Source organism: Phoxinus phoxinus, assembly GCF_949152265.1.
Source record: "Phoxinus phoxinus genome assembly, chromosome: 9".
Lineage (NCBI taxonomy): Eukaryota > Metazoa > Chordata > Actinopteri > Cypriniformes > Leuciscidae > Phoxinus > Phoxinus phoxinus.
Window position 1 is genome coordinate 36,008,400 of NC_136884.1, and position 72,089 is coordinate 36,080,488.

Here is a 72,089-nt window from a genome sequence, read left to right on the forward strand (position 1 = left end):
CAACTTAAAGTATATGGAGTCCTGGGTTCGGGGTGTCACACCTTGCATTAATAAAAAAATATATTAAAAAATTATAATGTGTGACTGCACTTATTTAAACTAACTGGTGTCTAAAATCCTAACTAGACAGATAAATAAAATCAAATAAAAATTATTGAACCAAAGGAATTAAATAAAATCTGAAATATGAATAATAATGAAATTAATGAATGAAACAATACAGTACACTGAAATCTCACTTCGCTGTTCACTTCATAGGCACGCATCACTTTGTACACATCACATGAGATATCTATACCATTCAATCAATGACAATCAAATAAAATGAAAATAAAATAATTAAATTCAACCTTGTAAGTGTGATGAAGTCTGAGTGCAATGCAATTGACTCAGTTCAGTGTGAAGGACTCAGTTCAGTTCGTGCGAATATGACTCAGTTCAGTTCATTTGGATAGAAGTGTAATTGACTCAGTTAAATTTGTGTAGATGGAAATGTAATCGACTCAGTTCAATTCAGTTCGTTTGAAGGTGAATGCCTACAGACTTTGCAGGGATGAACGATGAACAAATCGAATCTTTTTCCTCGTGAAAGAGTCGCCAAGATGACTCGATTCTTCCACATAGGAATCCAGCGCGTTTCTGCCTCACTGCGCGAATCCAACATGACCACGGAGCGTTGAAACAAGCCAACTAATGCAATAAAACAGTTCAGACATCAAATCAGAAAAATATTGACGACGATGGATAAGATAGCCACACGTGGCTCACATATCTCTCTGTTCAATGAACTGGCGCGAATGTGACGTCAGCACCCATCACGAAATGCATATAAAACATTCATATAACTCTTAAACTTAATACATTATTCCCATAACATAAATGTGTAAACAGGTTTAACAAGTATACTAATACAGCATAAACACTTTACATGTGTTGTATTGCCCAGTTTATACTCGATTACGAACAGCATTAACCATCCACATTTTCTTATATGAACAAACACAAACTTAAACATTATTTATGAAAATATGAAACAATTGTGACTTACCTAATGCAATAAAACAGTTCAGACATAAAATTAGAAGAATATTGACGACGATGGATAAGATAAACGATAGCCACACATGTGGCTCACATCTCTCTCTGTTCAACGAGCTGGCGCGAATGTGACGTCAGCACCCATCGACGCAATTCTTTATTAGTTTCGGCCCTCAGCAAAAACAAAATAATAAATGAAATAAATTATAATAAAACATATGTCTGAACATTTCATGCATTAGGCAAGGAAAAATATAAAATCATACATGAAAATACATGAAAACACAGCCTCAATTAATTGGGTGGGTTACACACTTGTTAGAAATATATTAAAAGTATGCTTGTTTTTAGCATATTTTTTAAAAGTGTATTTAAGCATATATTTATTACCAATGTACTTATAGTGCACTTGTTAGAAATACATTAAAAGTATGCTTGTTTTTAGCATATTTTTTAAAAGTGTATTTAAGCATATATTTATTACCAATGTACTTATAGTGCACTTGTTAGAAATATGTTAAAAGTATGCTTGTTTTTAGCATATTTCTTAAAAGTGTAATTAAGCATATATTTATTACCAATGTACTTATAGTGCACTTGTTAGAAATACATTAAAAGTATGCTTGTTTTTAGCATATTTTTTAAAAGTGTATTTAAGCATATATTTATTACCAATGTACTTATAGTGCACTTGTTAGAAATATGTTAAAAGTATGCTTGTTTTTAGCATATTTCTTAAAAGTGTAATTAAGCATATATTTATTACCAATGTACTTATAGTGCACTTGTTAGAAATACATTAAAAGTATGCTTGTTTTTAGCATATTTTTTAAAAGTGTATTTAAGCATATATTTATTACCAATGTACTTATAGTGCACTTGTTAGAAATATGTTAAAAGTATGCTTGTTTTTAGCATATTTCTTAAAAGTGTAATTAAGCATATATTTATTACCAATGTACTTATAGTGCACTTGTTAGAAATACATTAAAAGTATGCTTGTTTTTAGCATATTTTTTAAAAGTGTATTTAAGCATATATTTATTACCAATGTACTTATAGTGCACTTGTTAGAAATACATTAAAAGTATGCTTGTTTTTAGCATATTTTTTAAAAGTGTATTTAAGCATATATTTATTACCAATGCACTTATAGTGCACTTGTTAGAAATATATTAAAAGTATGCTTGTTTTTAGCATATTTCTTAAAAGTGTATTTAAGCATATATTTATTACCAATGTACTTATAGTGCACTTGTTAGAAATATATTAAAAGTATGCTTGTTTTTAGCATATTTCTTAAAAGTGTATTTAAGCATATATTTATTACCAATGTACTTATAGTGCACTTGTTAGAAATATGTTAAAAGTGTGCTTGCTTTTAAATATATTTTTAGAAAATATACTAAAGTACTATTATTTTAAAGTGTGTTAAAAGTTGTATTATAAAAATAGATAAAAAGCATGATGCTAATATACTTTTAATATATTTAAAGATAGTATATATTTTTTTTGTATATTTGCAATGTACTATTGAAAAAGGGAATATATTTCAAATACAATAAAGTATACTTTTTTTTCACTAGGGCATGTGAAAGTTTTAAAGCATCTTTTAGTGCCGATTTCAGAGTGGTCACGTCCGTAACATTGTTTTTTCCTCATAAATGCGAACTAAATAAAATGATTAATAAAATTAATATTTTATGTTCTGTGGAGCTCGTTTTATTTTTTTCTCACGTTTATATTAATTTCTGCTTAAATAATGAGTGTATGGAGGAATATAGCCTAATCCACGCTCAAGCGCATGCATAAATCTTGCCGCAAAGCACCGGCAAAAGCAGGCTAATGATATATGTCTGAAAAATAATGAGGCATTTTTATTGTTTATTAATAAAATATATATTTCTAAATCAGTGTCGGCTCCAAACATATCTATATACATCTCCACTGTAAAGTGGATGCGCCTTTAGATAGAAATGCACCTTTCATATGGATTAGGCCTACAGCCTAATCAGCCGGTTTTTGCTTTTGATTTAAATTTTTTCGTTTAAAAGTGGATATTTCGAGCTTTATATAGAAATATTCATCACGTTTTTGAGGCTATACACTGCATTTCAGTTCATTATTGAGACGCGCTCTAGTTCACGCCATGGAGATAATTAGGCTATAGCGCGCCCTGTTTGTTTTATTTTATTTTACAAAAGCACAACGTTTTCTTGTAATTGTGAGTTTACCCAAATAAAAGTAGGCTACTTGCGACTGATGCGTTATTCCTTTTGGACCTCAAAAAAGATTGAGTATTTAAAGTTGTTTCCTCTAGGAAAATGCAAGTGTTCGCTCCGACGCGTGCCATGCAGTGCGGGCACACTCCGCACACACACTTTGGATATGCACCTAATATCCATATAGGCTAATAGCGAACATTTATCTAGGTTAAAGTTAGAGCGAGCTGCCATGCCAGATGGATAAGTCCTTTTCATGTTTAACAAATCAAATCATGCATTTTCTACCTACCGCGAGTAGCTATAAGTGCTGCACCAGTTTGAAAAGAGTAAAAGCAGTAGCGAGGGGCCCCACTGATGTTGCTGCGTCTTTATATGAATATTTCTGATTGTTTAAATGATCAGCCCTCGGGGGCCCCTTAAAATGCGGGGTCCCAGGCAATTGCCGCCTCTGCCAGACGGAATGCCATACTAGGTTTTTGTGAAACGCCGCCACTGCTAGTAGCTTGCAGAGCTTACATTAGTAAGCTTCAGGACATCGTCTTTCAAAACATGACCTAAGCGAAAGAAAAAAAAAAATGAATGCGTCATTGTACCCAGCACTTCTGAAAATGCACTTCCGAATGCGTCTCTGTCCCCAGCATATTTCAAACCAAACTGACGCCCATGATGTTCACCGAGGAAAACCACTGGAATACAGCGCTGGGTGTTCTCTCGAACGATACTCGACGATAACGGCGGAATCCAAAGCCGTGGGCGAAGTAATAGTTGTATTAAATTATATGAAATAATCCCGAATAAAAGCACAAACACGGCAGAGATGGCAAGTTCAGCGGCTGGAATTTGCTGAGGTGAAGTGACGGCTAACCGGCTAGCATTTACATCAGCGGGAATCCACCTGTCACTCAAAAGTGGACACAACCTTAATTTAGCAGAACTTTAAATATTAATCAACTAAACGGGTGAGTTATAAAAAAATGCACCCCCCTCACAGTTGTTATGAAGGGCAAAATTAGCTGTATAGACCAAAGCCAAAGAGAGAACCAGGCTGTAAACATGTTTTTGTCTGCTGTAAAGTTGGGCATTTTAACATGGGGGAGATACAGATTTGACTCCCTTCTGCAGCCAGCCTCAAGCGGCCAGTCGAAAAGAGCACAAAAATACAGAATTGAAAATAGCTGCACAATGTGCTTAGTCTGGAGGTTTATTTGTTTCTGTGAGATTTTCCATGTGCATATATACAGGTGTTGTATTGCTTGAATGATGCATTATTTGAGTGCAATATTTTCTTTCCAGTGCAAAACAATAATACATAAAAAAACAGCTAATATATAAAATATATATTTTATATTGTCTTTATTAGCTGTTTTTTTATGTAGCCTATTATTGTTTTGCACTGGAAAGAAAGTTAACTATAATGGAAGTATAATTGTATAAAGATATTTGCACTACACTTCCTTAAAATGTTGTCTAATTAAATGTGAGATTTGTATATTCTTTAAGCAGATTTTCATTTTATATATTTTTTTATTTTTACTGACATTACATTTCATTTTTCCACTGTCTGTAAAGCTGCTGTAACATGTAAAAATCCCTAGTGCAGAATCAGTAAAGTCTTATTTTATCTTATGTCATAAACAATGTCCCTCTAAACATTTTTTTTTTTACTGTTTTAGGTGCGCAGATTTGCATACGAGTTGGCCAGCAGATATGGGTGCAAATATCCGAGTGGATGGGATGCCATCAAGATAGCGGGCAAAGACTGGCTCACCTCCTTCCTTCAAAGGAACAACACCTTATCTATTCGTAGACCCCGAGCCACCAGCATGTCCCGTTCCACTAGCTTCAACAGAACAAATGTGTCCTCTTTTTTTAAAGAATTTGCAGACCGTTCTTGCCCGCTACCTTTTTGAAGCAAAGGACATAAGTAATGTGGATGAAACAGGTAAAGTTTACAATTCATGAAAACTAAAAAAAAGTTACAATGATTCAGTGGTTGTTAGCCTGTGATCCACCCTTAACCCGTTAGCCTGAAGCGCCACTTTTGAAAAATCCCCAGAAATGGCATACCCAAACTAAAACAGATACAGTTCATGAACCCTTTGTACTAAAATCATAAGTATGGTCTCATTTGAAAGCTGACACCTGGCACTTTATCGGAAATGTAGAATTAATTATTGTCATAATGACATTTTTTTTTTATGAATAGCTTCAAAGTAAGTTATTAGAAATGTATTTTTATGAAACATCTTCATGAAAATTAAATTGAAGTTGGCCCGTCAGCACTCTAGAATTGCACTCCAGCTAAAGACACATGTCTGACCATGTTATATTTAAAATTTGAAGGTGATAAGTCTAAAACTCTGTATTTAGTTAAATGTTTTTCAAGATCATGTCAAATGACTTTATTCTGATTCGACTCTAAAATGCAAACTTGTGTTTATTGTCATCTATTAGCATCTATTCAGTCTACTGTATCTATTGTTTTGTGGTGCAAACGAGCCCCATTCAGTGTCACTCTCTCCTGCTCACATTTACACCTCTCCAGCCTGCTTATGGCCATAAATATGCTTTTCCTTTGTCTCCATTATAATGGCTAACGACTGGCTATTCACGCTGTTTCAACCCCTAATTTCTTTCATAGTTCTCACTTCACATTTGAAACTGTATCAAATGACTTTCTTAAATAAAGAAACATTTCAGTAAGCATTCCGATTTAGAAAAAAATCATAAAAAATAACAGCTAGATGGCAGGTGCAACTAGAGAGCTAGCTAGCATGTTAGCTTAGCACACCATCAATACACGACAATTTATGAGATTAAAACCATGTTTGTGCTCCAAACTTACTTTATAGCGCAAGTTGAGTGTTTTAAATAATCTTCTATGAGCTTATTTGGCTTCAGAGAAAAAAATCAGACAGAAAATATATTATTTTATATAGTATTCTGCACGATGATAAAGTCTATATCGATTAGCATTACATTATAAATATAATCTATTATTATAAAAATACCTGACATGGCTCGAAGAACACCGGTAAATCAAATATCATTGTAATCATGTTTATTGTCTTCAAAACATCTTTATCTGCATATTACAGCGATCTCTGAAAGCTTTGTTTATGTGAGTGACGTCCTGGAATGTCACATGGTTATGGTTCTTCATAGGCTATGTGGAAAATACTGTGTATCTGGCGCCCTCCGGCTGCTGGTATGGATTGAAAACACAGTACATCAGTGTATCCAGCGCGCAGTATGATTACATGGACGCATTTGGATATAAATTAAATAAATATTATTCCTGTCTATAGAAATCTGATGTAAACCTATGAAAATCTATCAATATTTCTCCAAATCTGCACATTTTTGAGCCAAAAGCCCTGAGGGACGTTGTTTTGTCAAGCGTTCTCATGACAACACGGGAGTTTTTTTCTGAATGGACGCGGCTGACGATCATAATTCATATTAAAGGTATCGACTCATTTTTTCATTACATAAATCTTGACACAAATTAAGACATAACTGTCACTATAAGTTTCTCAGAATACAATAGTGGTCAAATACTGAAACGTGAGACTTATATCTTTTTAATGATGTAGTTTGTCAAGGTAATAACTTTAAATCTGATAGTAACTTTGAACTATAAAAAAAAAAAAACGCTTCAGTGCGTCCTCGCTCTGACTGACGGTTAACAGGTTTTTAAAATACATGGGACAAATCTATTGTTATATAAAATGTAATAAACAGACCGTGATAAAAAATACATACTGTAGCCTATCAACCCGATCACACCAACTGCGTCTATATAGCACGCAGTGTGTTTATCGTGTAATATATACGCGAAAATTAGTTTTTACGTGCATTGTATACGCATGGATATCACATGGGTAGGTTTAGGGTGGGGTGGGGTGCGTGTGTATTATAATCACTGGTCACACCTTTCTGTGGCAGCAATTGACTTTTGTCGGTCAAACGAGTGTATTCGGTCCACTGAAGCGCTATGTTAACACAGCAGCAGATCACTGGATGAGAACACACCCTGGAAAAACTTTAACTATTTATGACATCCCAAACCTAGTGGCCACAGCTCTGCCACGCGCAGCAACACCCGATCTGGCTTTGTGTGCACTGGCATCTGCCCCTTTAACCCAGATATTTGAGGAGCAAGACTTTTCACCTTCATATGTCACCAACCGCCCAGATCCTTCACAAGTACCATGTGCTCCCACACCACATTGCAACACAGACCCATACAGCCAGAGCCTGTTTGAGGGAGGACTGCTGCCAGAGTATCCTGCTGGTTCAACCAGAGACACCTGTTTATAGTCTGCCATCCCTCACCACCCAGCTGTCTGTTCAGGTAAGATAAAATAAGATAGAACTTGTTTAGTCCTGAAGGATTTTAGTAAAATAATTACTAAAATAGAATTGTGCACTTGATATTAATATTACTGTTTCTGTGTCCGCTGATTAAGCTGTCCCTCCTGAAGAAGCGGGAAGAGGTATGCTTGAGGTAAGTCACACTAGCCTGAATTCCAGGACTTCTGTCCAGAAGCTGTACGTCCCTTTCCAAAGGCTGGTCCGAGAAAAGGACACAAAACGGGGAGGCAAAAGGAGGTGAGGTGAGTATTTTATTTATGCTATCATGTGGACAGAGGATGAGCAATAACTACCTGTAAATGTATTCAAATGTTGACAGCATTTTTTCTCACTTTGAATGTTGCAGGTCAACGGCGATCCTCACGGACTCTCCGGTGAAGGCGGCTCTGGAGGAGGAGCAACAGAAGAGGATCCAGAAGAAGCTCCAAAGAGAAGGCTCTTCACACCTCACACTCAAAACACTGCACCCACAGTTTCCTCGGACAAGGATGAGGAATATCTTGTGTGTAAAGAAACATTCAGCTCATCCTTGCTCTTCAATGAGAGACGGTAACCAGTGCCAACCCAGACGTTCACAGCTAGATAAATTACAAGGAAATTATGTATTTGCTTAAATGGGTAGTGACATGGCTGATTTAAACGAATCAGCATATGCCTGTGAAATCATTTTCATCTGTACCCCTCACTACTCTGTCGCTCTTTTCCCTCTCTCAATCTTTGCTGTCTTATGTGTGTCTGTGTCAGTTAAGTCGAGAGAGGTCAATAGACTAGTCACCACCGATCTACTGCAGTCATTCTTAAATGGACTAGATGCCTTGCTGCCAAGTCTTTTAGAGCTGAACAAAGTATCCGTATCGTCAAGCAGAGGTTGAGCCTTAGCAGTGTTATGCAGTGCCTTGATAAGGAGGTATGAATAACAATGAACTAATTATTTTACATTTGATTACTTAAAAAAATACTGATTATTTCATTATTATTTAATTATTTGTTCTTTTTTTCATTAATACCTGTTTACTTGTTTTTAATAATCTTTGAAATTACATTTATTGCAATACAAGGATATATGGGTCCAAAACAATATCTATTTTATTCATTTATTATTTTTTTGTGGTGGGGCCAGTGAAAATGTATTCATCGAATCAAATCGAGATCTTGTGAATCGAAATAGAATCGGGACATCTGAATCGATACCCTAATCAATATTTACTAACATAGGGATCCTAATTTGAATAATGCCCGTCACTCAGTCTTGTTTATAATTGTTTGTAGGACCCAAATCTGAACAGAAGATCAGCTGCCTTACTTGGTCTTCCACGCTTCTTTTCAGAGGACACTTAATAAGGATGGATAATAAGATGGACACTTCAGAGATAATCAAGATGTGTGACGTAAGAAAATATATTTACACATCGTTAACATACTAATGATACTGAATTCATTGCAGAGCAGTGGGGATGGAGAAGAAATGTATTCGCTTAATTGTCATGATTTTGTTTTTGTGATTTGGAAATTTATTTTCATTCCAGAGTCAATAATAATAATTAATTTGCTTCATTTTAGTCTTTGTTTATAATAAATAATTGACCGTACAGTAGCTTTTAGCCTCCGTGTCATCCCAGCCTTATGAAGTAAAATCATGATATGGCTTAGTGCAATTGTCATTCTTTTATTGGACCATTTCTATTATTTTATAGACCAAATCTATTACATGCATTTTAAATTAGGATTGAAACTGTCTATTTGTTTTAGGTTCATGGTGAAACCCTGGATGTGATTATGAAGGGAATGCGTGTTGGACTTCTGATTGGACACGAAGGTGTCCTGAATGGTGCATTTCCCCTTGATGTCTCCAACGTGACAATGGAGACATCAATCTACTGCCTTACCCGTGAATATCCCCGCAGTATGAGGTACTCCTTCGAATTCCTGCAGAAAGTGATCATGAATATTAAAACGGACCACTGTTCTGCCAAGATACATGGACTTCGAAACAAACTGCTGAGGTGTAATTCATAGACTGGGCTCAAACCATATATCGGAGGGAACATGTTGTTACATTTGCACGTCAGTTACTTGACACTGTTCAAAATTTATATTACCGACCATTTCAAGTAAAACCCAAGTACTGCTGAAAAATATCAGAAGCATAAATGTTTAGATGTGTTTTTAATACAAGGTTGTTAATTTTGAGAATTTCTGAAGCTTTTGCTGAGGGGACACTTATAGTTACTTTGCATTCTGTTCTTTACATTTGTATCGACACAGTTGCTCTGCAAGGGTAGAAACCACATGGAGTCGTTCTTAAAGCGTTTTGGCATTTCTAAGTTTAGCTGATTTTAAAAGTGTTTTAAACTGTAAAACAACTGCTGGTGTTGTCATTTACAACTGCACAGACTCTTTGTTCCTATATAAGAAAGTATGTGAAAGATGAAATGGTTGTAAAATTCTAGGTAACATAATGAAACTGTTTAAAGGGCACCTATTATGACATTTAAAATGTTCCTAATGTTGTTTAGGGAGTCCCCAACAACAGTTTTACATGCATGCAATGACAAAAAACACTTTTGTTGTCGTATAATATGCATTTATTTTTACCTGATTTGCTCACCGACTCCCAAATGAATCGTTCAACGACTCGTTTTTCAAACCCCTCCTTTGCGCGACGCTAATCTGCGTTGATTGGTCAGATGACCCAGCAGTGTTTACAGAGATAATACTTATTGTTTAACACGGAGTACAATGATGCTTTTATCAATTAAATTGTGTTATAATAATTATTATAGTCCACTGCTTTGTAGTTTGTAGTAAAAAACTAAAAATAAGATAAAGAATGTAATGTTAGCGAGCATAGCCCAGAGTTCATATTGTAATAGCACAATCAGTCTTTGTTTGCGTTAGCCCGATGCATAAACATAACGTTTTTACAAAAATAAAAAAAATAAAATGCAGTTACGTTACTACGAGGTATTACTCTATTCTTTAAGACAACTCCGAAAACAACGACAAACACTTCACATAGGCTATCTCAATACAATTGTCATTGAAGACCTAGAAGCTAAACGGTGCTTACACAACAAACAAAATAATAATTAAGCATGCTACATAAAAGCAACAATTATTAATAACACTTACAGGTTGTGATACGGAGGAGGAAGCTGATGCAAATACACTTGGAACTGAACCTTCCTTCAATATCAGCGGCTCGCGAATCCAAGTTTGAGTGCATTTAAGTTGGTAAAGCCAGGGTTGCCAACTCTCACGCATCTGGCGTGATACTCACGCTTTCGGCATCAATCTCACGCTCTCACGCACAGGCAAGAAATGTCACGCCAAAATCCATTTTTCTCCCCTCTCAATCCGTTAATTTTATATGGATGACTATTGACTAGACCACAGTGTATTAATGACAGGAGAGGAGTTTAGCTAAGGCCCACAGCTGTAACATCTGCCAACAACCTTCTCACTGCAGTATTTTCTGATCGTTGATTCGCTGAAAACCTTTGCGCGTGAAATCGGTCAGTTGCGTGTGAGAAGTTCAGAGAGAGTTCGGAGCGTTCGGAGTCGGAGCCGCTGATGCGCATTTGAAAGTTTGGATGACAATCAAGGTAAGCAGATAATAAAATAGTGTGCCTTGTCACTACAGACGTAGCCTTCAGTCTGTGTGCCGATAGTGTTGTCCGAGAGCGCGCTCGACAGTGCGCGAGTGAGATCAAGTGTGTCCGAGCAAGGCGAGCATAAATTAAATATACATTTCCGCATTAGGATGATCTCTGTAGCCTATTGGTATAATCTGCAGCGTTGTAATTAGTTTACAAGGATATAAAATAAAACTCCAAAATAACGCAGGGAACGTTCAAAGAAAACATCTTTGTTTGACCGGTTGTGAACACGTGAGGCAAACACGACTAGAATTTGTCTTAAATAACCTCTGATGATGACCTGTAGGTTATAAAAATAAAACCCCAAAATATTATATTTTATTATTATTATTTATGTTGGTACATTGTTCACTATTATATCGAGAGCATTTTTGTTAGTGTATACAATGTTTTATAATAATAATTTGTTCTATTTAGTGTCCATTGCATTCATTTAACATATTTAATATTGATGGTATTTTTTATTTTTTTAAGTAACGAAATTACTTTCCCTGGTAATTAGTTACTTTTGTAATGATTTAACTCAATTACTAACTCAGTTACTTTTTGTGAGAAGTAACTAATTACTTTTTTTAAGTAACTTACCCAACATTGCTCAAATGCGGATGCTGAGCGAACCTTTTCAGTTATTGGCCTAAACAAGACTGACACCAGGAACAGACTGTCACTTATGACAGCACCCTGTCATCAATGACAATGAAAATGAGCAGCCTTGAACCCTGCTTCAGATACAAACCTCCAGCAGAGGTAGTGAAGCAGGCCCAACTACCACTGTGGCACAACAGGCCTAATTTGTGAAACTTGTGTGTTGTGGGTTTCTGGTGAGGTGGAGTAACTATTATGTGTCCCTTTTGTTTTGAGATTTCTTATTGTTTTGATGTTGTTGTTTTACATGTTTGTTATTTAATCACCTCTATCTTTTTTTTAGTGCAATCAATAAATTAATTGTACATTTTGAAAAAGTGTTCCCATTCTATTAGTTTTTTTTTTGTTGCATAAATATGGGTTTATATTAAGTAAACAAGGTCTGACATTTTTAAAATTAGGGTTACCAAAAATTGTCTCTGCTCGCGCGCACTGAAATTTTACAAAGTCTCACTCCAGCCAAAGTCCCGAAGTTGGCAACCCTGGTAAAGCAATCGTCTTGAAAATGGCGCGAGCAAAGCACAAGGCTCGGACTATACTTCTGTGGTATAGTTATATGAATTGTAGTCACTTAGCCTTCAAATGCTCCTCCTTGGGCAGATGAAAAAAGTTTGCTTTTGAGCCGCACTTCAGAACACAGCGTCTCGTCGCCCTGATATTTTCCCTGCTGGCCTTGGAGCGCAATAAGTGGGCGTATGGTATTCAAATAACTTGACAAGTTGATGTCATCTAGTCAGAGAAAAAGCTTCAGTCTTCTAACGATTCATAAAAATGACTCAGAGTCGACTCTTACTTTTGAAAGACAATAACTTTATATACGGTGCACTTTCATATTTCAAACTTTGCAGGATGTTTTTGTTCACTTAGATCTATGTTACACACTACATGAAAGGTAAATTTCAAAATTCCATAATAGGTGCCCTTTAATAATTATCCCTTACTTAGAACCTATTTTGCTAACATGAATTGTATCATAAAACCAATGCTAAGTTTATGCAACATTGAACTTTTTACAATAAAAATATTTTTGAGCAGACGATTTATCTTGATTATGATTTTTCAATAATGTAAGTTGTCTTAATTCAAGTTGAAACAAAATTTGACAAAGTTGTTAACTCATGTTTTTAAGGCAGCAGGTGAACTTTCGTTTCTAAGTTTAACAGATGTGAAATGTTTTACAGTGTGTGTGTGTGTGTGTGTGTATTTCAAGAATATTTGCGATAACGATATTTATGACGATATAGAAAAAAATGTAGACAATTTTTTTTATTACATTTATCTCACCTAAATGTTTGCTCACTCATTGCGTTTTTACAATGGGGTAATTTTGTTGTTAGGAGTTTACACGACACAAAGACGCAGTGAAAGGAGGATTATAGGATGACAGACACTGGTTTATACGACACTTTATTCAACAGGAACAACAGCTCGCTGAAACACACACCTCGCTGGAATGGAAGGTAGGTGAGAACGACATTACAAGGAGGACCAGGAAACACGGTGGGACGAGACCTTGGAGAGGAATGACGTAGGAGAAAGATCGCTGGAAAGAGGACATTGATTTACAGAGGAACAAAAGTGAGCTTGACTGAGGGGGGTTGGTATAGTAAAAAAAGAAGGAAGGAAAATGTAACTTTCATGGTTTTACTGTATGTTGTTCTACTACTTTCAATAAAAAAAAAAAAAAAAAAAAAAGTGAGCTTGACTGTGCTGGTCATGCTGTGAGTTAGTGGACGCGCTCCTTCCTCAACAACGAAAAGCTGAAGCTGAAACACTGCCACACATTCTTTTACAGTCGGTTATTATCATTTTATGTAGCCTATAAGCCTAATCATGTGGGATTATTATTGTGCCTTTAAAATTGAACGTAACTTTTCCGGAAATGAATGAAAATATAAACTGAAACTTAATAAAATGTCTTTGAAACTGGAAAAAATAAAATCGCTTTTTAATACACTGCATGTTTTACTAACTGTTTTCTCTTTTTTCTTTCGCTGATCTGTACTTACAAATGCGCTTCCAGAGTTTTCGTGGGGGGCGGGGCTAACAGCGGCGTGTTCTCATTGAGTTTTTGATGGTCAGATCTTTGATCTGGAAGTGAAGACGTCAGTGTTGTGTTTACATGTGAGCGTCTGTGAACGGCTTCCCATTTCATTTTAGTGATATAAAGTTAGGAGTTTTGTTTTTTAATTAGGGCTTAAGCCTTGAAAAGGCGAAGGCCCTATTGTTTTCCTTAGGATTATTGTATCTGTATTTATCTACTGCTACAGACATCACAGACAATTAATATCATCATCAATCATCATTATCAGGATGCTGGAGACGCGCGGTAAGTCAGTAATTTGTTTTTGTTAAAAAGGTGGAGATATATTTTAGATCTCATTGAGAGCGCACAACATTATACAGCAGTGTTGACTTTATTTAGCCCTTCATTACACAACCTTATCTGCATATAATTACACAGTCTTTTTTTTCGATTACATAATGTTTGCTTTTTCATAGACAAAACCTAAAAACATAAGCAGGTTCAGTAATTAATAGAATTATTATCATGTGTGACATTTTTAATAATAACTTTTATCTAGTTTTATTTAGTAGCCTGAAAATCCTTTTTGAACAGGCTAATCAATAAATTAATTAATTTGTTTAAAATTATGTTAATTAAGTTATGTGCAGTTTGATTTGTTAGACTAGTATAATACTTCTCCTTTCTCATTTTGCAGGGAGTTGAGCAACTTTTCCATAAACAAAATGACGATGCTGACCCAGCGGATGGACTGGAGAATTACCAGAGATCCCCATCAGACAGAAATCTTACTTTCTTCAGACACACGAAGACACATCACTTTTAAATGACTGGGATCTTGATCTTCAGACACTGCGTGCAAATATTTTAATATTTGTACACAAGCGGTTGATAGAATAGAATAATAGAACTTGTAAACAACTCTGTAAAATACAATTAAACATATTATACAGAAAGACGATATATATATATATATATATATATACACAATAAAAGAAAGATAAAAAAGACATTGTTATGAGATAAATATTACTACTTAAAATTTTATTATTAATAATAATAATAATAATAATAGAGGAAGCAGCATTAATGTTCACATTGTTGATTATGAAGAAGCCATTTCTTAAAATTGTGCTTAAATGAGTTAAATGATGAGCGTTGTCTTATTGAGTGTGGGACAGTATTACACTGACGTGAAGCTGTGAATGAAGGAACCGCTTGACCAGAAGTTTTCCTACCAGGAATTATACAATCCGCTCTAATTGCACCTCTCGTTTCTCTGTTTTCAGTAGATTTAAATTTAATAAAATCAGCCAGAGGATGACCCAAACCATGCTTAATCTTATGAACTAAACAAACTTTTTTAAAGGTGATTAGATTTTCCCAGCTAAACAAGTTATACTTAAAATGTGACAATAATGAAAACTAAATTGTTTTTTATCTAAAATTGTAAGTGCTTGTTTGTATAATAATTCCCTTTAGAACTGTTAGGGGGGTAACAGTTATAAGACCCGAGACCAGATATGATGAAAGAAGACCAGGAGTCGTGAGGTTCAATCAAAAAGATAAAAATTTACTGAAGAATAGTTTGCAGTTTCATCGGTAGAGCGAGCGTCAAAGTCTCACGAGGAGGTCGCAAGCCAACTCTACCTCACACAAAATCATACACCAATTATACCATTTTGCAAGGGCAAGCATAGCATCATCATACATCTGATTGGCTGAGAGAACATAAAACCATAAACAATTTCACACATGTGAGCAGATAAAAGGTGCCTATCGCCATTAGTTAGGATAGCTGTCGCCAATCCTTAGATTTAGGTCAGCGTTGACCTCGCAGGTTAGAGGAGAGCGCCGATGCGGCTGAGCGTTGTGTCCCAAGTGCCCATGTAGAAAGTCAAACACACACAAACAGAACAACACCAAATAACATCGCCAAGGCCAAAGAGTGTTTGAGCTCTGCATTATCAGTTAGCCAAATCATAGCTCCTCAGGAAGGAAGGGAGAGAAATGGCATTGCTCTCTAGAGAAAATATACATGACAGAATACATTTAAAGCACATGTAAAGTATGATCCTCTTGTCCAGAGAAAAGGAGCCACATGTCACCCTTGACCCCCGAAGATTCGTGGGTTTCGTGAAGTACGTGCGAAACGTGTCCTTCGTGTTTAGGCCAGGACTGGAATGCAACATGTATTCAAGAGAAAAAATATAATTTCACAAGCACAAAAGAATATAGAAATGATTATGTGATAATGCATATATTTGATTATTGATTTGTATTGAAGTAATGTAAGCATTCAAAGGGATATAGAATTAACTATATATATATATATATATATATATATAACTGACTGAAGAGACAAGGGATTTTGACCAACCCTTCAGAACAATCATATGTGTATTAGATCAGCTTGTCAAACAATATGTGACATGACAGAATCATGGTGGAAATATATCTTTGCATTTGATAAATAACTTTTAATAGACCCTTTTACTGTTTGTACACAATGATGACGTAGCAACGTTTGCGCGCGCATTTTGGCAACGGAAGTATGGCGAGCTTGTCAAGCTACGCGAGCGGATTAAGCAACACAGACAGAGAAAGTTATTTTAAAAAGTTGACTTTATCAAATGGTATCCGGCTACCAGATCCGTGTACTATAGTAGAGTGGATAGAAGACGTTAGCAGATGGCCAAATATACAGTGGCCAGATATATATACGTATTTAGTTGAGAAACCGAGCGTGTACACCCGAGAGAAATTACGAGCATATAAATCACTGGATGCTTATGAATACGTTGTCTGTGGTCATGTACAGAACGTTAAATAGCATGACATAGACTCAGAGTTTTGTGTGTTGAAATCAGAAATTCTTCCTAGTCAAAGACAAGGACACAAGACAACGATGTATGAGGCTTGGGTTATAATCAACCAACGAGAGAACTACGTCCTCACGGCGAACTGCACCTGTATGGCGGGGTAAGTAGGCTATTATTTGGTATTGTGGGCTTGTAGTTGATACAAAGATGAATTATGCTTCAGTGTTACTGTCCTTTCAGGCTTAGGCTTAACCTACTCTCCTTTACATATTCTCATAACCAGGGTTTTGAAACTTCAATTTTCACGAAATACACAGTGCCAACAGTGTTCAAAATGTCAGCAGCCAGCCAATATCATTCAGTTACATTCAAAACCTGTTTAGGCTTAGGTCGTATACATGCGTAGTAAGTCATGTTTACTTCATAGTCCGAGACGAAATTTGGCTGAAAGCAAATGTTACTTTCAAGACCTGGTCATTACATTATTGATGATCAGCCAGTAAGTTTATTATGTTTTTGTGAAATTTCAGACTTGGGTCATGCTGCAGTCATGCAGCTGCAATATTATTCAAAGTTGAGCTTTATGTTAGGATGGGAAGGACTGAGAAAGCAGCAGTTACATCTGGAGTGTGCATGTGGAAAGACATCAGCAGGAAAGAAGTCAGACCAGCTCCATTGAGGGAAATCAGCTTCCACAAACCAAAGAGGCTAGACAGGCAGCTTCAAGTACCTTTAACATCTGCTAGGAAAAATAGTATCACACCCAGAGGCATGTAATAGTTGACAGCCTAGATAAGCTTCCTATTGCCATAGTGTTTTGACACCATAATGTAGCATGAGATGCAGAGATGAAAATGCCTACAGACAGTTTAATTTTTTTCAGTATAATTTATGTTAGTTTGAATAGGTCTGCGCTTGTCTTTAGGTTACTTATTTTTAGAAATTACATTTGTTTGCTGTATATTGTATACCTGTGTGTTTAAAGCTCTGATGTGAACAGGACAGTAACTGTGTCTTTTTGTTGCTCTATTATCAGTGTTGACAGATGATGACATCCGGGAACTGCAGGTTGTGGACCCCTGTGCTGCAGTGCTGACAAGCCTGGAAAATAGTGACACAGACACTGCATCATCTGACACTGATTCAGAGGAGCATCCTGACTTACCTGAGCCTTTGACTGCTTTATTTGATGTAACACTCAGGGAACTCTCACCAGAGGAAATGCAGGTGAAATGTGAGCATACATTTCACAGACTTAAAACTACACTACAACCTCATCAATGTGAGAAACTGGAATTTGTGACACGGCAACAGTCAAAGTCAAAGGACTGGTACACCTATAGGGCTGGTCGAATCACAAGCACTAAATTACACCAATCGACCACAACTCACAAGATCAGCAAAACATACCTAAACGATATAATGCAGTATAAAAGAACAGAATTAAATGTCCCATCTGTGCTCTGGGGTAAGAACATGGAGGAAACGGCAAGACAAGCCTACACTGCATATATGTCCCAAAGCCATCCAGATTTCAGCGTCAGCTCATGTGGCTTAGTAGTGAAACCTTCTGAGCCACACCTTGGATCATCACCAGATGGGATAGCAAGATGTACCTGCTGTGGCAAAGGGGTGGTAGAGATCAATTGTCCCTACAAATATAGCGATAGCCTTCAAGGATGTACAAAAGATGAGCAGTTTTGTCTGGACAAGTCATTCGCATTGAAGCATTCACACACATACTACTATCAATGTCAACTTCACATGTTTGTGTGTGATGTTAAATATTGTGACTTTGTGCTGTGGTCCAAGAAGGAGTTCATTGTGCAACGTATCCTGAGAAATGAAGAGTTTTTGAAGGAGGCTTTGCCAAAAGCACAAGACTTCTTTATCTCGAGTGTGTTGCCTGAACTACTGACAAAAGACATGACCCTGTCTTGGTATCACAGAGAGCCTGCAAATACTGTGAAAGGCCAGATTTTGGAAAAATGATCATCTGTTTCAAATGCAGCAACCACGTTCACTACACCTGTGCACACATAAAAAGGAAGCCAGCAACATGGTTATGTAGGGAATGTTTGAGAGTTGATGTTTGAATGATTAAATTTAGGACTGGGAAATGTTCTGTATTGTGTTATGAATCTGGTCCATATTACCCAGAACTACATTCTGGGTAGTAACTACATTTTTCCCTACATTCATTCTTATTCTTCACCCAGACCTACATTTATCCTTTTCCTTACATTTTATGTTATTGATTGCTATGTGTTGACGCACTTCTGTTTAAAGTTTTATTTTGTAATGCTTTAGTACTTTAATAGTAACCATGTTGCTTGCATACATTGCAATTAAACTACTAATAACAATTACAAATGAAATTGAAAAGCACTGTGAATTGTTGAGATAATTTTGGGAGAAGTACATTATACACACCAGTGGTAGCCAATGTTGGGAGGTTTATTAATTTATTGTTTCATGCACAATAAATAAGTTTTACAAATGTAAATCACGTTAAAGGACAAGTTCGGTATTTTACACTTAAAGCCCTGTTTACAGATCGTATCTGATGAAATAGAACGGTTAAGATTAAAATTTGGACATGCTGCTGTCCCAAAAATTTTAGGTTTATTTCGCTTTTGTGGACCTATTTTGACAAACGCAAAATTCTTCCGTTGAGAGCTTGAATAGACACTCCAGCCCAGTTGGTGGCGATAATGCACCTTTGCCAATTGCAAGCAAACCGCTGGCATTTCATTGAATACACAGAAGAAGCAGAAGAAGAAGCGGCGGAGTAATACCGTACCTCACACAGCACATTCAATACAAGTCAATGGAGTTGGACAAAAACTACGATAAAACCTGTTGGAATGCATCTTTTTCAGTGATTTTTTTTGGGACCGTATCAGTGAACACCCCTGACCACTCGGTGAGTTTCACGTCTTTGTAAACTTAAGTTTAATGTGTTTTTAGGAAGGAATCTTCCAGTGCACATAGACAAATAATCGAAATAAACCTAAAATTCTCGGGACAGGAGCATGTGTCCAAATTTTAATCTTAACCGTTCTATTTCATCAGATACGATCTGTAAACAGGGCTTTAAGTGTAAAATACCGAACTTGTCCTTTAAAACTAATACATGGTAATGTGTTACTCATTTGGAAACAACACTCTTACAGAGGTTTGTGAGGGCACCACATACAGTCACAACATCGTCTAGCATGTTAACCTGCGACACTGGAATAACTGTTTGCAAAATCTTAAAGTTTTTCCACCTACCAATAACTCGCTCCACATGGATTCTCACACGAGAAAGTTGTCTAGATGTGTCAACTTCCTGTGCAGAAAGCTGCTTTTTTCCTTTTGTGAAATGAGGTATACGAAGGGTTGCACCATAAGCTGCAAGCTCGTCTCTGATGAGAAATCCCCTGTCGGCTAAAACCTCATCCCTAGGCTCCAAAAGTTCTAAGAAACCTGACTCTTTTGTGATCTGCTTGTCTGAAACCCGTCCACCCCACCCAGGAGATAGAAAGGAAATTGCACCAACTGGAGTGATGCCGATTAAATATTTAATTGTGTTGTTGTGTTTATAATTTGACCATGTCTGGGCCCTCCCAGGTGAAAAAAAAGTGCACTAAAATACATTTTATTTAAGTGCACTTAGTACACTTCCATAATGTACTTAAAGTGCTCTATTTTCGACCCACTTATTTTGCACTTAATATACTAAAAGCTTATTTTAAGTACTGCTTAATATAAACTGAAGATCATCTTAGTGTACTAAATTGTGCTTTTTTGGGACACATTGAAGTTGAACTAAAGTGTATTTCTAATATACTATTTCATATTTTTTAAAAATGTATTTCGTTAACACTTTAAGTACAATTGAAACCATCTTTAAATACAATAATAAACTATTTAAATAATAATAATAATTATATAAAAATTATACTTATAATGTATTCCTAGATTTTAAAAAAATGGACTAAAATACATTTTAAGTTCACTTAGTAAACTTCTATAATACACTTCCGTAATGTACTTAAAGTGCTCTATTTTCGACCCACTTATTTTGCACTTAATATACTAAAAGCTTATCTTAAGTACTGCTTAATATAAACTTAAGATCATCTTAGTGTACTAAATTGTGCTTTTTTGGGACACATTGAAGATGAACTTAAATATTCTTTTAACATACTATTTCAGCTTTAATTTTATCTTTAGATTAAATCTTTAATACATTTTAAAATACACTTATAAATTATTAAAAATATACAAATATATCAACTTTGCTCTTTTTATACAGACTTAAGATGAATTTAAACATGATTTTAAAATATTATTCAGCTATAATCCCCCCCTACTTAGAGCAATAGAACCCATCTTTAAAACATTTTTAAATACACCTTTAAATTACACTGTAAAAAATGTCCCTGTTAATTTACAGTAAACTACAGGCAGCTAGATTTACCTGTAGAATGCTGTAATTTTACAGTGGACCTGCTGTAATCTGAAACAACAGTTTATTACTGTAAAAAAATCCCTGTTAATTTACAGTAAACTACAGGCAGCTAGATTTACCTGTAGAATGCTGTAATTTTACAGTGGACCTGCTGTAATCTGAAACAACAGTTTATTACTGTAAAAAAATCCCTGTTAATTTACAGTAAACTACAGGCAGCTAGATTTACCTGTAGAATGCTGTAATTTTACAGTGGACCTGCTGTAATCTGAAACAACAGTTTATTACTGTAAAAAAATCCCTGTTAATTTACAGTAAACTACAGGCAGCTAGATTTACCTGTAGAATGCTGTAATTTTACAGTGGACCTGCTGTAATCTGAAACAACAGTTTATTACTGTAAAAAAATCCCTGTTAATTTACAGTAAACTACAGGCAGCTAGATTTACCTGTAGAATGCTGTAATCTGAAACAACAGTTTATTACTGTAAAAAAGATTACAGTACTGTGCTGTAGAAAATATAGGCTGTACAGTATACAGCACTGTCAGGTGTTTGGGTCGTTATTTTTACATTAGTGTTCTTGCTGTAATCTTCATAAACTGTGCATTAATATAAAGTCTATTTAAGTACTCTAAAATTAATTAAAAACTCGTTGAAATATGCTTGCAAACAAATTACTCAAAACAAAAGATGACCTTAAAACATGCTTTTATTAAAGCAACAATGTACAAAATATTCAATGAATTCAATTATTTCTGCTTCACTAGAGAAACTGGGTAACTCAATGCTTTGACTTCACATAAACATATGTGAGCAGAACAGAATGATGTGATGTCAGAAACATCTGATTGCAGAAATCAATGCTGCAACTGTAAACATGACAGAACTCAATACTTACTGAACTCCGTACTGTCACAAACATTATAGAACTCAATGCTGTGATTAAGTAAACATCTGGCACACCAGCACAATGCTCTGACTTCACCTTATTAAATAAAGCCCCACTCGAAGTCTATGAGTTTTTTTAAGAGGGTGGCCACATGCAAATTCACAGTGGTTGCCTTTTTCTGGACAAGCTTCCCCATCTTCTTGGACACCACCTTTGCCTGGCTTGCTTTGGTTCCTCTCTCGGGGTTCACACCAACAAAGCGTCTACAATGTAATTACAGAGAAATATTATACATTAAGTGAGGCAAGTAAAGATTAATTTAACTTTAATCATACAAAACCCATTGCATTCTCAATATGAATATTCTAGGTTGTTACCCATTATGGCAGTATTTGTTTAAGTTTGTTCTGAGGCATTTGAAGACCTGAGCATTTTAGAGTATTGTAGATAGCTTTCTATAGATTTGTCAGTAGTGTTAAAAGGATAGTTAACCCAAAAATTTAAATTGTGTCATCAAAAAGAGAAATAATTTCTTTCTTCTGTTGAACACAAAAGAAGATATGTTAAAGAATTTTGGTAACCAGACAGTTGACAGTTGGCCATAGTAGTAACAAAAAATACTATGGAAGTCAATGGGTGCCATCAACTGTCTGGTTACCAACATTCTTTTACAAAAAAAATTAACTCATACAGGTTTGGAGGAACATGAGGGTGAGTAAATTATCCATAATAATATTGATTTTTATGACTTTGGTTGGAGCATTTTAAGATAAAAATAAATGGTAATGCTACCCTTAAATGAGCTCAGAACTGTATTTTAAATGTAAAATAAAATTATGTCTCCAAAACACGCAAGTCCTTCAAAGCAAATAACTATTTTAGTCGACTGGATTGTTCAGACCAAGCTGTGGCATGGATCTCTACTAATGGCTGGTGCAACAATAGTGTATGGCATCAAATGGTGGACTAACAGCGCAAGCACGTAAACACAGCACACAAGTGCATTTCAACAGTGTGAACACCATGAAAAGCTGGCACGTAAAATGTAAACATGCAGAACATTCAAAGGACAGAAAATATGATGCGCTCATAATTACAAGTTGCGAGCAGAAATAACAAATCCGCAAGTCATGACAGGTTCCACACCCACAAGTTCTTATTGTACATGCAGATTTGAACATACGGACAAGAACTCTTCTACATTCGGGCACAGCTGAAATCTTTGCACACAAGTCAGATTTGACACTCGGGGCCGGAGCCCGAACCTTCCAGTTAACAAATGCTATTGGCTGCTGGCCAAATCGGAGCTCATCTTATTTTGATTGTCTGCTTCTATGCCGTGAATGTGGTCCTCCTGTTGAGGTTGGCCCTCAAAACAGAAAGCAAGATCCGGGATGACAGACTGTAAGAAGTTAGTTTTCTTTAGAATTTCATACATGTGTTTATCTTTGGTGTTTATATGCAACAGGTATAACAATTATATTGTTAAATTTATGTAGAATTTGGTTAGAATTAACACAAAATTTTAATTTACATATGTCTGATGTATTTAATCAATAATAATACTTCCATTGATACAAGGTTGTCTTTTGACATGATTCTTCTACAATGGCTGACCCAAGTTGGCATGTAAGTGATTTAGGACATTTTTACATAATTGACTTGTGTTACATAGATAAGGTAACACCAACAACTATAAATATAAATAAAATAGCTAGACACGTGCATGTTTTTATTTTTCTTTACGTAAAATGTAACAACTGAAAACAGATCAAACTGACCTGAAGGAAAATGTTAATGTCTACATGTCTAGCTTTTTATAATATCAAGAGTTGTCTGTGTTACCTTATCTATGTTACACAAGTCAATTATGTAAAAAATTTCGAAATATTTAAATCAATACATGCAAACTTGGGTATGCCATTTTAGAAGAATCAGGTCTAAAGACATCATTGTATTGATGAAAATGTTTAAAAAATATCAAACATATGTAATTGATAAATTTTGTGTTAATTCTACCCAAATAATACATACATTTAAAATTTTTATTTGTATACCCATTACATATACTGTAAACAAACTATAGATAAACATGTATGAAGTTGTAAAGAAAACTTGCCTTCTTACAGTCTGTCAGCCCGGATCCCGCGTTCTGTTTTGAGGGACAACAACAGCCAATTGCAGCTAATCAAAATAAGAGGCCAACAGCCAATAGCATTTGTTAACAGGAAGGTTTTGTTCTTGAGTGTTGGATTTGTGTTTACGTTTTACTTGCGAGCTTTGTCAGGGTGCTCACACTGTTGTAATTTACATGCACGCTGTGTTTATGCGCTTGCGCTGTTTTTTCCTCCATTGTTGACATAGAAATGAGAGAGAATTATTCTCTCTATTCAAAACATACAGCATGACAACACATTTTGCCTGAACCTAGTGCTACATTTTGTGCTACATAAATGTGCAAGCATAAACTTCAAGTCACTATCAAAAGGAACTACTGTAATCGTAAAGTCAATAGGAACAAGAGAAAGTCATCAATTTAACATTCCTGAACAGAGCTGATAAAACAGACTTAAGCAGAGGATTTACCTTTGAACAAACTCCAATGTTTTTGCAGCTTCTTCTTGGTACTGCAAATTGAAGACATAGTAGGTGGCAAAAACTGCTGCAAGGCCAGTGATGAAGTTCTGTTGGATGCCTTCACAGATGACGTTGTTTTCCACACTGATCATCCATCCTCCTAGAGTGACTTCATCACCAGCAACTGATTCAGACAAAAAATATAGTTAATGTCCTGAAACAGTATCAAATATTGGTATGAGTGCCCTATCCATGCATTTTCAAGGTACTAGCTAAAACACACACAATTAAATTGAGCAGTATATATATTTTTTTTCTCTATTTACACTATTATAACCGCTGCAAATCAGTACTTTCCCAATGACCTGTGAAGGCTAAAACAACAAGTTACATCTAAGAGCACAACAAAACATAAGTTAAAGGGTTAGTTCACCCAAAAGTGTTTTCCATACTTTACTTACTCACAAGCTATCCTAGATCTATATGACTTTCTTCTTTCAGCCAAATAAATTATAAATAAATACATATATATATATATATATATATATATATATATATAGACCTAGGATGGCTTGAGGGTTGAGTTAAGTATTGGATCATTTTCATTTTTGAGTGAACTAACCCTTTAATGAGGTTAATACAGAAAGAGAGCAATTACACAGTAGGTTATAAGCTGTTTTATTATTTTATAGTCCATGCCTTGCTTATGTGACACTTACCCAGCAGTATCAGTCGTGGGCTGGCAGGGAGGGTCAGGGTGTGCTGAACATCTGCTGCAGTGGCAGATATCTGTAGAACAGAAAAATGGTATGTAGTGAAATGAAAATATGTTTAGCAGGCATGAAGTAAATATTAAAACAAATAAAATAATACTAAGCAAAACTTACATCAGCACGGAGTATCAATCCCTCGATTCTTTCATCAAAGTAGGCCATCAGCAGCTGGATGAGAGTCAACTCCCCATCTTCACCCTGGGCAATGGCATCCTTGTTCTTTGCTTTTGTCATCAAATACTTCACTATTCCTTGTCCACATTCTTTAATGGATAAGTCCATGGCACGTAACACATTATTGTCAGTTAGTAACTCGAAGTGAGAGAAGATACTCCTTTGGGTAAAAAGGTAAGGCCACTGGATTCTCAAATCTTCAATGGAAGGTGCTGGAATCTGATTGATTGATTTGCGCTGAAGACAGAATGTTGTTTTCATAAGGTTTATCACTTCAGCCTTCTCACCACCTTGAATACCTTCCTGTCTGTAGATTGTCTCCAGCTGTTGCCGCTTTTGCTCCAGCGTATCATTTGTTTCTTCTGATGGCAGTTCTGGGTTAAATTGTGTGCATCCGTAAGAATCACTTGGCCTCTGCAGTGTTGATGTTCGGAGTCGTTTCAATGTCCCTGCACGGTTCATGTTCTCAATTCTTGTTTTTACTTGAGTAAGGAGTGAAGTAAATCCACCACCAATGATGACTCCTCCTGGTGTCATATCTGCAAAACTACTGGGGTATTGTTTAAAAATGTTACGGCAGATGATGGCACATTCATTGCGTGTGGGGTTAACCTCATGCTTTCTTATTTCATCTACCAGGATGCGTATCATCTGGCGTCGCTTGTCAGGAGCAGGTCGCTTGCCATTGGCAATGGCTAACTGCACTTCCTCAGGCATTTTATGCCAAGGAATCTCAAATGTTTCATGCCATTTACTGGATATGTTGGCTGATTGGCTTACCCTGCTTAAAGTACAAGGTGATGATGGTGTAGAGCTTGACAGTGAAGATGAAGAGCAACAAGGCAGTGGACTGGAGACTAAAGACAGACTTGAATATGTTGAATCAACTGGCACGGTTTCAAGATCAAGTATGACTTTTGTAGTTTCTGAAAAACATGAAAATAAAATCGAACCTATACATCAATATTTTCACAAAATGTGTAGCATTAGGCAAATCATTAACATAAAAACTTGAGATTTTGAATTCAGAAGGCAATTCAATTTAATGTTTTCTACAGACTTTAAGCATTAATAATTGAAACTGCCTTTGACTGTGGCTGGCCCAAATACCGCTCAATCTAAACAGTCCGTTGCTTTAACTAGACAGGACAACTATTAACACTAAATTAATAATAATTACCCATTCTGAATGCCTCCAGAAGTTTCCTTTGCTGTATAACAGGCAACAGGTATCCGAGATCATCCTGCTGTACATACTTGAGGTCTTCTGTTGATTCCACACCTGAGCTTTCAAGTGCAGTGATAATCCGTTTTTGAATATCCTCAGACATGTTGGGAAAAGTCTTGAAGATGATGACCTTTATTTCATCCATGATGGATGACATCACTCTAACGTTGGGACAGAATGATGAAGAGTTAGCAAAGACATGCCACAAAATGAATATTTAGGCAGTGGATAATAATCAAGCAGCTCTGCTTGATTGACACAGTAGTAGCCCTCCTGCACTGATGTAGTGACATAAGCATTAATGCAAGGTTGACGAACAGCCTGATGTACCTCAGTGATAAAGTACACTTCTGAATTCTTATGAATGACAGCCTTTTTTATTTGTCCTACTACAAGGCCATCATCTTTATGGCCAATCACAACAAACATGTTGCTCTTATATGCTGTCCCTTTTACAGTCACAGCATGACTAATAAGGGTATCTAGAGGATCAAAGTTAAGATGAGCAACTGACTGTCTTATCTTATCGTTGTAGTCTCCTATGATAAATTCAGTTCCCTTCTCTACCACAACAGATGATGGGATTAGGGTCCCAGCACTCAGAAACGATTGCAACAGTTGATGTCTTTCAGAAAGGGTTAAGCAGAGGTTTTTAAAGTTATGTAGCTTTCTTGCACATTGCTTGAAATAACCATGCTTACTTTCATATCTTAATGTCCATAGACGGATTAGTGGCCCAAAGTGACTAATGAGTTCCGGATAATGATTAAGGTAGTGGTGCTTAGGCTTAAGCATATGATCCCCAAAAATCTGCATTCTGATATGCAAATATTCATCTATCAGAACTCTTAAATATGCTACCTGGCCTGTAGAAATGGAGCACAAACAAGCTCAACAATCTCTTTCAGCTGTAAGATAAGCTGCCAGACCTCACTTTCTCCAGGAGTTTTTATTTTATCACTGATTAATATTGGCAACATTCGCAGAAAACACCAATTCTGAACTGCATGTCCAGAGAGTTTTCCAGCCCCTGGGTTTACCTCACAAGGTTTGTTGTTGGCATCATTACCCAGATATTTAAATTGGTCTATACGCCGATTCAATTCAACATAAGTGAATGATTTCTCTTTTGAAACAAGGTGGCTGAGGTATAATGCCAAATCGGTTGAGACAATGCCCTCAAAAAGATCATGCCCAAGACAAGGAGGTAATCCAGGCTGGCATACATGAAAATATGTAAGCTCATTGAAAATGGAGTTAAATTTAATGCCTCCACAGTCCTTTGGGTCCGCATTGCGACTCAGAGCATCAATATTTTTCTGATATGACTGTGGTGTGCGGTCAGGTCCCTTAGCCAAAGGATCGTCCAGAAATGTTTTCCGATCAATTTCACAATATCTGCAAAAGTGTGAGCTCTTGCTAAAATTTTCAGTGAAGCCCCCAATGTTGTGTGAACCCAAATTGTCGCCTGCTATGGCATACAATGTTCCCTTGCAGAGCTGGCCATCTGGCAAAGTTACTCCATTCAGCTCAAGATCTTTTAAATCATTCACAACAGTGCCAAACACTAGATCCTGTCCAAAATGCTTATAGTCTTGTTCTCGACAAAGCATCACAAGCTGCATCTGATCAATACTCGATCTATTGTGTGGCAAAATATTTGCAAGGGTCAGATACGTGGCCAAAATCTTGTGCTTTTTCCTCCCTGACCCTAGGGGGTTTACGACTTGAAACGAATCCTGATACAGGATTATGCCTATTGAATCAGCTGTGTGCTTAAGCAGCAAGTTGTTTTTAATATTTGTACCATCCCACAAATCCTGATAAACATTATCAGGCTCGACTCTAGTTCTTATTTGCTGCAATTGCTCCCATACTGACTCTGAGGACAAGAGAGAAGCTATTGTCTTTTTCACCGGCACATATTGTGCAAAACATTCTTTACCTGACTCATTTTTACCGAGACAAATGGGCACTGGCTCAACATAATTGAAATTACTTTTAATAATTTCTTGTAGTTTCAGATAAAACAATGCTATATTTTTGAGAAATTGTTCTTCGTCTGCTTTTTCTGGGTAGATCTCCATTTCTTCATAACTTTCCTGACTGGGACTGCCAAGTTGCATATCACTCTCATCATTACAATCACTGCTGATTGAATGTGCAATTGAGTCAACTAGACTTTCTTTAGAGCAATCTTTATGCTTTCTTGACACATGTGCTGTGAATGTAGACTTCACTGTAAATTTTTTGTCACATTGTTTGAAAGGGCATGTAACTGTCTTGCCTTCAGTAAAATGACTTTTCAGATGTAAAAGAAGGCCACGGATATCCTCACACTTATAGCTACACAAGTCAATATGACATGTTAAATCACCTAGACAATCTAGTTTAGTCCTATTCGTTCCATATCTATGGCCATATGTGTGACACTTGAAGGCTGAAAACTTAGAAAAAGTTCTTGTGCATTCAGAGAAACCACACTTAAATGATGCATTCGGCGCAAAACTGTGAGCTCGCATGTGCCTGACATATGCAAATGTGTTGCTGCATGTTTTAGCACAAATGTTGCAAGTTATCATTTTTATAATAAAATCCAAAGACCTCCCCTACGAAATAATCGCACAATATTAACTCAGAAAATCTTTAAGCTATAGAGCTGGTAAGTCCCGCCCCTCCGTAAAACCCCGCTGGACCTCAAAGTTGAAAAAGCGTCAATGCAAGTGAATGGGAGAAAATAATTATTTTCTGGTCCCGTTTGAATTGTGCCATGAATGTGAACATATGTTGTCTGTGAATTTTTTATATAATCTTTCGTGTGAAGAATGCTACAATTTAGCGGGTAGAAGTTTGATACGGGTAGACTTTGTGTGAGAGCACTTTGTGGACTACAACTCTTCGCTGCTTTCGACGCGTTTGAAACGTCAACACCACTAGCTCACGGCTCTAGCTCACGGATCCCGCTAGACATGGCTGTGTCTTTGGTGCACTTCACCGCCTTCTTTCAGGGAGAGGACAAAATCGTTGAGTTTGGCGAAAATCACGGGTAAGTCAACTTTATGGGGTGACGTCACATAGGCGACATGTAGTCTTTCTCGTTATGTCTTTTCCACAACTGCTAGCCGACGAATCATACCATATACTGTCAAACTTGTAACATGAAAGATTATATAAAAAATTCACAGACAACATATGTTCACATTCATGGCACAATTCAAACGGGAGCAGAAAATAATTATTTTATCCCATTCACTTGCATTGACGCTTTTTCAACTTTGAGGTCCAGCGGGGTTTTACGGAGGGGCGGGACTTACCAGCTCTATACTCTTGATTTAGTGCACATTTCAAAAAAACCCAAACAAATGGTAAAATATCCCAATCCTCGACGTAGTTTTGGTAATCAAGTCAATATCACAGGGTAACACTTTTATCAGTTTGCACTTACTTTGATATATTGACGAAGAGAAAAGCTGAATGCAGGTGTCCACTGATCTGTGCTGGCAGGGTCACAGTCGGAGTGAAAATCCTCTTTCTGAATATATAATCGTTTTCTTACTCGTCTTTCTCACATAATACAATTTTTAAGAAATGTAATTTTAAACCTGTAATGTAATGTTAATCATTTTTGAATGCACGTCTGTTGATGGCGATTGATGAGTCCTGATGTTTTTTCCCGAGTTGTGAGCGAGCGGGCTCAAGCTGGCTCAAGCATGTGACCAGACTACAAAAAATACTGTATTATCCCGTAATACTGAACAGTAGCTTGCCGTTATTATTTTGCTTGTAAAATTCAGCATAATTTACAGTATTCAGCTGTATTTTTGAATAACGGTAAATTACTGTACAAAATCTCCCGTATTTTTACAGGATTTTTTTACAGTGTATTTAAAATATAAGAATATACAATCATATTATATTTTCATATAGAAAATAATTTATAGTAAAAATGTATTTTAACTATGTCAAAAGTACACTATTACTGTGTTATTATAAGCTAAACATTACTTCATATTTTGTTTCTGAGGTGTTGCAGTCCAGCAATGTATGTGCGGTTCCCACTGATCTGTTTTACAGAAAATGTGTTTTGATTAGGGCTGGGATAAACGATTATTTTTTAAACGATTAATAGCGATTATTTTTTCGATGCATCGATTAATCTAACGATTTTTTCCCCCCCTGTCCGATTCGATTATCTGCCCATTAGTTGACTATAATAGCAATACATGTTGATTTACATGTCTGAATGAAAAAAGCATAAATTCCTTAACATTGCAATATATGTTTATTGCTCTTAAAATTCCAAAATAAAACATTGTAGGCCTACTAGTGCAAAAAGTAATGCATTTCTTAGTCAGAGGTAGCATTCAATAAAACCTTGATTAAATATCAAGTAGGCTAATCAAATCCTATGTGTGTAACATACAGATTTCAGATTAATATTCGTTTTCCTTAAAATTGTAATTAACAGAACAACTTAAACACTTTGCAGTTTGAATGATGTCCTGTATATAAACAAAATGACGGAGTATGTTTTTGTTTCCACTGTTCGATCGCGCCTCACACACACTAGAGTGCGGATCGGGCCGACTTTTTCAGTCCGAGCCCGGCCCGCGTCCAACAGAGCAGTAACCGAACCCGACCCGAGCCCGACAGGCATCAAGATACTTATGTTCGAGCCCGACCCGAGCCCGACAGTTAAAATCCCATTTTTTTCTCATACTAATGACAATTGTACGTTTGTTTGTGTGGAAAGCCCGCTTTTATTAAGCAACTGTAGGAAGGCAATCGGAAATGTCAACAGGACAAGCGCATCAGCGCGCGGAGCAACAAGCGCTCTTAACACCTGGCGCGCGCACATTATGCACGTGTTTCGTTGTCACGGCTACATAAACAAATGTCTGCACACAGGAAGACGGATGGTAATATTTGACATGTATTTTAATCACAAAAACGAACGTTTGCATCAAGTGAAAGCATCAGGCACATCGGCTACCTACATAAGCTGTTTTAAATTTAAAATGTTCAATGCCTTATCGCGCTGATGTGACCGAGCCCGACCCGAACCCGAACATCATTTCTAAATATCTGTCCGAACCCGGCCCGGCCCGTCGGGTACCGGCGGGTCCCGTCGGGCTCGGGTCGGGTATCCATCCTCTAACACACACACACGGCACACGCACAATTAAACACTGCGACTTTGCGATCGCGCCTCTCTCTCTCTCTCTCTCACACACACACATATATATATAATAAAACACTGCGACTTTTCGATCGCGTCACACACACACACACACACACACACTTTACGACTTTTCGATCGCGCCCGCGCCTCTCTCTCTGCCGTGGTGCTAGAATGGAAGGCCATCTCCATTTTGCAAAGACGACATATCACGGAATTGTTTCCTTTTAAATTAAAGAATTCCCATACTTTAGAGGAACGAGTGCGTGCCGCCTTGCACTTCTGAAAGTCTGAGGAGCGAGTGGTGTTGCTACTCTCCGACGCCGCCATTTTTGTTTTGGGTCTTCTTCTTCTTCTTTTTACATTTATTGGCGGTTGGCATACCAATTTGGTGCATTACCGCCACCAACAGTTTGGGGTGTGGAGCTTCAATGCGGATTTATATACTAACATAATATAACTATATATATATATATATATATATATATATATACATAGCCCATAATGATAAAAATAAAAATAAAATAAAAATAATACTAATAAAAAATGATATATATTGTATATTCTTGGTTGTTCTTAAATTCGATCAAATATACCTGTTTCTTTTAAGTATCTCATGAGAGCTGGCCATGCTGATGGTTTTGATGTAGAAAAAGAAAGTAAACCCTCTATTGATAATTGTGTATAACCTAGTTCTTTGACTTGTTCTAACATTATGGTTCTCTCTGTGCTGTATGCTTCACACTCTAGTAATACATGCTCTACAGTTTCTCTCTTGTCACAGTTAATACATAGTCCTGTTGCGTGTTTCCCTAAACGACTGAGATTATGATTGAGACCTGTATGTCCAATTCTTAACCTTGTGATCACAGTTTCTCCCCTTCGCTTCCAACCACCCTGCCTCCTTGTTGTCACTTGCTTCTGTACTTTATATAAAAATCGACCTTTGGTCTCCTTTTCCCATTGTCTTTGCCATAACCTATTGATTCCTGTTTTAATGACACTTTTCATTTCCATTTTACTCAATGGAACTGTCCATTGCAGGTCTGACTTAAGAGTCTTTTTAGCCAAACGATCAGCTGCTTCATTACCCTCTATTTCAACGTGAGATGGGACCCACATAAAACACACTATAATATTAAGATTTTGTAATCTATATAAACTATGAAAGATTTCATAAATCAAGTCAGGCCTACAAACAGATTTACAATTTGCAATACTTATTAATGATGCCATTGAGTCTGAACAGATGATATATTGATTAGGCCCAACCTCCTCTATCCACGTGAGTGCTAGTAAAATAGCTAAAAGTTCCACAGTGTAAACTGCTAAATGGTCTGAAGTTCTTTTTAGTATTGATTTCTGAAAATGTGGTATATATACTGCTGCTCCCGTCTTTCCAGTATTTGGGTCTTTTGAGCCGTCTGTAAATATTTGAATACTATTATTGTACTTGAGACCTAGATATTGTTTTACCAGATCGTTCATCCCACCATACTCTTTGCACTGTTTTAATATCTCTGCGATTTCAAGATCCACAACTGGTGATGGAAATAACCAAGGAGGAATAGCAGATAACGCCACTGTACAGCTGTTAGTTAATTTAACTATTCCCAGTTTCTCGGCTTGTCTGTTTCCCACCCATCCAAAACTGTTAAATTGCTTCCTTCCATGTTCCCAACATGCGTTCAACACTGGTTTGGTTGGATGACCCTGTTTATGCCCCTGCAAATTTACCCAATATACCGTGGAAAGCTGAAGACGTCTCAGAGATAAAGGCATCTCCCCAACCTCCACCTGGAGAGCTGGGATTGAAGAAGTCTTGATTGCACCACTACATAGGCGGAGGGCTTGTGTTTGGACAAGATCAAGCTTTTGTAAATGAGATTTTGCAGCTGAACTAAATGCAATGCATGCATAATCCAATGTTGATCTAATTAAAGCAATATATATATGTTTAAGAGAGTTCATACTAGCACCCCAACCACTACCTACCAGGCACCTCATAACATTGACTGCCTTCTTACATTTGGTAACATTTTTCTGTATATGATCTTTAAATGTCAGCTTATGGTCCATCCACACACCTAAAAACCTTATAATTTGAACCTGTTTGACTGATTTCCCATAAAGAGTAACTTGTATTGCAGGATTATTACGCTTCTTAGAGAAACAAATAACCTGTGTCTTGTCCACAGAAAACCGAAAACCCCACCTATTTCCCCAGTTCTCAACAGTACTGACTGCTGTCTGCAGCTTCTTTCCAACAAAAGCTGCATTACGACCCCTTACCCATATTGCCCCATCATCTGCATATAAAGACCTCCCAAGGCTAGCATCGACCTCTGAAAAAACCTCATTAATCATGATATTAAATAAAATAGGACTACATACACTTCCTTGTGGAACCCCATTTTCTATAGAGTAAACATTGGAATAAGATACTCCAATTCTTACCTCTATAGTCCTGTCCTTCAGAAAATTCATAATCCAGTTGAACATTCTTCCATCAATTCCCATGGATTCTAATTTAATAAGAAGGCCCTCTTTCCATAACATATCATAGGCCTTCTCCACATCAAAGAAGACAGCAGCTACCAGTTCCTTTTTAACCTGAGCCTTCCTAATTTCATCCTCCAAACATATCACCGGATCCATAGTTGACCTCCCTCTACGGAAACCACTCTGTTGTGGTATTAGCAAATTCCTACTCTCTAATATGTAAGTTAACCTGTCAGTGACCATACGTTCCATTATTTTACATAAATTAGATGTTAGTGCGATAGGTCTATAACTGGTTGCTTCGCCTTTATCTTTCCCTGGTTTCCCAATTGGGATAACAACAGAGTGTTTCCATGCTGACGGCAATACCCCTAACTCCCATACCTGATTATTCAATTCAATTCAATTCAAGTTTATTTGTATAGCGCTTTTCACAATACACATTGTTTCAAAGCAGCTTTACAGAAAATGCATTTCAAAAATATACATACAAAAATACAGTTAGTTAATCATGAAATTTAGGGCATAACATATCGCCGGCGTTGGGTCGTCTCTTCACAGGCGTCGAGTCGTCTCATCACAGGCGTTGGGGCATCTGAAGTCTCCATGAGAGGCTGGATACTAACTGGAGCTGACAAACTCTATTTGAGTTATCTCGGGACAGGCGTCCCGAGATAACAACAAAAAAGGCAGATGGGAAATAATTAGCGTAGCTGCTGTTCTTAATATGAATGCATTTGATCTGATTTAACTGTAGTATAAAAGGTATGAGATGCATCATGTGAATGCTTGGCTAAAGAGATGCGTCTTTAATCTAGTTTTAAACTGGGAGAGCGAGTCTGAGCCTCGGACAGTATCAGGAAGGCTATTCCAGAGTTTAGGAGCTAGATGTGAAAACGCCCTCCCTCCTTTAGTGGACTTAGATATCCTAGGTACGACCAGAAGCCTCGAATTTAGCGATCTTAAAGAGCGCGATGGATTATATGGCGATAGAAGATCTCTTAAATACACAGGAGCTAAACCATTTAGGGCTTTATAGGTCAGTAACAATACTTTGTAATTGATACGGAACTTAATAGGTAACCAGTGTAGAGATGATAAAATTGGTGTTATATGATCATATTTTCTTGACCTAGTAAGAACTCTAGCGGCTGCATTTTGGACTAACTGTAGCTTGTTTACGGAGGATGCAGGACAACCAGCTAATAAAGCATTACAGTAATCTAGTCTCGAGGTCATGAATGCATGAACTAACTTTTCTGCATCAGAAACTGATAGCATATTACGTAGCTTAGCAATGTTTCTAAGGTGGAAAAAGGCAGTTTTTGTAACATATGAAATATGATTTTTAAAAGACAGGTCGCAGTCTAGTATGACACCCAGGTATTTTACTGTAGAGGATAAAGTAACAGGACGTCCATCTAGATTAAGGTTGTATTGTAAGAGGTTTTGTGGGCAGTTTTTTGGACCAATCAGTAATACCTCCGTTTTATCTGAATTTAATAGAAGAAAATTACACGTCATCCAATATTTTATATCTTTAACACACTCTGTCATTTTAGATAATTTAGTGTTATCATCTGGTCTAGATGAAATATATAATTGAGTGTCATCAGCATAACAGTGGAAACTTATTCCATGTTTTCTTATAATATTACCAAGTGGCAGCATATAAATTGAGAATAGCAGGGGGCCTAATACAGATCCCTGCGGCACTCCATAATTTACTGACGTTATCTTTGATTTTTCCCCATTTAAATGGACAAAATGGTAACGGTCTGATAGGTACGATCTAAACCAGCTTAATGCCTGTCCCTGAACACCAGTGTAATTTTGAAGTCGATCTAAGAGTATTTTATGATCTATAGTGTCAAACGCAGCACTAAGATCGAGTAAAACTAGTATTGAGATACAGCCTTGGTCAGAAGCTAAAAGTAAATCATTTGTAATTTTAACGAGTGCAGTTTCTGTGCTATGATGTGGCCTGAATCCTGACTGAAACTTTTCATAGATATCGTTTTCTTGCAAGAAAGAGCACAATTGAGCGGACACAACTTTTTCTAGTATTTTAGACATAAATGGAAGATTTGAAATGGGTCTGTAATTTGCTAGGTTTTTTGGATCTAATTGTGGTTTCTTAATAAGAGGTTTTATAACTGCCAGCTTGAATGTTTTTGGAACATGACCTAAAGATAGAGACGAGTTAATAATATTGAGAAGAGGCTCTTCCACTACAGGTAACACTTCTTTCAGTAGTTTAGTGGGTATTGGATCTAATAAACATGTTGTTGGTTTAGATGCAGTGATAAGTTTATTTAGCTCTTCCTGTCCTATAGTTGTAAAGCGCTGTAGTTGTTCTTGAGGGGCGATAATTGAGGCTGAATCATAAGACGCTGTCAAAGATTGTACATTTACAATTGTGTTTCTGATGCTTTCTATTTTCTCAGTGAAGAAATTCATGAAATCATTACTATTAAAATGTAACGGAATATTTTGTTCAGGTGATGTCTGTTTATTTGTTAATCTAGCCACAGTGTTAAATAAAAACCTTGGATTGTTTTGGTTATTTTCTATTAGTTTGCGTAGATGCTCAGACCTGGCTGCTTTTAGAGCCTTTTTATAACGTGACATACTGTCTTTCCACGCGATTCTAAAGACCTCTAAATTAGTTTGTTTCCATTTGCACTCTAAGTTACGAGTTTCTCTCTTGATAACATGCGTAGCACTGTTGTACCATGGTGCTTTAGTTTTCTCTCTAACCTTTTTTAATCTAATTGGTGCAACAGTTTCTAATGTACTAGAGAAAATGGTGCTCATACTGCTAGTCATTTCCTCTAGTTCCTCTGTTTGTTTGGGTTCACTGAGGAGCGGAGATAGATCAGGTAAGCTATTCAAGAATCTATCTATAGTGGTTGGAAGGATTGTTCTGCCTGGTCGATAACGTGGCGCAACATGACACATTTCAGCCGTACGTAGTATGCAAGTTACCATGTAATGATCAGTGACATCATCACTTTGCGGTATAATATCTATATCGGTTGGATCGGTTCCATATGATATAATTAAATCTAGAGTATGATTAAGACGATGAGTGGGACCACTAACGTTTTGCTTGACCCCAAAGGAGTTTAATAAATCTGTAAACGCAGCTCCTAACGCATCATTTGTGTTATCAACGTGTATGTTGAAATCTCCAACAATTATTGCCTTATCGGCATTGACCAATAGATCTGAGAGAAAATCTGCAAACTCTTTTAGGAAATCAGCGTAAGGCCCTGGCGGTCTATATACGGTAGCCAAGGCTAGAGATAATAGGGATTTCTTTCTTACATCTAGGAGCGTAACATTTAGAACAAGTACTTCAAACGAATTAAACCTGTGGCCTGTTTTCTGAGTAACATTAAGAATATCTCTATAGATTGTTGCAACACCGCCGCCACGACCAATCAGACGGGGCTCATGCTTATAACCGTATCCTGGTGGAGTGGACTCATTAAGACCGAAATAATCATTTGGTTTAAGCCAGGTTTCAGTAAGGCAGAGTACATCAAAGCTATTATCAGTGACCATTTCATTTACAATAACCGCCTTAGGTGTAAGCGATCTAATGTTTAGAAGACCTAGCTTTAGAAATTGTTTTTGTTCACTAATATTGAGATTTTCTGGTTTAATCACAATTAGATTTTTCTTAGATCCTGCAGTAGATTTATTGTTTGGCCTCACTAAACGAGGAATAGACACAGTTTCTATATAGTGTTCTACACTGGTACTTATATCAATTAATTTGGGACAGCAAAGAATGTGATTTGGACTTTGACTTACTAGTCATATGGTGTGTAACGTCTTGGAGATGTTGTCCGACAGAACAGCCGCTCCGATTCTGCTGGGGTGCAGGCCATCAGTACGGTAGAGCCTAGGTCGCTCCCAAAACAGATTCCAATTATTTACAAAGAGCAGTCTCTGTTCATTACACCATGACATCAACCATTCATTTAGTGCAAACAATCTACTGAACCTTTCTTGTCCTTGTCGGTACGTGGGAAGCGGTCCAGACACGACGATCTTTGCTTCAGGCGATGTTCTGCGTACCGTCTCGATCAGGCTCCTGTAGTCCCTCTTCAGAACCTCCGTCTGCCGCAGCCTGATGTCGTTCACCCCCGCGTGCAGCACGACAGCTCCGACGCGCTCGTCACCGTTCAGGATCTCGGGGACCTGCGCAGCGACATCGAGAACACGAGCACCAGGAAAGCAGTGAGTGCGCACCATACCTTTACCTGAGGTAGCGCGGACATGCCGGACGATGGAACTGCCGATGATCACAGCGTCGTCGCGTTCCGTCTCGCGAAGAGGGGAGAAGCGGTTCCGGGTGGAGATCTCGAAGACCGGGAGGGGCGGAGAGGTCCTTGCTCTGGTCCTGGCTCGTGTCTTCCGCTGTGGCATCATCCAGGGTCCATGGTGCTGTGTCGGTGTCGGGGTAAACGAAACCAGGGGTGCTCGGGTCCTGTGCAGAGAAATACACGGAGTAGAGGAGGCCGGAGTCGAAAAGTTACTAACCACTGACTTGTGAGCATTGGCGCGTGATGCTTCAAGCGCTGATCGTCGGTCTCGCAGCTCGGCCTGCCTCCCCAGCAGATCACGGATCTGCTTCTCCACGGACTCCAGCTCCAATCGCACCGAATGCAGCTCAAACGTGTCCTCACCTGCACTCAGAGGTAGACACACATCCGATATATTCGCCATTATGACAGATGAACAATAAATTAGCAGTGATGCTACCAATATCACTACTAATTTAGGACTGAAATCATGGATAGAACCCGTATCCTTCCAGTGATTCGAGTGTAAATAAGACGGTCGATAGGCAAGACCACGCGTGCAAATGCTAGCGGGCTAACTTAACGTTAGAGATAGTAACGGAAGTTCGGAAAGTTGGATATAACCAGCGATATCAAAGCAATCCGATTGTTTTTTTATAGAGAGTAACGTTAGTATCGGAGATATGTTCACATGCTCACAAACTAACAGTTAAGCGATTCGAAACACAAACTCCAAACACAACCAAAGCGGTTCGAACACAGACACAAACTTCAAACACAAACAAGCGATTCGAAGCACAAGCACAAACTTCAAACACAAACAGAGCGATTTCAGTGATTCGAGTGTAAATAATACGGTCGATAGGCGAGGCCACGCGTGCAATGCTAGCGGGCTATCGTTAGAGATAGTAACGGAAGTTCGGAAAGTTGGATATAACTAGCGATATCAAAGCAATCCGATTGTTTTTTATAGAGAGTAGTATCGGAGATATGTTCACACGCTCACAAACTAACGTTAACAGTTAAGCGATTCGAACACAAACTCCAAACACAACCAAAGCGGTTCGACCACAGACACAAACTTCAAACACAAACAAGCGATTCGAAGCACAAGCACAAACACAAACTTCAAACACAGCAAGTGATTTGAAGCACAAGCACAAACACAAACTTCAAACACAACAAGCGATTCGAAGCACAAGCACAAACACAAACTCCAACACAAACAGAGCGATTTCAGTGATTCGAGTGTAAATAAGACGGTCGATAGGCGAGGCCACGCGAGCAATGCTAGCGGGCTATCGTTAGAGATAGTAACGGAAGTTCGGAAAGTTGGATATAACTAGCGATATCAAAGCAATCCGATTGTTTTTTATAGAGAGTAGTATCGGAGATATGTTCACACGCTGGAAAAATAGAAAATGCTCGTTTCTAAATTAGTGTAAAGAACAAAATCAACGATTTATGAATCAAGTCGACGGAGCTTCAAACACAAACACAGCGCTCACTCGCGACGCATGCGCAGCTTCCTATTATTGTCTTATATAGCCTAAGGATCACCAACTGCGCTTGATGATTTAAGTTTTCAACCATTTTATAACATATTTCATCCTTACCAGGGGATGTTGCTCTGGCTCCTACCAACGCTCTTTTCAACTCAAATAAAGAAAAGAAAACATTTAGTGTTCCATAAAAGTCCTCCTTTTCCATTAGGATGTTAGTGTGTTCTCTCATTACTTCATCTCTACCTTTCCTTGCATCAGATGTCAAATTTGTAGAGCTATGGACTTTTACAAATGTTTTTGCCAGAGCCTCCGCTTTATCTTTATTTGTTATCATAATTTTGTTATTATATTTAATAGTTGGCAATGTATACTCCCTCCTAATTCCTCCCATCCTTCTTATCATGCCCCACACTTGACTAATATGCGTTTCTCTCCCTATGTTATTGCAGAATTGCTTCCAGTAATTTCGTTTAGCTTTTCTAATCACCCGTCTAACTTCTGCTTGTGTCTTTTTGTATTCTATTAGGTCATTAAAAGAGAAGGATCCTTTAACTTTCCTAAAAGCTCTATTTCTTGTCTTAATTGCTTTATTGCATTCCTCTGACCACCAAGGGACTGCCTTATGTTGTTTTAATCCACTTCCTTTACCAATAACTTCGTTTGCAGTGGAGTGCATTATTTCTACTACGTTTGCATTAAAATCATCTATACTATCATACTTGTTTTGACTAATTCCTTCTAATCTCATACTACATGTCGTATTATAAAGTGCCCAGTTAGCATTTCTCAATTTCCATCTAGGGAAACCCATTTCCTCCAACTGAATTGGTCCCACTCCTATTTCACAGATAATTGGATAATGATCACTACCTACTGTGGTATCTTGTACAACCTCCCACTTACTTACTCTAGCTATTTGATTAGATACCAATGTAAGATCAATTGGAGATTCCAACCCTCTTGCTACATCTACTCTAGTTACTCTTCCATCATTCAAACAAACTAGATCTTGATCCTCTATAAATTCTTCCACCACACCTCCATTATAATCAGTGTGTGTACCACCCCAAAGTGTGCTGTGAGCATTAAAATCCCCACACCAAACTGTCTTATGCGTTTCTTCACCAATTATCTTTTCAAGTGCCTCTTTACTTAGTTTCCCACATGGATTATAATAGTTCACTATCCATACATTAATTTTCCTTATCCATACTTCAACTACAATCGCCTCAGATTCTTTACTTATATTTATAATTCTATATCCTATTCCCTGTTGAACAAACATAGCTACACCACCTCCAGTACCACTTTCCCTGTCCCTGCGTACAGCCACATATCCATGTAGTATAAAATCTAAATGAGGCCTAAGCCATGTTTCTTGCACGCAAATAACATTTGGTTTCTCACTCCTTTCTTCAACAAATTTTTTAAATTCCTGCCCATTAGAACAAAGACTCCGAGCATTCCATTGCAGAATTGCAAAAACCATTATGATTCTCCACATGTTGTCTGAGTTTCCTGTGTCCCTGCTATGAGTGTTTCATTTATTGCATCTACTGTTAGTTCCCCCAAATTAAGGTATTTTTGTGCTGCCTTTATGATAATTTTAATCCTTTCTGTTCTGCTTTGTGTTTGAGCAGAACAATTGACTACTTCTGCCAGAAATGCTACAAACACAACACTATCCACTCCAATACTTGGTTTGGTTGCTGTAGGCCTATCATAATCTCTTCTTGTCTTGTTAGAATTCTGATCCTGTCTCTGTTCAGCCATTCTCACTATTGGTGATATTATCTCACTTCTTTTTGCATTAGTTACTTTAATGGCTTCAGCATATGTCATCTTTCCTTCAACTCTGATTCTCTGCATTTCCGCCGCTCGTTTATGCGCCTCACATCCTTTATACGCAGCACTATGTTCACCCCCACAATTGCAGCATTTGTTTTTTGTACCTTCATTACATTTGCCATATTCATGATCTTCTCCTCCACATTTACCACACCGCTGTTTGCCTCTACACACCGCTGCTACATGACCAAATCTTTTGCATTTAAAACACCTTAGGGGAGGCGGAACATACGGTCGTACTTGAAAACTCATGAACCCTACTTTAATTCTTGTTGGCAGCACTTCCTCCTGAAATTGAAATAAGATAGATAAGCTCTCCTGTTTTGTTCCATTCTTGAAGTACATCAATCTCCTAGCCTTCACTACTTTAGCTCCTGATACATTCTCCAAGATTTCTTCAGATGTTAAGTCAGTTGAAATCCCTGTAATAACTCCTTGCACTGTTTTCTTTTGTCCCCAAACAAAACATTTAACTTTTTTCCCTTCCAAAGTTGTCATTTTAATCATATCATCTCTCTGTTTGACGTCAGAACAGGCAATCAGCAAGCTACCATCTCTAAGAGGTTTAACATTCACAGTACCTACAGTGTCATATAAAGCTTTCGTCAGTTTCAATGGGTTAACAGAACCGGGAGAATCAAACTGAAGTTTTACCTTAAATTCTTCCCCTCTAGTTTGAGATGTATTAACAATACTCTCCACATCCGAATCCCAACGATTATCATCATTAAGGTATTTAATTTTCTTTTTCCTTTTGAAATTGCGAACTTTGGTATACCATTCTCCACTGTTAGTTTCTCCCGCGTCCTCTTCTCCCATCTCCACCTCACTTCCCACTCCTACGTCACTTCCTGCCATCTCTGCTCCACACCCCTCTGCCGCTATCTGCCGCCTCTAACGGTCAGGACTCAGGAGCCATCAACCCTTGTTTTGGGTCTGACGAATCGACGTGCATATTTTGCGTCGACGTATTTTTTGATGACGTCGACGCGTTGTCCCAGCCCTAGTTTTGATAGAAGCAAAAGCCAAAAACTATGTTATTCCACTCCCAAATATAGAGAGATTAAATATGAACTGACACATGAATGAGAGATATGCATATTGCTCACTGAGCTTCTTCGTGTTCGTGCCCTTATCTGGATATATGTTGTTCCTTGTTTTTATTTTATTTTCTATGGTGCAATAGTACTAAATTTAAGCACCCTAAATTTTGTTGTACCAATGACAATAAAGTCTATTCTATTTGCTTATCCTCCAAGCCTGCAAGTTTTTTTTTTTTTTCATAAAATGTTATGCAATACAAAGCAAACAGTCAGAAGGTCAGAAAAATACAGTTGTCATGCCTGTTCTAAATATTAACTCACAGACAGTGTTAAGTGAATTATTTTTGGTTACTGTGAAATGATTAAATTATTTAAATATCTGTTTTCTTTTTAATGACAATACATGTGGAAAACAATCATATTGCAATTTTGTATAGCAAAAGCACACTTTTAAGTAACATACTTAATGTGATATAGTGCTAGTGCATTTATAGTATAGCATAAGCACCTATGAAAATCCATCTGTTATCGCTGCTTTCAATATCAATTTAATATTTAGTGCATTTAAGTATACTTAAGTAGCACAATTAATTTAATCTATTGCTAATATATTTTAAACTAAATTAATTTAGGTTAACTATCTAATTACACTTAAAATAAATTTCAGTGTAAATTTTAGTATATTTATATAGTGTACTTAAATAGCACATTTGTGAATACGTTTCTAACATATTTTTGTTGAAATAATTTAAACTATCTAAAAGTACACTAACAATTAACTATTTTTAATGCATTAAAAATGTACTTTCTGTTCTGTGTAACAATTCTGTGTAATTTTTCAATATCTTATTTATATGGCCTAAAAATCAATTTAAAATATCAATGGTATTTAGTATACTTTCTTAATTACACTTAAGTACTAAAGTATTTTCACCAGGTGAAAATAAAGTGAACTTGAGTGCACAAAAAAAAAAAACTTAATTACAAGAAAGTAATTTGTATATTTATTTATTTAGTGCTAAAAACTGTAAAAATAATATATTATAAATACACTAATTAAAAGTATATTTTTACTTAAATAGTACTTAAGTGTAATTAATAAAGTATACTAAAAACCTTATTTTTAAAATGTATTTTTAGTGCAAAAATAAAATATACTTTTGAAAAAATAGACAGAAGAGTTTTTTTAGTGTATTTCTTACAAGTACATTTTAACACATTTAAAATAGTTTATTGTTAGTGTACTTTGATAGCTATGTAAAAGTACACTAACAATGAACTATTTTTAATGTGTTAAAAATGTACTTGTAAAAAATACACTAAAAAAACTCTTCTGTCTATTTATTCAAAAGTATATTTTATTTTTATGCACTAAAAATACATTTAAAATATCAATGGTATTTAGTATACTTTATTAATTACACTTAAGTACTACTTAAGTAAAAATATACTTTTAATTAGTGTATTTATAATATATTATTTTTACAGTTGATTTTAGCACAAAAAATATGAACGTACTACAATTGTACTTTCTTTTACTTAAATATATTTTTAGTGCACTAAAGTACACTTTTTTTCACCTGGGCTAGCAGTCAGATTACTGGGTCTAGCTATGAAAATTTCTGTGCAGTCTATTATGCACCAGCAGTTTTTAAAGTTCTGCTTGAATGTTTTTGGCATATTTTTAAGTATTGCGCCCTTACTTGGCCATTTAATGAGTGGCTTAAGGACCAAGGCCATACCAGGGACCCAGCTCCGCAAAATATTTGAAATAGTGGTTTTTGATACTTTAAATCTATATGCCAAGTCAGTATTACATAGACCCAACCTTAATTTCATCAATATAACCAACAGGTGGTCTTCTAGTGTAAGTCTTTGGATTATTATTTCTAAGCTGCCTGTTATTTTTGTAACTAGTGTTGTGGTTTCAATCTTTTTATGAAATCACTTCTCAGAGATCTTTGATGCCAGAAATATTTTAGACTTTATTTAACAAAACAAAGCCGAGCAACCTCCTGCAGGGCGGTCCTGCAGGACATGACTCTCCGCAGGAGATGACTCCGGAACATCGGTTAGCTTTTCACATATATACATACATCGCCTCCAAAAATGGTCATACATCCTATAGATAGGGTCTTGCACCATGTGACAAACTTAAATAGAATCATCTGCTGCATCAGCATTCTGACCATTCTGTAAGCCCCCCAAAAGTCAAACCAAAGACACACAGAGAGGAAATAATGGTGTACAAATATATAGCTGAATTACTTATTTCCTAAATAATAAAATCTTCAACATTCCCTCCTCTGGGGCTTATCTAAGCCCCACTTTTAGTATCCTTTTCCAGAGTGTAGTTTCAAAATCCAGTCCCCTCAGTTATGCTACCTAGTGACTAAATCAAGTCACCCAGTCTCTTTTCCAATGACTAGATTATGTAACCACACTCGGGAGGAGCATTCGAGCCAAACATCTCTCTCCATATATTTTTCTTTCTTTCATTCAATGGAGAAAGTAAAAGACTTCGAATTCTCCCTAATAAAACAAAAAACATTGTTATAAGTGTGTGGATAAAGTTGGTTCAGCATTGCCTGTTATTGTCACAGTAGAGTATGTCAAACATAAAAATCCCTTATACATTTAAAAGTATTCTTGCGGTGTAGATATCCTCTTCGACCCAGACTCCCAGGGTCTGGCTCATCAATCATCTTCTTCATCTTTATTTGAGGTACTTGAATCAACATCCAATTTTTGTACATTTAAATTTGGTTTATAAGCCCAATCTTAATAATATTGGTTGCCCTTTAAAATTAATTTTCATTATCTTGATATTTCAGCATTTCCATTTGTTTAACAGTGATTTTAACAACTAATGATCTTACTATGGGAAGTACACAACAGAATAATAACCACCTTTCAATATTGCAACTTCAGAAAACATTCCTAATTTAGCAAACCATGCTCATACTCCTCCAAACTTCAAATCAAGTTTTTCTTAACTTTTTGTTCTTAAACTTTTTTTTCCTGTATTCGCTAAATGTTCCTCCCTGCGCAGTATTATTTGGTAAACGTGCAACACTGATCTTCAAACATAAGTCCTTCTACTTTTCTCATGTAATTGTTTTCCTCCTAATGCAGACAAAGCATTACAGTAAATCTCTGCTGATTTATAATAAATAATTTATTCATTCTGCGTTTTTATTTTTCGTGATCCATATGAATTTTGATTTAAAATAGGGCTGGGTTAAATACCTATTTTTCTCATTTTCAATTGCTTCTTTTTATGAAGGAATATCAATTATTAAATTCGAAGAATCAATCTTTTAGTCAATCATTTTTAGTTGATGAACGAACAGAACATTGTAGTGCACCTTTTATCCTTTAAATCGCTTTGTGCTTCGTTATAAAGTTTCATATTTTAAATTCAGTCTATTTTATTACCAAATTCAAACAAAAAATAGCATTTTGACATTTTTTAATCTCGCGTTATAGCTCCTCATTGGAGCCCCTCAGTTCAAGCGGTTCTTAACTGAATACCTTTTCTTCCTTTCTACTAATTTCTAAATAAACTCATGAATAATCTAGTTATGTCCCATGTAATCACTCAAACTACGAAAGCTTTAGAGCAATGTTACATTTACCTCATAAAAGTCATTCAATAAACTCATTAGACAATTAGAAAAAATAACTCTAGAAAATAACTTTTCCTCTACCTTACATATTCATTATATGTACATCTCTTTTTTTTCTGTATATTTAAATAAATCTAACCATCTAAAACTTTTTATATCAACCATTTAAAACATAAAGCATTATAACTTTATTATTAAAACTTCCTTGTGTGTAATTTAAGTGTTCGTATACAATTCATTTTAATCTTCAATATTCTTGGAATAACTTGCTAACCCATTATCTGAATTTATTTCTGATAGCATTTCAAATCTAAGGAATACTTCTCTGTTAGAAATCTCATTTCTACATCTGCCCCTCCTCTGCTAATATCATTGCCTTTACCCATCTATATCATGTCCATATAATCCATTATCAAGCATTTTAATAGTCCTTCTCGCCTATTTGTGTTGCTGTTCCTTTCTTAACTTTGTTTTTTGGCACAAATTTTTACAAATTTCACATTCGTAATCTCTCTTTACAAATTTCACATTCTTAATCTCTCCTTTTCCTTAATCTCTTATAATTCCCCTCTTGCGTACTGGTCAAAACCAGGCGCATCTGGATTGAAAATATTCAAAAGTGATGGTGTGTAACAATCTGTCCTTCATGTGAATGTCAAATATCTTTTTTTTTTTTTTACCCTCCTCTACCATAGATTGTTCATAAGGCCTGCTTGTTATTGAATTCGAATAACTTCCAATTAACTTGAGTTTGTCGTCCTATTAGCACTACTTGATATAGATTTATTTAGTCAATAGCATAATGAATCATAACATAATCTTATGAATTAAAGTTGAAATCGAATATTTGTTAATAGCCAGTCTTAATACTTGTTTTAATTTCAACTGTAGCCTTAAACTAATTAGGTATACCCCTGTATACCCCTGTATCTCTTGGATCTTTTTAAAATGTCTTTTAGTTCTAATTTTTTTTTTTTTCCTTTATGAATTGTCTTAATTCCAATTATGCTGTACATTTCTTGAATTAGTCGTTAACATTCATTTTATCATCATACCATACATTTTCTCTCTTCAATAAACTTTTTCTGGTGGAGTTATTATTAGGTTGCTACTAAGTCTATTTAAGGGCTTTAACATTACATTTTTAGAAAAGTTTGGTTGATGTTGAGTATTGTCTGAACTTGTACTCATCTCTTTCACTCTGATTCTCTTCTTTGCACAACTCCTTGTGAATCTCCCACTTTCTGCAACTTTTCATTCCTGTGAATTTGGTTAAGTTTGTCTCCTTTTTCCATTCATGTTGATCTTTGTGAGTTGTTGCAATGGGTTGTTTCCTCTCATTTGCAAGGGAAGATCATTGATCCCTCACTTTCTGTTGTGGAGGGGGTTGAGGCTTGTTGGTGAATTTAAGTTGAGGCATGGACTCAAATGTCACTTTGCTGATCAATGCACAAGCCTCTTCTGAGCCTCTTCTGAGATTACAATGCACAGTCACTGGTTCTTTGTTAAAACCATCCCAGTCCCAGAAACCTTCCTGGAAGTGAGCTTACTGTCATCTGTGAATGAAATCTTAATTATTTATGTTAGTGACAACAACATATATTAAATCATCTGCTCATCTGGCCCATTGTCCTTCTCGGTGTTACCTGTAGAATGGTCATGTGGGCTGAGTGGTTTCCTTTCATTAGCAGCAGGGCTTGAACCCATATATTCCTTTTTTTTTATTTTTATAAATTTGGCTTTTTATCTTCATATTTGCACCCTCTTTACATTTTTCTCACATTCAATTTCAAATGTACTTTTTACAATTCGTCAATTCAAAACGTATCTCATTGTTTTGAGTCCCACTATCAGCACACTATTCATCTTGGACAACACTCAACCCACTTTACAAGACAGAAGTTACAAGACATTATTTCATACTTTTGACAAAGAATCAGCTCCATCACAATATGCTGAAAAGAAAGTCAGATGTGTTATGCTCCATCATGATATTCTGAAAGGAAAGTAAGATGTGTTATGCGCTGCGCAAAATGTGGCACTGTTTTTTCCCAATTTGTTCTATTGCCACTACAGTTTCAACCAGGAAATTTAACCAAATTATTTCATGGTCATTATTTTATTGGGCAGAATTTGCCCTGTGGGCCCACATATTCAATTTTCAATACAGCTGTATTGGCAAAATAATTGATTTGCCTCTGTGTCTCTTCAAACACAATCTCTCACTCCAATCATACTTAGTCACACCCATTGGCCATCACACACACTCCTGTGGCTGCTGCAGCAGGTTCTGCTCTAAATGCAGAACTTATAATTTTAGCTGTGGAATGCCACAAGGTCTGATCAGGTCAACACAACTATGTCCAATCACTATTGAGAAGTTTCCATGATCATAAGGTTTCCGTTTAACACCGGTTGTACAAAACCTTTTTTCTTTTTATAAACTCTAATATCCTCTATATTTTAGAATAATAGGCCTAGTTGGTCTAATTTTTCTTTCATATTATTTTTGTCTTTGCTCATGAGCTGCTTTTAAGAAGAAATTTGGAGATCTCTGCATAATCTTGGATTCTTGGCCAGTAACATTTCCAACTCATTATCCCAGTTTTGACGTTTGTCATCTCATAATTTTGGACTTTTGGGGTAACTTTTCCCTCCAATCTATCTCTAGAATTTACCAAAACAAGATGGAGTGACCAGTATCATTGCTTTGTCAACAATAATAATCAATAATAATCATGCCATATCACCCTGTAACCCAAGACTGGTTTCCCACTGAAGCTAAGCGGGGCTGAGCCTGGTTAGTACTTGGATGGGAGACCTCCTGAGAAAACCAGGTTGCTGCTGGAAGAGGTGTTAGTGAGGCCAGCAGGGGGCGCTCACCCTGTGGTCTGTGTGGGTCCTAACGCCCCAGTGTAGTGACGGGGACACTATACTGACAAAGAGCGCCGTCCTTCGGATGAGACGTTAAACCGAGGTCCTGACTCTCTGTGGTCACTAAAAATCCCAGGATGTCTTTCGAAAGAGTAGGGGTGTTAACCCCGGCATCCTGGCCAAATTTGCCCAGTGGCCTCTGTCCATCACGGCCTTCTAATCATCCTCCTATATATACTAATTGGCTTCATCACTCTGTCTCCTCTCCACCAGTAACCTGGTGTGTGGTGGGCGTTCTGGCGCAATATGGCTGCCGTCGCATCATCCAAGTGGATGCTGCACATTGGTGGTGGTTGAGGAGATTCCCCCTTCTATGTAAAGCGCTTTGAGTGTCCAGAAAGGCGCTATATAAATGTAATGAATTATTATTATTATTATGCTTTTACAATAATAATCATGCTTTGACATTTTGTCTATCTTTTTCTTTGCCAGAGAATATTTCTATAATGCTTTTAGCCCTATAGTTGTTTAATCTAATAGCCCTCACTATACCAAATCCAGCCTCCGTTCTAATTATTTGGTGAGTTTGAGCACCCATTTCTGTCTGTCAACATATTTCTTTTTCTTATAGGGCTGGACTTGTACCTACTGAAAAAGCAGAGAGGGTTAGTTTAGCAGAGAATATAAAGAATTGCTATGAGACCAGTGAATAATCAAAATGAATAAAGTTAACATAATAATTAACCAAATTTGAAGCAGTCTCTAGAGTGATCATTAGTTGCCACACCTGTGGTGCCCGTAAGGGTCAGTTCTTCTGTTTTTAGATCATCAGTCCGTTGAAGCTTCTTGGCTGTCGCTCTGCATGTGTCGTCAGCCGATGCTGTCACTCAAAGGCCTGGTGTTAGGCTCTGCTGTTTCTCTTCTCTTCTCAGTTTGGGCTTTGAAGTTGATCCTGCCTGAGTTTTGCATCTCAGGATTTTCTCTTTTTCCTTAGGAAAAGTCTCAAGTGAACGTTTCACCTTTTCCAGGATTAAATCAGTCTTTCTCCTTGTTGAGCTTTCCAGAAAGTCAATTTCAGGAGGGGAGCAGAAAGCCCCTCACCCACTTCTGTCTTCTTCTTTCTGCAGTCGTGTCTTTGACCTTTGGCCTCATTCGAAACTGTCATTGAAGCCATCTGAAATTTGAACACTCAGAGATCTGCATGAATCAAATTTAACTTTTAAAAATACTAGGTCCAATTGTGCCTGAGCTATTAGCTCTTTATCTAAATTTCACTTTTTAACCATCTTTTTTACTAATTCTTCTATATAAAAATCTCACTGGTTGACAACAGCAGTTCTTCCATTCTATTTTTAGTAAAGCAAGTTCTTCATTGCAGGAAAAAGCAAGCTATTTCTGTTTTTCAATATCAGCAATAATCTAACTTTGATTATCTAAGTATAATTAAATTTTCCCTATCATAAAATCGGCTTTCAATCTTTCTTCTATCTTTGCATACTGTGTTCAAATAATCTAGCATGGTGAATAACATTTTTCTCAACCAACATCAAGGAATTCCTCTTATCTTTTCTTTTCAATTATTGAATCAACAATATTTACTACGATTCTAAGATTCCTAATGTTTATGAAACTTAGTCACCCAATCTTGATCACCTTCAGCACACTTTTCTTAACACAAACTTAATAATCTGCAATGGAATAATTTTTTCCACTCTGTCTTCAGGGATAATGAGATACAAATTTAGACGTCTTCAGATATAACATATTAAGCACGTGCAATCTTATTTATATTGATCTATTAATATATTTATTATTTTTTCGGCTACATTTATTGATTAAATATGTATATATATTTGTTATCTTATTTCATACTGCAATAATCTGCAGAGTTAATATCTTCAAACAATTTATACATGTCTCTAAATCCCATTCACACATTCTTTGTCCCTTTTCAAGTGACCAGGGTCAGGGGGGGTCACTATTTTTACCCACAGGCACAGTCAAGCAAGACACAGGATCCCACAAACACACACACCCTATTCTGTACTCTATTCCCTGTCAGATCTGAATTATTCGCTACTTCTCAAATTATTATTATTTTTTTTAAAACACTACATTAAATATTAACTGATTCACTTCCTCAACACAGCAAAAACAATACCTCTTTAACTATAAGATTCACTGATTCACTTCCTCCAACACAGTGATACTTTTAAAACGATAACTATACTATAGGATTTAGCCTATCCGAGCAGACCCTTGTTAAACCCATAACAAGGCGGTAACCATAGGCTAAAACTTCATCTGTGCACATGCTATTTACTTGTATCCTTCAAGGCCCACTTACAAGTAAAACACAGATCAATAATAACTGATATCCTTATCAGTACGGTTGTCATCCATCCAGGCCCACTTGACAACATAAAATCTTCTTCTGTGTACATGCTATTCTTGTATCATTCAATGCCCACTTACAAGAAAAACACCCTGTGTGCATGCTTTTTGCGTAATCATCCATCAAGGCCCTCTTGAAACGCAAAAACACAGATAAATCAACTGATATCCTTATCAGTAAATACAAATCATCTGTATGCATGCTCTTGCCTATTATCCATCGAGGCCCACTTAATAAAGCAAAACACAGATTCTTGCATATTCGTACAACAAAACCTTAGCGCCAAATCAGCAACACCAGTGTTCATAAAATCCACACAGGATCATATAAGCACTGGTAAACACTACTGGGAGCTCCCCCGCGCTATTACAAACTACTTGATATCTACAAGGCCTTCTTATTAGAAATCAAACTGCATGCAATCATTTCTGGAATCAAAGACCCCTTTTTCAATTTTGTTTTAGTTCTTTTAAATTTGAAGAAGCTTTTCTTACCACTTCCGGGCAGCTGGTGACCAACACATACTTTACACAAAAGCAAAAATGCTCACCTCAAAGTACAGTGGCCACTGTTGTTTGTGCCGGTCACCAGAGATGCCCTGTGTGGTTCCTTCAGCTCCTAACAAGTCCCATCTGGGTCGCCACTTGTTGTGGTTTCAATCTTTTTATGAAATCACTTCTCAGAGATCTTTGATGCCAGAAATATTTTAGACTTTATTTAACAAAACAAAGCCGAGCAACCTCCTGCAGGGCGGTCCTGCAGGACATGACTCTCCGCAGGAGATGACTCCGGAACATCGGTTAGCTTTTCACATATATACATACATCGCCTCCAAAAATGGTCATACATCCTATAGATAGGGTCTTGCACCATGTGACAAACTTAAATAGAATCATCTGCTGCATCAGCATTCTGACCATTCTGTAAGCCCCCCAAAAGTCAAACCAAAGACACACAGAGAGGAAATAATAGTGTACAAATATATAGCTGAATTACTTATTTCCTAAATAATAAAATCTTCAACACTAGCCACTCAAAGAGCACAGAGGTCAGTCCGGTGAGAAAAAACAATTGTCCAATGTTGCACTTAAAGTCCCACTCCGATCATATTTTGAGCTATTTTTAAACATTCCCAGTGGTCTTTAAATTATGATTATGCCATTTTTAGCCAAAATCTCAAAACCTGTGCCGTTTTCTGGGACTTCGCTTCAGCAGAGCGGCAGAAGCTCATTAGCAATTCGCCTCTGCGTTGTGGGCGGAGCCGTTGGCACGGAGAAGCATTACAGTATTATATATACACGTTAATTATTATTATCCGAAGTTAATCAAAGTTATCACCGATCATTATTTCACTCGGAGACGTCGCGGTAAAAAACAGCTCGACTTCGTCTCAATATTTCATCCCTCCCACAGTGATCAATCAGGACATATTTAGTATCAGTGGATTGCTCGGAATTTCGGGATTATTATTATGATGCTAATGTCACCGCAAACTGACTGACTCTCTCACGAGTGATGGGCTTGACAATTTGAGTATGAGCTCGTGGCCCCGCCCAGTGGAGTTACTACGTCATAACTCCAGTCTATTTTAAACGGCATTTTAGCGTCTGCTACTGATTCACAGACATTTGAATGTAGAAATACTCAGAAATACAACTTTGAGCTTATTTTTCTCAAGATATGTCCTCTAACATCAGAAAAATGCCACAAGAACATGTTAACACCTAGTAAAACATGATTTTCATCGGAGTGGGTCTTTAACAGTTGTGTAGGAAAAAGTAGATTTCTGCAGCTCCTCTTTCAGCTTTACATTTTCAGCTTGTAGTTCCTCATACTTCTGACACAGGTGTACATGGTCCTCCTGAAGCTGACTGTGTCTCCGGTTCAGGTCATCATACTCCCTCTTTGTAACTGGGATGTCGTCTTCAGCTTTAATAAAGAAAAGTGAAAAATTAGCATGTGCTACAACCAATACAATGCAGACTATTTCACAATTGGGGGTTCTCACACATTTTAGCAATGATTTTTCAAAACTTTTCCATGATAGAAGAGAAGATACTTTATTGATCACAGGGCGAGATCTTTCGTCTACATTTGACTCATCCAGGGGCCTGTGTACTACTCATATACAGATATGCAATTAGAGCAGTATGCCTGGCAGGAGCACACACACACACACCCTGACAATCAGTCAAGATAAAATATATTCATACCTGGACAATGATCCATGCTGTATTCTTGTTCCGGAGTTTTAGAAGGAACACATGGATTTGCTGCCATTATAGGTCTGTCATCTCTCCTCCTTTTCCTATGGTACCTACAATAAAAACAGCAGAAATGTACAGTTATACAAAAGAAAATAACAAACAAAATAGTACAGAGGGGGAAATTAAATATTTTTACCTCTCCAACTTTGCTTCGGGGTTCTGGCTGGGTTGTGTGTACACAAACACCGAAGGCACAAAATCAGGGCTACTAGAGTCCAATGACGCCTCACCTGCAAATAAAACACACACACGTTTGTTTACAAGCCAAATCTACCACCAGTTTATCAAACTTTACCTGCATTTGAATATTATTCTACATCGTACAGACAATCACTAATCTAAACGAGGATTACTAGAGTCCAATAATGCTTAATCTGCAAATAACACACACAGTTGGTTTACTAGCCAAATCCAACACCAGGTTATGAAACTAGCTGCATGTGGTCATCAAACTTCAGCTGCATTGATAAACTACACCGTAGGCTACAGACAATCAATAATGCAAACCATGCTTTCCATTAAAATCAAGAGCACATAGATACAATTACCTGATATAAAGTGGGCGCTGCAGACGCGAGCATTTTTTATGATGTCCTCGCTCCAATCAACACGTTTAATCGCCTGCAGCCACAGGCGCCGCCGGTTCTTCTGAAACGGCCGTGATCCTGTCGGAATCCTGTAAAACTTAAGCCCCTTGGTGGAATATCGATTAGTGCAACCGTAAACGCAACAACCAGACATTTTGATGGTGGGAAACTGTTTTGATGAAAGTTCGCGGTAGCTAACACGTTAGAGCCAGTGGGAAACAACACCACTTCCGTTGCCAAAATGCGCGCGCAACTATTTGATCACGTGGGTTGTAAAAGGGTCTATAAGCCTAAAATTAACCAAGTTAACCCTTTTACAAACATTTGTTATGTGGGTTTTGAAACCAAGACAGGAGTCCAGATGTACCCCTAGATATTTACATTCTGAAACAACCTGTAATCTCTCTCCTGAAATAAAAAATATCCTGCTTTGTATCAGCACTATGTCCTTCAGAAAAGCACATGCAGACTGTTTTTGGCACATTTAATTTCAGATAACTCTGATTAAGCCAGGATGTAACTCTTACCATAACATCTGTCAACTTTTTTGCAACCTCTTCTGCATGTTTACCATGTGTGTAAATGCCTGTATCGTCAGCACACATTAGGATATTACATAGTTGACACTCCATGGGTAAATCATTACATGCTAAAGAGAGTTGGGCCCAGTATGGACCCTTGTGGAACACCAGTTGATAGACATAGTAAATTACATTTAAAATGATCCATTTTTACTAATTGAGAACGGGAAAAAGGTAAGATTTGATCAAATTGACAAAATCTATTGAAAAATTAAAATTAAGTAGTTTCTGCAAAAGATTATTATGGTTTAGACAAGTATCAAATGCTTTCTGTAAATCAAGAAATGCAGCCCCTACCTGCTGTTACCTTTTCTATAAGTAACATGTTGCAGTTTCTGTTGAGTGATTTACCATAAAACCAGATTGCATAGGATGTAATTAGAAATAACTATTATTAAGATGATCAAAAATTTGTTTGGCCACCAGTTTTTTAAATACCTTTGATATTGTAGGTAGGACACGGATGGGCCTATAATTACTGTCACAGTGTCTGGTTTGTGTTTCCCCGGGTATCCACTAGAGATCTCTCTCCCTTACTGTCACCATTCATGAACTGCATTCCCCACAATCCTTGTCTGTACCAATCACTGTTCATTGCACTCAGCTGTTCCCCGTCATCATTGTTCCCAGCTGTTCCCTGTTTCATTGTGAGTTCTGTGTGTATCCCTGGTTGTTCAGTGTTTGTCACGGAGTCCTTGTCTATTATCACACGACTTCTGAGTACTGCTTTGTTGCCTGTTTGCCTATTGTTTTATGTTTTGGATTGCTTCTTTGGGTTTGACCCCTGCCTGGACTAGTTGTGAGTACGGATTACCAAATAAACTGCTTTTGGATCTAACCCCTGTTTCCCGTGTGTGGATCGTGACAATTACAAGTTAAACGAGGGTCCCTTAAATATAGGAGCCACAGCCGCTGGTTTCCAAGAACTAGGGAATATCCCTTGATCTAATGAACTATTAATGATATGTGCTAGTGGTTCCCAAACCTGTCCTGCCGCACCCCCAACACTGCACGTTTTCTTTGTCTCCCTAATCAAACACACCTGATTCAACTTATCAGCTCATTATCATATGGGTTAATTAGCTGATGAGTTGAATCAGGTGTGTTTGATTAGGGAGACAAAGAAAAAACGTGCAGTGTTGGGGGTACGGCAGGACAGGTTTGGGAACCACTGTGCTAGAGCGTTGACTATTGAAGAACTAATTTGTTTCAGTAGAAGTGTGTCCACACCATAAATATCCTTAGCCCTTGAGGACTTCAGAGACATGACTACTCGTTCAACCTCTAACTTAGTTTCTGGTCTTCATACCAAAGCTGTGTCACTAGCATTAATTGTTTGTAAATAAGGTTGTTGTGCTGTAAAACTTTGAGCTATTTTATCCACTGACTCAATAAAACAGTGACTGTGCCACATCAATCGGCCTCTGTAAAATTATATAATTAATCTTTAATTCAGTTGGACTTGTTTTAATATCGTTTTGACTAGTCAGTTTTTTTATCTGTCTCCATATTGTTTTTGAGTTACCATGAGCATTTTCAATAATTGTGATAAAAAAATCTGCCTTTGCTTTTCTTAATACTCTTACCAGCTTATTTCGTAACATTACAAATGTATTTCTATCATGGACCATCTTTGATCTTGTTGCTAATTTTAAGGCATTATCCCGTTCTTTCATTAATTGTTTAATATTATCATTAACCCGGGACTGTTTCTTGTACTTGCATTTCATCTTGATTGAAAAATCACTAATTCGCCTTTTTCACACGCAACCGGAAACTACGTCACGCCGGGTAAACGGATTTCCGCCAGAGCTGAATGTTTATATGAATGTGTATCTTTCAGTGTTATGAACAGGACAGTTTCTGTTCATTTTCTGACCTTTGGATTTATTCTTATAATTGTATATATACCCACATTTATGTACATAATGGTGAATACATGCTTATCTTTTTAAATTGATCTTGTCTAATATATGTGATTATATGCATACACATTTACTAATTCTATATGTATTTATATTGTGTGAATAAAAATGAACAACAGAACTGAGTTGACATTTGTTTTTAATGAATTATTATTAAAACAAGCATTTTGTTGTCAACTATTTCATTGTGTCTGTCAAATTATTTTCAGGAAACTTAGTATAAACAATGACAATATACATTTGATCAAATGTTACAGTACAAAGTAAAAAAATAAAAACAATTTATTTAATTATGTTACCATTAAATATTTAAAGTATCACTACTATTGTAAAAATTAATCTAAGTGTAAATATCTCATATTTATTATATTATCCTTTATTATATTTATACATATATTGTATACATTTACTCCTCAAGAAACATTGGTCCCTGGTAATTAATCATAAAACAGCAATTATGCCAGATTTGATGCTTCCTGACAAGATGAGTGGCACAACAGAATCCCAAATGTGGTTTTCCTTGACGCTACAGCAACACTTATTCTTGGTCTCGGTCATTGTTGTTGTCACCGGAAGTAAGTTTACCCGGCGTTGGTGAGCAGCGGAAACACAAAACCCGGAAGTGTGAAAAAGGCTTATTGTAGATTGTAGCTTTTCTGTAAAGGTTTGACTAGATGTTTCTAAATCTATATTAGATGATACCAAATCTTCCCAATTCATATTTTTAATTGCTGCTTTAAAATCGTCTTGCTTATGTTTTAAAATACCGAAGAGTTCCTCATTACTGGCATGTGTAGTAAATCGCTTGCTCGTTCATTTTCTAGAAATAAGCTCCATATTATGGTCTGACACCCTGTTATCATATCATATGACTTTATAACTCTCTCTGGTCTGTTACTGAATATTGGGTCAATCTGAGTACTAGTGCTGTTTGTTATTCGTGTTGGACCTTCGATCAGTTGGACAGAATTTGCCATCAGCGACTTGCTGAAGCTTCTTCCTTACAGATGTGTCTTCCCAGTTTAAGTTTAAATCACCCATAACAATAACTTCCTTAGAGAGCACATAAACAGCCAAGTGACAATAATAGACACACAATACATTCCAAATATTATAAAAAACAGAAGATTCATTATTTGCATAAAAACAGGATTTATATTCATTATGCAAAAAGGCACGGCCGTAAAGCATTACTTACTTGTATTTAAAGCTGAGGCCATCGGTGAGGAATTAGGTATTCCTGATACATGCCTATTTTAATTGTGCATTACCTCACCTGCTCAAATAGTTAATTTTATGGTAGTGTAAGATATAAACACAGTAAATCACAGAAACGTTTTGGGAAATTGTTAACATTTATGCAAAACACCTTTTGACTCATGAAATATCCGAAATGGTCCGAACTAATAAACGGTCCATGAAGCACAAACGAGTAGCTCAGTTTCTTTCCGCTTTCATTCTGTTTGCCATTCGCTGTTGGGCAACGTTACGGTCGCGCCAGCGCAACCTATAACAATTTTTGGTCTCGTCGGCGGAAAAAATGGTCGCAGTCTGGAATCCTGCCTTTAACCCTATTAACTTTTAGCCTACTAGTTAATTTTATCCAAACTCAAATTACCTTTCAGTTGAAAATGTGCAAATCATTTATTTCGGTTCCTTCGAGTCAAACAAGTAAAACTCAATCACATTTATAAAATAATACAAAATGTACTTATCAACAGCAGATTTGTAGTAATTAGTCAACTTTTTGTAATTCGGCAACACAACAATGCGCCCTCAAGTCCTGCTCGCCTCGTGGTTGTAGAAAAACGGTAAAAATGGCTGCGTTATCGCTTTATCGCAAGATAAAATATAATATCGCGGGATTTTGCAATATCGCGAGATTTGTGACAACATCTCGGTAGCACAGTTTTGACCCTTTTATATACTGTCATGGTTTTGACGTGTAAAGGACGCCAGTGTACATCTTTTCAGAACTTAAAACTACTTGGTGCACGTAAAATTAATTATTGCAGTATCAACCAAGGAGTAAGCATAATTGCTTTTGCATATTTCATAAGGATTTCATAAAGGGTCATGATGGACTAAAAATGCACGTGTAAAGGACGTCACCTACTGGACGTCCTCTCACAACTGATTCACAACATGGTATATGTTGAACTATACGTTGTTAAAGGTCAAAGTAACAATTATACATGTAACCACAGAGAACTGGACACGTGTACAAACAAATCTGAATGCATTAGGAAATGTTCAGTTACATATTTTTAACCGATTTATGCTGTCCTACCGCAACTGTTTTTGACCAGGGACACGACGCTGCTGTCGGACCAATGTTTGCTGGGTAGTAGGCTAATTCTTACATCAACTGATTTGTTAAACACCACATTATATTAAGTTTTATTTAAAATTCGAATGTAGTAGTGTCATGCTAGTGTCAAACCTCCTAGTTTCATGCTTTCCGTCTATCAGCCCAATGCTAAATGGATAGTTATCTCTAGGCCTACACTCAATGAGCAACATCTCAACACTAAGGCCCAGTTTACATGAAGGGAAAAGGCAGATATTTCCCTGCGTTTTGGCCTGTCATTTACACAAAACCCCCGTTTTTATCCCAGAAAACGATTATTTCTAAAAACTCCGGGCAAAGTGGAGATTTCTGAAAACGCCGGTTATGTGTTGCCGTGTCAACTGGGAGAAACGGGATTTTAGGTTCTTAAACGTCACATTATGCGCCAGATAATGCTTTACGTCATGTGAGCGCCCTATGTTTACAGTTTGTTTGGCTACTTATCATGGATGCTGTTAAGGTGGTACTCAATTTTACTTTTGTGCAAACGCTTTTGGCTTGTTTGCATTTGCAAACACAACTGCTCTACAATATCGAGGAGCAGAGGCGAAGGAGTGCCGAACAGGAAGCCGCTCGTGCTATTCGTTGTTGTCGATTTTGAGGATTCTGATTGGCTTGCATGGCTTTATCCTTCTCCCTACACTGCCGCCCATAGGTTTGGCATAGTTATAAAGGCGCTCTACGGCGTATTTATGCGGGTTCATGTAAATGACAACTTTTTTGAAAACGATGTTGTGTGCATGATGTTATTATTGAAAACGGAGGGGGGGAAATATTAGTTTCTCTAAATACCCGGCTATGTGTAAATGTGGCATTAATTAAAGGCCTGTCTCAAATACAAGCCGGTGCAGTTCGGCGTTTGGGAAGATAAAAGACAGGCCGTTGAGTTATTAGAAAAATAATGCACACCCGAGGTGGTAATGCGGTCACGACGCGAAGCGGAGTTACACCTCGGGTGTGCATTATTTTTCTAATAATTCAACGGCCTGGAGTCAATTATTCCGCTTATACTACAGTTACCACACCTCGAAACATTGTTCAGATGATGTATTTCAAGACGTTTGTAAAGTTTTTGTCATTAAAACGCTCTTGTATGTAGGACTAATTCCTTGCACATCTAAACCCATGATCCGTTGCTGATCCCAGAACGTAATTTTAGAGTTAGTAACGGAGGTTTGAGCCGCTGATAGCAGAGTAATGCTGGGGACACACTTAACCACTAAACATTCTCCGACTGTGAATGCAGCAGATTTTAAACACCGCTGTGAACACAGACTGAACGCGCTGAAAACGTGTGCATGATCAGTTCATTCTTTTGTTCTATTAGTGACAGTTGACTAGCCTAATAAATGAAACACAAAGCCCTTTTAACAAGTAGTATAGGCCTATCAATAATAATTTATTTGTTATATTATCTGCTATAATTACGAAAATCCGTGCAGCAGGACTATCAATTTATTTAAATATTCAGTTTAATTTTCTATTGATTATATATAGGACTGTATACTTTATTTATTAAAATTAAACTGCATGTTTTCATTGATTGTGAAGTTAAACATTGAAAATTGTAGATGAAGCGCATGGGGCTGCATGGTTTTTCTTGTTATGAATTGTATCCTATTTTCCGTTATTACAGTGAACTACGCGCAGTGATATGAAGCTGTAATGAGGTCAAGACCTGCCGGAACTACTTTAGCCGTGCGGTTCCCTGAAAATAATTGCACACCGTTAGGGCTGGGCGATATGGCCAAAAAAAAATATCACTATTTTTTTTTATATCAGTCGATATCGATAATTATCGATAAATGTCAAATCTTTATTTATTTCAAGTTTAAAGACAGATTTTTACTCCTAAGTGAAAGCTGTAGAAACCAGAGTGTTGTGTTTTTAAACTACTCTTTATTATCAGAACATATCATGACAAACACTAGCCAAACAGGTGAACATTTCACAAATCCGAGGTAGAACATTCAAACATTTGTCATTTTTCCTTAACAAAATAAATATCTTTATTTCAGTAGTATTAGCTTGAGTTAGGATGCAGATTTACTTTATACAATTTATGTTCATTAACAAAAACAGTAAAATCTGTAAAAAAAAAATAAGTAACAACATTATTCTTATTTGGTAAAATGTAATATTCTTTAGTTTTATTAAAATTAACCATTGGTCATCCAGCATCATGCATTTAGATCATGATAACCACAGATAAAATGTAACTTTATGGTTTCTATGGTATTTATGAAAACCAGTAGCCTAAATACATTATTAAAAACTGTAATTATATTCCATTAGTCCTTTGATACATTGTCTACAATAATAATATTATACAATTCAATATATATATATCCCACATTTCATGGCGCAGTTAATATTACTAGGCTAACGTTACAGTAACGTTAAATCCGGGGTAAATGAGTAGACGGAGAAGCTTCTGACTGTATCGTTGCGCACAGTGTTTCTCCTGTTCGTCAGCGCGGTCTCATCTGCCTTTAAACTGGTTTAAATCACTGAGACATTTGTGTTCCTCGCTGAATTCAAGCGCTGTCACTGGATCTAGTGGCCGAGACCGATCAGAGTAAACGCGTCTGCTCGAGTGAGCTCGTGCTGCGCTGCCGTTTGGACTTTGAGCCGAGCGGATAAACGGTCCGTGTGGCGCGTGCGGTTCAAATGAGATTCGTTCCGCTTTTGGCGCAAAAACATTATCAAACATTTATCGAACTCTTGATATCGTTTTATCGAGAAAAATTATATCGCGATAATTATCGTTATCGTTTTATCGCCCAGCCCTACACACCGTAGAACGTTCGTCAACCAATCAGATTCAAGCATTCAACGGCCCTGTAGTATAATTGAAGTTAGTCTTCAAAACACTCTTCCATTATTAATTTGTGTACATCTTCAAGGCGGATATACTGTAATGTATAATCCTGATCTAAAGAGCTCAGTTGTAGGGAATTTGGATCCTTAGCATCCTAACAACAGCACCATGAGTAAAACAGTGAGAATGGCTAAAATTGGAAGATATATATTTAAATACATGATACATACAATTTGTAAATTAGCTTAGAGTCTGACTACTGTCAAAGTACACAAGTAACACCTGGGGAAAAGCAAGAAAGTGTGTTATGTCCCCTGTTGCTTAATAACGGCAGCATGCTTTGAATGTTACACATTCATTTTCTCACGCTTGTGCTGGAAGGAGGTTAAAATTTGATTTGATTTGCCTCAAGTTTTTAAACTGCTCTTGGCTACTGGAGGTCATTAAACTGTGAATCTAAACACAATCACAAACTGATGGCTGCTGCAGTGTTTCTATGAACTTGTGCAAGGTTTTCATTAAAATGATAATCTGAAGAATCCTGCCTAAAAACTTTTCTTTTGAAGATTGTCTTAAGAAGAGTCAAATCAACTCTAAATAGCAAAACTGTGGACTTGAACTGTATTTTGTGGAGGTTTTTGGCTTTAGGTGAACTTTGGGCCTAATAGTCCTTGATGACCAAACCATGACACCTAAATCTACAAACGATCTTCTTTATAGCTAACAGTGTATACTTTCATCGTGTGATTTTTTTTTTTCGTGAGATGTTTTGTACAGTCAAAAGCCTTTGGGCATAACCACATATTATGCGGCTCAGCAGGTCTGAATTCTTTCCACTGTCTTCTTTCATCTGCACTGCAAGGGAATGACATTTTGAAAAACCAGTTGTATGAATGTACCAATTCAAGCCACATTGTCACATTTATCTTGTTTATCTCGTGCAGTAACGCAGGGAATGAGGAAAAAATAGCATATTCTGTTTCAACATACTGTATCGCATGCGTTATGAAACCGCTCTAAAGCACAGGTTGAAAATCCAAACACAGCTTTTATTTAGAGTGATCCACAGTCATAATCGATGAACAGACACTGAGTCAAAAACACGGGCAGACAAACCAAACATTAACCCTCTGGTGTCTGAGGGGTTTTCTGGGCCCTGGAAATGTTCTGAGCATGTGAGCAGCTGTATGTAAAAGTTTGTAGTTTTGAGAAAATGACATTTACGGATGGCTTGTAATATTTATTGAAAATAAGTATGCAATTTTAAGCATATGAATAAGTACACGATTACAGTTGAAAAAATTACCTAGACTTTTTATTTAGTAGTTTATCAAGTTCGTCAAGCACACAAAAAAACTTTAACTAGGCTACTACTGTATGTTTGAGATGTCATGGTTGACAGGCTGAAAGGTGCTGTTATATTTGTTTTTACAAAACATTTACTGCTAATATTATTATTATCTGTGGAGGCATTTCCCTGCAATGTATGGAATACCACCTGGAGACACACACGCGCACGCACACACACGCACGCACACGCACGCACACGCACACACTGGAAGTGTTCTGTTTGCTCTGCTAAACTATAGTTACTAAAAGTAAAACTAAAACTAAATAAAATAAAATAAAAACTAAATAGAAATGTGTTAGCAAAATAAAAACTAAACTAAAACTAATAAAACCATTAATGAAACTAACTAAAACTAAACTGAAATTTAAAGAAAAATTGAAAACGATATTAAAATAAAAACTAATTTAAAAAAGCAAAACTATAATAACCTTGAGCTGGATCAGATCCAATACGTAGTGGATGGAGGTGTGTTTTGGCGACGTCATAAACATCGATCTCTGGGTTATAATTTGCATGCGCTGGTCTTAAGTAATATGTATGCTCAATATTGTATTGAGATGATGTTCTCACCTGTTTAGTAGTAGTACTGATGAATAGTAATAAGTAATTATTGATGAATAGGTCATTATTTACATAAATGTGATGCTTTCCTAGTTTCTCTCTACATACATGCAAAATAGTTAATTTTACAACATTTTAAATCACATGATTTTAAATCTAAATTTGATGGATTAATTTGAATAATGATGGCATGTCCTCACTGCAAGTATTTTTAATAAATGTGTGTATATTGAAAATTTTAAAATAAAGCCATTTTGTTTTATTCAGGTCATATTTGCTGTTGAGTGGAAGCAAAAATGAGTCAAGTAATTGTCTAAAAGTAATTTTAATCCTCAAGCTACAATACAATATGGTCTGTAAACAACTTGAAATACCAGTGCACATTCAATGGAAAATGCAAAAATAATAACAGTTACTTACTTGTATTAAGGAGAACAGATCATTTGAACATAAAATACTTACACATATCATCCAATGGTTTGTAGCCCAGGAAGGCAGTAAGATGAAGTCACATATTGCTATATGGTCCTAATACAGACAACAAACACTTTTAAACACCACCTAAAATTACCCAAGTTAACTTCTATTAAAATTTCACAGTCATACTTACAGGTAAGTTAGCTGAAGGGTCTGCACAGAATGGTGGCAACCATGTCACTGTCACATATGAGCTAAAACAATGGACCTTTATGTTCTGTTAGATACCGTTTAAAAAGACAGTTCATTTGATTGCATATAAAGGATCACTTATGCACACTTTCTCACTCCAAAAAATAAAAAAGGTTCCACACAGAAGACAGGAAAAATATTCAATATATTCAAAAATATTCAAATATTCAAAATCTGTAATAATTTGAGAGAAATGTAATATTCGCTCATCACAAAACAAAAGCATGATTGTGCATGTGATAACACTCACAGTCCCTTCAACATAATTTAGATGGCCCAAGGTAATAAAATCTGATCTGTCCAGAATTGTTGCTTCCACTTGAGCCAAACATTTTTGTTGGGATCCCTTTTCATTTAAAGCATGTTTTAAAAATGCAAAATAATCCAACATACCATCTTCATTTGGTCACTGCTTTGTGGATGCATCCAGCATGCCCTGTTTGGCTGCACATTTCGTAGGGCTGTCAAGTCCACCACTGAACCCTGCCCAGGGTCTGAAAAGAGACAAAATATTATGACCCAACTGTACTAAGTGAAGTGAGATTTTACAAGTGCAGTGTTTATCATGACATTACTTGCAGTGTACTCGGTCTATTTGTGGAATATCACATGAGAGTCTCTCACTATCATTTAGGGACTGTGGAGGCGTACCTTCACATACAGTACAAGAAAAAGTGATTTTACAATACATGATAAACTTACTGGTCATTGTAAGATATATTTATAAAAAATAAAACTTACCAAGTACTATGTTGCCTTTGGCTTGCTCAGTTGGGGATATTCAATTTAATTAATCAATCAATATTACTATTGATTAGCATTACCAAACATGGACGTTTTATTATTATTTTAATTTAATACTGTGAAGCTGCTTTGATACAATCTGTATTGTGAAAAGCGCTATAAAAATATTCTTGACTTGACTGTCACGATCCACACTCACAGAGACATAGAAGATCCAATGATGCAGTATAGTATTTATTAAGGGAAATCCGTACTCAAAACACAGTCCAGGCAGGGGTCAATATCCATATAAACAATCCAAGAAAACAAGAAACAAAGAACAGACCTTAGAAGTGGTGTGATAAACGACAAGGACTCCATGACAAACACTAACACAGACAGGGTTATATACACACAAAGCTAACAAGGTGACGGGAAACAGCTGTGTGCAGTGATCAGGTGAGTGGCAGAACAGAATGCTGGGAAATGTAGTTAACCGTGAATGACACCGTGGAACGAGGACCTCTAGTGATAAACCCAGGGAACCACCAGACACTGTGACATAACCTCCCCTCTACGGAGCGGCTACCAGACGCTCCAAGACCACAAGAAACAAACAAAACAAGAGTCCAGGCGGGAGGAGGAAAGGTGGAGGATCAGGGGGTGGGATGGGGGACCAGGTCCATGGAGGGGAACAGGAACAAGGGGGAACGGCTTAAGCGCCGGCCAGGGCGAAACAGACAATCCATCGGGCGGCCAGGGCGAAGCAGACAGTCCATCGGGTGGCCAGGGCGAAGACGACCCCTCGGGCGGCCACGGCGGTGAAGACCCCTCGGGCGGCCACGGCGGTGAAGACCCCTCGGGCGGCCACGGCGGTGAAGACCCCTCGGGCGGCCACGGCGGTGAAGACCCCTCGGGCGGCCACGGCGGTGAAGACCCCTCGGGCGGCCACGGCGGTGAAGACCCCTCGGGCGGCCACGGCGGTGAAGACCCCTCGGGCGGCCACGGCGGTGAAGACCAAGGCGGAACAGAGACAGACCCTGGCTCAGGAACTGCAACAGCAACAGACACCACCGGCTCAGGAACTGCAACAGCAACAGACACCCCCGGCTCAGGAACTGCAACAGCAACAGACACCCCCGGCTCAGGAACTGCAACAGCAACAGACACCCCCGGCTCAGGAACTGCAACAGCAACAGACACCCCCGGCTCAGGAACTGCAACAGCAACAGACACCACCGGCTCAGGAACTGCAACAGCAACAGACACCACCGGCTCAGGAACTGCAACAGACACCACCGGCTCAGGAACTGCAACAGACACCACCGGCTCAGGAACTGCAACAGACACCACCGGCTCAGGAACTGCAACAGACACCACCGGCTCAGGAACTGCAACAGACACCACCGGCTCAGGAACTGCAACAGACACCACCGGCTCAGGAACAGGCTCGGCGGGCGTGACGTGAAGCTCAGGCTCGGCGGGCGTGACGTGAAGCTCAGGCTCGGCGGGCGTGACGTGAAGCTCAGGCTCGGCGGGCGTGACGTGAAGCTCAGGCTCGGCGGGCGTGACGTGAAGCTCAGGCTCGGCGGGCGTGACGTGAAGCTCAGGCTCGGCGGGCGTGACGTGAAGCTCAGGCTCGGCGGGCGTGACGTGAAGCTCAGGCTCGGCGGGCGTGACGTGAAGCTCAGGCTCGGCGGGCGTGACGTGAAGCTCAGGCTCGGCGGGCGTGACGTGAAGCTCAGGCTCGGCGGGCGTGACGTGAAGCTCAGGCTCGGCGGGCGTGACGTGAAGCTCAGGCTCGGCGGGCGTGACGTGAAGCTCAGGTTTGGCAGACGTGTGCTTCCTCCATGCATGCAGAACCGCTACTGCGTAAAAGAGGAACACCGCCCTCTTGGCTGTGGCCGGACTGATGGTGGGCAGTTCCGAGACGACAGCGGGTTGCACGGGAACGACCTCCGGGACGACAGCGGACTGCACAGGGACGACAGCGGGCTGCACGGGCACGGCCTCCTGGATGACAGCGGACTGCACGGGGACGACAGCGGGCTGCACGGGGACGACAGCGGGCTGCACGGGCACGGCCTCTGGGACGACAACGGGCTGCACAGGAACGGCCTCTGGGACAACAGCGGGCTGTACGGGGAAGACCTCCAGGATGACAGCAGGATGCACAGGGACGACCTCCGGGACCACCAGACTCGGGACCACCGGACTCGGGACCACCGGACTCGGGACCACCGGACTCGGGACCACCGGGGCAGTCACGGAGGAAGTCTTCCTTCTCCTCCTCCGTTTCGGTACCACCGGAACTGGAACCACCGAACCCAGCGGGGAAGGACGCTCGGGACTGAACATCACCGGCCCATGGTCAGAGAATGATCGCAATGGAGATTGCTGTCTGTGCTCACCTCTAGTCTCTCCTGCCCTATGACCTCCACGGGTCCCAGCAAATCTGGCCAGACGGGTTCCCTCAAACGAGTCCTTGGGTCCGGTGAAAAGGGCCGCAGGAGACTTTGCCGGTGAAGCTTCCTCAGTCATCCGAGCCCACAATGCGAAACATTGAAAAATGTTCATACGTGGTGCCTCCTCCTTGACTTGAGAAGTCCCGCTCGAAGTTGCACCCTTCCTCCCATTAGTCTGGGAGGGAACACGGAATCCCGTACTGCTGGATCTTGACATTGATGGAGTCCTTCTGTCACGATCCACACTCACAGAGACATAGAAGATCCAATGATGCAGTATAGTATTTATTAAGGGAAATCCATACTCAAAACACAGTCCAGGCAGGGGTCAATATCCATATAAACAATCCAAGAAAACAAGAAACAAAGAACAGACCTTAGAAGTGGTGTGATAAACGACAAGGACTCCATGACAAACACTAACACAGACAGGGTTATATACACACAAAGCTAACAAGGTGACGGGAAACAGCTGTGTGCAGTGATCAGGTGAGTGGCAGAACAGAATGCTGGGAAATGTAGTTAACCGTGAATGACACCGTGGAACGAGGACCTCTAGTGATAAACCCAGGGAACCACCAGACACTGTGACATTGACTATCTGACCATAACTATTGAAGGTGAACTGATCACTTAGTGATACAACGTTTCTCAGGCTGTCCTTCATAAGCTTTCCTGTAGCTCAAACAAGCGCCAAGGTCATGGGTTCGATTCCCAGGGAAAGCAAGAACTGATAAAATGTAAAATGTGTACCTTGTATGCAATGTAAGTCGCTTTGGATAAAAGCGTCTGCCAAATGCTTAAATGTATATGTAAATGTAAATGTTCTTATTCTGTGCAGTGTTATAATGGTGAATGATGTTGCGCATCAAAAATGTGTGTCCTGATGGCGTGAGCATGTTCAGGAAATAATAGTTTTTGCGCATTGCAGCAAAGAGTTGCTCTGCGGTTTGAGTATTTACCCATACACAAAGTTCTGGGTCTACTTGGACTCTCCTAAGAGCATATCTTGGGTCTTTTGTGTTGAATTCATGGAATCTGTCATACAAAGCATAATGCTCTGATGATCCAATCAAAGGATGACAGTCGGGATCCTCCTCCTCATTTTTCAACCATGGTAGATTAACTTTGAGCTTGCCTTCTTTTGCTAGCTGGATATTGGCTGTAGTTGGTTCAGCAAGTCTACCTTCAAGGGGACTGAAAGGTAGAGATTCTGCTTCACGAAGATTAGCGTGTGCTGCAAGTCCTCTAGCAAAGTCGTATATATTACAACACTGGGAAAGTGCTTCCAACTCAGCAGCAAGTCCACAAAGTCTCTGGGAGACTCTGCTCTTATGTTGAATTTGATGGAATAGACTACTCCACATGGACATGTAGTGACTGCCCAGCCACCTAAGAGAAAAGTGCTATTCAAAGAAAGTACAATTTAGAAAATATGTAAAAAAAAATATTTCAATGGATACTTAAAAAACAAACAAAACACTACAAATAACACTTCACCTTAGTTTTTAGTTGAATTTAGTCTTAATTATTAGTTTTTCACTAGGTTTTCATAATTTCTTCATACCATATCTACCTACTTTTACAAACAATTTGTCAGTGGGTTGACTCGGAGACTAGTTTACTCAGTATTAATTAACCCATGTATAAATTGCCAGTAGGTTCTTATAGCAAATTAAATTTTGCATCTTCCAATGAAAGCATCATTGCTAAAAATGAAATATCCATCAAAATAAATGTCATATACTCAATTATATATACAGATATTTAAGAGATAAGAGTCAGGAAATTTACCAGAAGCACCCCAAATCTGCTGGAAGATTTTGTCGTACGCAGAGCGATTTTGCATCTCTGTCCGCAAACGTAACACAAGATCCATCCTTGATCCCTTTGTGTCCAATCCACAATCTGTGCACAGCTTCCTCACTGCATCAACCTAAACATATGGCAGGTAGGGTTGCCACCTTCAGTGTGGCAAAATAAGGGACACCCATCCCCCCCCCCCCCCCCCCCAAATGCTCAACTTTGACAAAGTAATTTTTATTGTTATAATTGTGATTTCATAATATGTAGATAATGAATCCAACTAAAAGCTAGTGAAAATATGTATTTTAGTCAAATAGCAAATGGTGTAGCTCTGCAGCCATCTACTAAAGTGATAATTTCTTTACTTTTAAAACAGCATTTTCCAAAAGATGGGCAAAAATCTTACACTAAACCATGTCAAATTATCTATATCCATGAACGTTAGAAATGTGGTTCTTTTATAAAGTGAATTTAACTTTTCTTTTTTTTACTGTTTTTGTTAAAAAAATATTTATTTATATAGCCTAAAGTAAAAAAATATATAATAAATCCTCCTAAAACTATAAATCCTAAAAAAAAAAACTATTATGTTTCAAAATGACATTTTGTTGAAACAACACAAGTGTGACTTTTTCCCCACACACTAACATAAAAAACAGATATTATTCAAATTTATTTAAAAAATTTTGTAGATGTAGAAAGTGTTGTCAACCGTGCAAAGTCTCACATCATTTGGACAAATATAATGTTTTATTTATTTCAGCAAACGTCATTTGGGGTCAAAGACCCGAACAGCGCGCTACAAGGGGTTAAAAACGTGCAGGTTTACAGCGCATGTTCACGAGACTCCGTCGCTATAGAAACAAAGACGCTAAAATGCAATCACGCAATGAGCTTCTCTACTAAGAAATTGATTTCTTTATATTTGCTATTAGTATTATCCATACTGCAAAATCCTTATGTTTTTATTCAACTATATGTGGGCCTAATGTAAAATACGGGACAAATCGCGTCCCTTATTGATTTGATACGGGACGCATCATCTTACTTGTAAATACGGGACGATTCCGTATTTTAAGGGACGGGTGGCAACCCTAATGGCAGGCTTTGGTTAAAACCAAAATTGTTGCAAAACATAATTAGACGTTGTAAATGTGTTCTTACCTTAAGATTAAAGAGCTCATCACCTAACCTTTCCTCTGTGACGTCAAGACCTGGAACATCACAGGACTTTGTTTTTTGTAGTTTTGCATGCTCAGTGTTTAGAACAATTTCTGACTTCCGGGTATTAGGTCCAATCCAAGGAGCCCAGCAATCATAACTTGGACAAACTACAAAGGGATTTTTCCTGCCACCTTAAGAGAAATACAAAGTGTATAAGTACATTAAGAGGCAGACCTCAAGCAGAACCATGGCTCAGGGTGGACGGCCATCTACCTTGACCGGTTGGGGTGAAGGGACAGAGCACTATACAAAGCCCAGCACTATACAAAGACTTACATGTAGGCCTGTATTATTATTTAGTTAACTTCTTTTTCCCCACTTTGCATAAAGCCAAATGGTCTGCCAAGTGGAGAAAGACAACCACTGGTAATGTCACTTACCTATTTCAAATGTTATCTCCTCTGCAACTTGCAAAATGCATACCAATTGGTTCCTTCCATAAAAGGAAGGCTTCTTCAGGGTAAGTCAAGTCAAGTCATCTTTATTTATATAGCGCTTTTTACAATACAGATTGTATCAAAGCAGCTTCACAGTGATAACATGAAAATAATACAAAAAAACAATTTCATCATCA

General features: G+C 37.6%; 2 protein-coding genes and 2 long non-coding RNA genes across 4 annotated transcripts; 2 read left to right on the forward strand and 2 right to left on the reverse strand.

The window, feature by feature from the left end:
• Positions 1 to 7,240: 7,240 nt before the first annotated feature.
• On the forward strand, positions 7,241 to 8,254 carry LOC307004558 (uncharacterized protein; the record flags this gene model as incomplete). Its single annotated transcript, XM_079623875.1, has 3 exons — positions 7,241 to 7,620; positions 7,736 to 7,773; positions 7,987 to 8,254. The coding sequence occupies exons 1-3, from the start codon at positions 7,444 to 7,446 to the stop codon at positions 8,252 to 8,254; spliced, it is 483 nt and encodes a 160-aa protein (XP_079480001.1). The 5' UTR covers positions 7,241 to 7,443.
• Positions 8,255 to 8,451: 197 nt separating this feature from the next.
• Positions 8,452 to 9,504, forward strand: LOC307004095. The gene is made up of 3 exons (XR_013798913.1): positions 8,452 to 8,547; positions 8,910 to 9,028; positions 9,390 to 9,504. It is a non-coding gene; the product is annotated as an uncharacterized lncRNA (long non-coding RNA).
• A 12,738-nt stretch (positions 9,505 to 22,242) lies between these two features.
• On the reverse strand, positions 22,243 to 27,039 carry LOC307004559 (uncharacterized protein; the record flags this gene model as incomplete). The annotated part of the gene is made up of 5 exons (XM_079623876.1): positions 22,243 to 22,405; positions 24,729 to 24,903; positions 25,439 to 25,508; positions 25,607 to 26,592; positions 26,847 to 27,039. 5 exons carry the CDS (start codon positions 27,037 to 27,039, stop codon positions 22,243 to 22,245), a joined length of 1,587 nt encoding a protein of 528 aa, XP_079480002.1.
• Positions 27,040 to 69,106: 42,067 nt separating this feature from the next.
• Positions 69,107 to 71,980, reverse strand: LOC307004467. Its single transcript, XR_013799034.1, has 4 exons — positions 71,896 to 71,980; positions 71,456 to 71,646; positions 70,280 to 70,421; positions 69,107 to 69,877 (listed from the first exon to the last, which is right to left on the reverse strand). It is a non-coding gene; the product is annotated as an uncharacterized lncRNA (long non-coding RNA).
• Positions 71,981 to 72,089: the final 109 nt, after the last annotated feature.